At 45.8% G+C, this 70592-nt stretch overlaps 4 protein-coding genes across 4 annotated transcripts; 1 reads left to right on the forward strand and 3 right to left on the reverse strand.

The window, feature by feature from the left end:
- Positions 1–3597: 3597 nt before the first annotated feature.
- dipk1c (divergent protein kinase domain 1C) lies at positions 3598–31574 on the reverse strand. Its single transcript, XM_070985819.1, has 8 exons — positions 31053–31574; positions 13144–13347; positions 12967–13020; positions 12701–12879; positions 11001–11316; positions 8720–8884; positions 5239–5313; positions 3598–5148 (listed from the first exon to the last, which is right to left on the reverse strand). Exons 1-8 carry the CDS (start codon positions 31272–31274, stop codon positions 4927–4929), a joined length of 1437 nt encoding a protein of 478 aa, XP_070841920.1. The 5' UTR covers positions 31275–31574; the 3' UTR covers positions 3598–4926.
- A 7444-nt stretch (positions 31575–39018) lies between these two features.
- On the reverse strand, positions 39019–46695 carry tubb6 (tubulin, beta 6 class V). Its single transcript, XM_070985820.1, has 7 exons — positions 46590–46695; positions 45784–45892; positions 45320–45430; positions 44329–44444; positions 43381–43509; positions 42205–43019; positions 39019–39577 (listed from the first exon to the last, which is right to left on the reverse strand). The coding sequence occupies exons 1-7, from the start codon at positions 46644–46646 to the stop codon at positions 39520–39522; spliced, it is 1395 nt and encodes a 464-aa protein (XP_070841921.1). The 5' UTR covers positions 46647–46695; the 3' UTR covers positions 39019–39519.
- A 1516-nt stretch (positions 46696–48211) lies between these two features.
- Positions 48212–50576, reverse strand: cidea (cell death inducing DFFA like effector a). Its single transcript, XM_070985761.1, has 5 exons — positions 50530–50576; positions 49565–49703; positions 49312–49464; positions 48620–48792; positions 48212–48314 (listed from the first exon to the last, which is right to left on the reverse strand). The coding sequence occupies exons 1-5, from the start codon at positions 50574–50576 to the stop codon at positions 48212–48214; spliced, it is 615 nt and encodes a 204-aa protein (XP_070841862.1).
- A 920-nt stretch (positions 50577–51496) lies between these two features.
- On the forward strand, positions 51497–54779 carry hus1 (HUS1 checkpoint clamp component). Its single transcript, XM_070985821.1, has 8 exons — positions 51497–51637; positions 52005–52132; positions 52539–52715; positions 52909–53016; positions 53097–53171; positions 53362–53461; positions 54056–54190; positions 54384–54779. The coding sequence occupies exons 1-8, from the start codon at positions 51586–51588 to the stop codon at positions 54464–54466; spliced, it is 858 nt and encodes a 285-aa protein (XP_070841922.1). The 5' UTR covers positions 51497–51585; the 3' UTR covers positions 54467–54779.
- Positions 54780–70592: the final 15813 nt, after the last annotated feature.

The following is a 70592-nucleotide window of genomic DNA, read 5'->3' on the forward strand; positions in this document are numbered from 1 at the left end:
ATCTGCAGCCAGATGGAAACTGATCACATGTTCAAAACGCCTCATCGCATGTCACCAGTGTGTGTGTGTGTGTGTGCGTGTGTGTGTGCGTGTGTGCGTGTATGCGTGTGTGTGTGTGTGTGTGTGTGTGTGTGCGCGTGTGTGTGTGTGTGTGTGTGCGTGTGTGCGTGTATGCGTGTGTGCGTGTGTGTGTGTGCGTGTGTGCGTGTATGCGTGTGTGTGTGTGTGTGTGCGCGCGCGCGCGTGCGTGTGTGTGTGTGTCATCCTTCAGAAAACTCAAATCTGAAAACTCTGGTTTTGTGTTTCAGTGGACGAAGAAGCTTGACACTGAGATGTTAAAGTCAGTTAATCTAACCCTTAACTTAGGTGTCTCTGACTTGTCAAAGGTGTCCAAGCGTCCTCTCATCCTCAGGAGCTTTGAGAGGGTCCAGTATGTTGTAGTACCTGATTCTGGCTCTCCATGTGAGTCCATTGTAACAGTCCCGCTGTCCAGGAGACTACAGGTGTGTCAGAGGTCACACAGGTGACAGCAGAGACGTGACAAGAAGGCAGAATAAAAACAGTTTCTGGCGATAAATCAGATGCAGACGATCGAGGAGAGCGTCAGAGTTTCATCCAGCTGAACCCAAACGTCATCAGTTCTCCTGCTGCTTTAATGTGGACGTGGACATCAGGAGCGTCTTCGTTTGCTCGTCCTGGTTCTGGTTCTTCTTAACGATGGAGGAGGAACCGGAGCGGCACGGACAAACCGCTGAGCTCTCTGCTGTTTGTGGGCGCTCTGACCTCTGATGTTTCACTGCTCGCTCCTCTTCATCACAGCTCAGACGCTTTATTACTCCCAGTTCAGACTTAACGCAGTGTGAAATTAGTTTCTGAAGAGCAGAACCAGCGTGCCGCTTTATCTCCTTTTATCTGCTGTTGTTTAATTGAACTGGAGCAGAGCAGCAGAGCTCAAGCTGTGGATGAAGCCGCTGTCTTCAGTTGCTTCCACAGTCAGACTTTAACTCAGCAGCTTGGTGAGAGTTCATCAAAACTTTCTGCCAAACACAAACTGAACTGTTTCCTCTGTCACAAACTACCTCACGTTCAGCTCCGTGTGTGTCTGCATGGACGGAGACGGCTGTGAGGACGAGTGCGTCCCTGTAATCTGACTGAGCAAATCAAACATCTGAGAAGCTGCAAGAATGAATGAATGCTTAGGCTTAAGGTCAGTGCTGGGGTCAGGGGTCGAGGTTAGGCTTAGCAGCTTCTGGATTAAAATATGCAGTTTGTTATCACATTGGCTGGTGGAAACACCAAATATCAAGACTCAGATTCTAGAAAGTACAGTGCTGGAAATGACTTCAGCTTGGTTTAATTTCCACAGCTGCAGTTACAGGATAGAAACAGATTCAGATTTCTCTGATCACAGCTCATTTCTCTGAGAGCCACCAGGTCCTGAGAAGAAGAGCAGACGTTTGCTTTGTGTTCTTGCAGACTGTTGCACTCAGACGTGCAGCGAGCGACCAAACCGGCTCGTTTCAGCTGGATGTTTTATTTATGTCCACCTGCAGGAAACAGCGGAGTGAGACCTCCAAGCATCAAACTGATCTCTGATTAGTCCAGTTTTCTGGCTGAAAGAAGCGAATAATGAACGAACGTCACAAACCTTTAACGGTCTCATCCTGAAGACGAGTGAAGCTCGTCTTCAGGATAAACTTTCTGTTGGCAGACATGAAGAATTCCAGCAGTGGCGCTGAACTTGTCTCCTCCTGCAGGGCGGCGAGCGAGTTCGGACTGGAAAAGTCTTCTGAGCGACGCCGATGCTCAACGTTCTGAACGTTCTGTCTTCTGCTCGGGGTCTCGTTAAAGTTGAGTTCAAGGGGACATGGACAGTCTGTCTCTGAGTCGGACCGCTGTGGCGTTCCCAGTAGGAAACTCACTGCCGTTCAAGAAGAGATTCTTCCTGCAGGCTGTGCAGGTGGAAGCCGTCAGGGTCATGGACGCTTCCTGCACTGATGCTGGACGTGGCTCATAGAAACTGCAGACGCTACAGAACGCTCACAGGAGCATTCATTTATACATCATGTGACGTTTCAGGTGCAGCCCCTTCTTCAGACACTTTACAAATCACATGACCTGTCCAAAGGGTCACCTGACGGGTCATGCTCTTCTGTCCAGCACCTGGACTACATGGCGTTTTTGTACTTTTTACTGGTGGTGAATCGTCGTGCCAATCAGATGCATGCATGGACCCAATCATCTGAGCTTTTAAATGAGGCAGTCCAGCGTCTGCAGGTCGACTGGATCCACAGAGAGCCGACAGACGAGGGTGAGATGTCTTCAGCCTTTTTTGCATTTAGTCGTTATGGAAATAAAAACCGTGGAGAGACGCCAGGCTGGGTCGGGCGCAGTGCCAGCAGAGCTGTGCATCATTTCCATGTGAATCATTTCCATAAAGCTGATGTGGTGACACCAGTTAGTCTGCTGGTGCGTCTCAGTTTCTTTATGAAATGTCCAGGAAACAGTCGGACTGGAGTAAATGCACATCAGGGACACATCAGGACCTCGTGCAGCAGTAATACGAGGCCTCATCGCACTGAACACACAAACAAACTCTGAGGCTTCCAGTTTCTGTCGTTTTATTATGAACATTATGCCAGAACGTCTGTATGTTGAGTCTACGTCAGACTGAAGCCTCTCAGTCATTTTAACTCTTTAACGGCCAAAAACAGACGTCTTCATCGAAGCCTCAGACAGACACAGACAGACAGACAGACAGACACACACACACACACACACACACACACACACACACACACACACACACACACACACACACACACACACACACACACACACACACACAAAGAGAATATGCATTCGTGTGTATTCATACACACACTTTGCATGAGGACATTCGTGCTCACACACAAAGGAAATCTGTTCTGTCTTTCGCCCATGTGTCATTATTTTGTAAATGAAGCTTTGGTTTATGTTTTGAATTCTCGGTCCAGCTGCTTGGACGTCGCCTCTGACATGTTGTGTCTACCTTCAGCCTCCTGCCGCTGCTGCTTCTTCTTCTCTGCTTCGTCTCAGGTTTCCTCCTGATTTCTGCAGAAACATGAAACCTGATCTGGCCGACGTCTGGAGGAGATGAATATCTCTGCTGCTGGAAAACCACAGAACTTCCTTCTTTGTGTTTAGATTTTAAAGTTTCCTGATATTCAGACCTATGAAACTTTCAGAAACATATAAAGAAATGCAGTCTTCCTGGATGATAATGTAGTTAAATATGTTTTTACTTCCATGCTCAGCTGGAGAGGAGATGAGGAGCGTTTGATTTATCCAAACTCATTAACGCTGTGTTTTGTCACTCGCAGCACGTTTAAAAGGTGAAACTAGCAGCTTCTGAAGATTTGAAACCGATCCTGCAGAGACAGCGAGAGAAGAAACGGTCAGACTGCTGCAGCAAACAGGCCATCACGTACCCTAAACCTCTGACTGTGGACGGCCTCTCATCCTGAACCACACACACCTGCCACGCTGTCCCCGTTCTGGACTGGATCACCTGTCTGGCAGGTGTTTTTGTATATTAACGAGAAACAGGCAGCAGCTGAAGGTCCGTGCTGTCGCACAGCAGAACGTCAGGACGGGTTTTATTATTCAACCAAATGACAGAAATCAAACCTGGTCTGGATTCAGTCTGTTTACAGAAACCTGGTCCAGGAGAGACCTTTCAGTCACTGTCTACTGTACATCAGCTGACTCAACGATATCATCATCATCATCATCATCACGATCCAGTCTGACATGAAGACGAGTGAGCCAGTCGCCTCAGAGAGCCTCGTCATACCTGACACCTGTGTGAAGGATGGACCCAGCGAGCGATCTTTAAATCATTTCATGTTTTGGTTCGTCAAAGTAAGAATCAGTTTCTCTGGATGACACTGATGTGTTTGTTCTGAACTTCTATCATTTGAGGTTTTTTTAAATTCAGTGGATTCAAAGCAGACCCAGTCGTTCTGTTCAGCATCTGCTCGCTCGCTCGCCGGCTGTCTGATCCGTGTTTGCTCTGAGAAATGTTTCCTGTTTGCTTCCGTAAACAGGAAACAAACAAAGCGACCCGGGCTGAGCCACACAACACAGTTCCAGCCAACCAGCAACGAGCAGCATTCAAAACGAACGTGACAGATCCAGTACACAGAGAGGAGCAGTGCATGATGGGAGCAAGTTCTGCCAGTGAGTTCTGGGTGAGCTGATTTCAGCTGTTTGGAATGAACAAAATGATCATTTTCTGCTTTCAAAAGCTTAAACTGCTTCTAATCTTCAGAGCCATTCATTGACCTGTTGACTGATAGGACACGTTTAATACATTTAAGACATTGAGACATCTCGTCTGCAGCTTTTGTCCTTTTCATATTTACATCTTTGAAACAACTGAGGTTTGGAAATCTCACTGAGACTCGTAAAGGAAGAATAAAGGCAGAGGATCCACCAACACTGGATCTACAGTCCGCTCCTCTGACGAGACATTTAAGGCTTCGCTGAGCTGTCTCAGCCCTCCAGTCCTGGTCCAGATGTGTTCAGGTTCACTGTGAAGAAACAAGCGATTCTCTCCAGTCACAACGTTTTCAACACATTTACCAAACACCTGAAATAACTGAAATCCAAACATTAAGGTCTGGAAGCCCCCACACCCTGTCCAGAGTCTGTGATCCAGTTCATCCCACACCTCCTGGATGAGGCTGAGTTCAGGACTCTGTGCAGACCAGTCCAGATTGACTATACCAGACCGGAAACCACATTTATGGAGCTGCTTTGTGCACGTTTGTCACGTTGAAACAGGAAACAGATGAACAGCTGTCACTGTTTGCTGGAACCACAACAGACCAGAAGCCTGCAGAGAGGGATGTCCTCCTCGCCCCTCAGCAGGAGGTCACCTCCTCAGAAGTTCAGTGCAGTGTGAACATGACCTTTCTCCTCACGGGCCTCTCCCCCCTCCCCTGAAGCCCCACCCTCCTGGAGGAGGCGGGTGAGGATGTTGAGGAGACGCTGATGGACCCCTCGGCCCTGACCCGTCTCTCCTCCTGCACCTCCGTCCTCCTCTCTGTCTTCCACACCTCCTTCTGTTTCTGAGCACTCCTGCACGGCTTGCTGCAGCTCCACCTGTTCAAAAACACAACGGAGAGATAACAAAAAAACTTTATTTACAATCCACAAACATGTTTAGAAACAGAGTAAATAAAAGCGTCCTACCTGCAACGGGAGTCCAGCTTTGGCTCCAAGCAACGTGGGAGAAAACCATGGCCTGAAGATCTTCTCACAAATCACCTGAGGAGGAGAAGAAAAACAAGAAAAGAGGAGTGAAGATGTGGAGAAGAAGGAGAAAAAGGAGGGAGATAGAAAAGATAAGAAGAAGAGAGGATGTCTGGAGTAAATAAGGAAGAGGAGAAGAGAAAAGACAGTTGAATTGTGGGAGAAAATGGATGAAAGGAAAGGAGAGATAGGTATGAGAAGGAATGGATGGGAAAGAGGAGAGGAGGGGTGATGTGATGTGAGAGGAGAGGACGGGAGGGGTGAGGAGAGGAGACAAGTGGGAATGAGTGGGAGAGGAAAGAGGAGATGGAAAGAAGAGGCGGAAAGGAAAGGAAAGAGGAGGTGAGGGAGGAAGGAGGAAAAGACAAAAGAGGAGCGACCCTGAACAGGATGCTTTGTTTTCTCCGTTATTATGCAGACGACGCCTCGCTGTCCATCATCCAACACATCAGTCAGCACACACACACACGCACACACACGCACACACGCACACACAGAGTTATATAGACAATGCCTCCTTTCTCTGAGGAGATGATTGACAGGCGGAGGGTCATCACAGGTCATGCTCAGGAGACACCTGCGGAGCCTCAGATGGACCAATAGGACGGCAGCGTGTCATCGCCGTGTCATCAACACCTTCTGTCCCGTTCAGTCGGCTCTTCTCTTCTTTGTTCTCTGTCTTTGTTCTTCTTCTTTGTTCATAATTTAACCTTCTTTCCATCTTCTGCTCGTCTCGTCTTTTCTCCCTTCGTCATCAGTCTTCGTTTTCTCTCAGCCCCTTTTTTAGTTCCTCCTTCTTTTGTTCTTTTCATCTTTGCTCCTTCTCGTTTCTTTCCTCGCCTCCTTTCAGAGTTTTTTTCTCATTTATTTTGCTTAATGTCTTCTTATCCTCCTTTCATGTCATCTTCTCGCGGCCTGTCATGAGTTTAAAGCTGCGTCTGTCCTGTTTGTGCGTTGCGTCCCGTCGTCACCTGAAGACAAACGATTTCCCTCCGTCTCCAATGAATGCACGTATCTCCTTTCATATGACACATGATACAGGAGCCGGCAGGGCGATGAGAGTCTGTCCGGCCGTTGTCATGGTGATGACGGCGGTGACGGCGATGTTCCTGAAGTTTTCTCAGAGTTTGATGGAGGACGCTTCAAATGGCCTCAAGTTACTGTTGATGTTCGTCTCAGAGTCTCATCTGAAGATGAGTCCACTTTTCTTCTTCTTCTTCTTCTTTTTATTATTGTTATTATTATTTAAGCTTCTTTACGAAAATTCTAAAATATTAAATAAATAATGAAAACAATTTATATGCTGTCAGACGACAGTAGAAGTCGCAGTGCTAAGCAGTATTTGTAGTATTATTTGAATTTTTTGTGAGTGATATTGTTCATTGATTTGAGTCACAATGTCTAATATTTTTTCTCGTGCAGAAATTCACAAACTGATGAAACATCACGTTTTTAGAATTACACTTATATTATTATAATGTCATTAATCAATAGACAATAGAATTAAACGAAAATAGAGTTTTAATACCTCTTCTAATAGTACTAATAATTGAACCAATACAACAGAAATCTGCTGCTTTAAGAGGTGAAAAGCAACTTTATCATAAAGTAATAATGTAAAATATAATAGAATAAGAAAAGATAAAATTGTTTCAGAGAGCAAGAATAAAGAAGGAGACGAAAAGGAACAAATAGACCATAAAAAAATAAAATAAAAAATAAAATCAAATATATAAAATATGTATATTATTTACAAAAAGTATAGAAATGAAATTGAAGTTTAATAGCAAAATGTATCAAATGTGAATGTTAATTATTTAAATTATTGATGTTAACAATAATACTAAGAATAATAATGATAATAATAATAATTATATTATTGTTATTATTTTGACCTGAGCCTGTAATTAAAGCATGTTATATTTTCTTACAGCACAAAACACAAAAGTGTCAATAATAAGACTAAAATTTCTTCAAGATAATAAATAACATAAAGAATAATCAGAAGAGCAACTACAATAATTTCCAAAAGGAAAATCTGTGGACAGAAAAGTTTCCACAAATTTAAATGTGAAACTAAATCTTGATTTTAATGTCAGACTCGATGTTTGAAAGCTAAATGTTGTGCAGTGTCATTAGTTTTTATTACAGATTATTGATTTAAAGAATTAAAATGAGAAATGATTATTTTATTTTAAAGAAATTTGATTCCTCACTTGTTTGTCTTTAAAGATTTCTCTTTCCTCTGAACATCAACCCTTCAGAAAAACACAAGCAGGTGAAATGAAGAACAAAACTTTTAACTGAAAAGACAAAAGAAAGAAAAAGCATTAAAGACGTCAGATAAAATGTGTCTTTGTGGACATGTCAGCGGGTTCAGGCCTCCTGTTCTCAGATCAGTAATTATCATTCCACACACATCATCATCATCAGCAGCAGCAGCGGCGCACACATTTAATTAAAGGTGCGAGAGAGGGATTACCCAGAATTCTTGACAAACAGGCAACCCTGTAATTTATCAGGTCGACGAAACGCAGCGCAAGCGAGTCGAGGCCTCTGTTTACAACAGGAGAAAAGATCAGATGAGCTGAAGACGAAGGCTGAAGACGAGTTTAAAGAAGAAAAAATTCTCACATTCAAACCTAAAATCCTGCTTTTATGTTCTTTAATCGTTTTAGATTTTCTTAAAACTTTAATGGGATCATTTAATTATGTCAACTGGACCAAATCTGCATGACTGAAATTCATCAGCTGATTTTCTACGTTTTGACAACTTTACAAATGAAACTGATGATTTGAAATTATAATTCAGTTTTTCTTAAAACGTGCTGAATGTTGACTCACTCAAACAAAGCAGCTCGTGATCGTTTGATCTGAATCAATCCCAGAAACACAATTCTGTTTAGAGAACAGTTTCTAAACTACGTTATGAAGGAGATCAAGAATTAAGAAGTTAAAAAATATTCTAACTGTGCTCCTGTGACACGCTGTGTGTGTGTGTGTGTGTGTGTGTGTGTGTGTGTGTGTGTGTGTGTGTGTGTGTGTGTGTGTACAGATGTTAAAACCTCAAACTGTCCTGAAGTAAGCACACAGGAATTGAACAATCAAACATTCATTGTTTACTTACTTATTAGAAATCTAGATTTATCTGATGTTTTTATTTTTGCTTTATGTGCAAAAAGTGTTTTCAGGTTTGAAGAGTTTTAGTTCGTCAGAGATCTGAGTCACTTTCTAATTAAAGGCCCAGAAGTCTGCTGGATGACTCTCTCTCAGAGCGCAGCAACTGTCAGAGGCCTCGAGGTGACGAGGGGTGAGGCGGACCGACCGGTGCTTGGCATGACCGGGGTTTCTCTCATGACATCATATCCTGTTCCACACCACGTCGACGCCATGCAAACAACAGAGCACACCTCAGACTTACCTGCAGGTTGGTGTTGCGGCGGCGGGGGCTGCACCTGCGTTTGTTCAGGTTACACCTGGACGAACAGTCGAAGAAGTTGCAGTCGTCGTCGCTGCTGCAGTTCTGGTCCAGGATGTCCCTCATCTTCGGCTCGAAGAACGCCATGTCCACGTCGATGGCTACAACCTGCAGGGGGCGCCGCAGAAGAAAACCCATTGTCATTGTACAAGCCAGCTGTGTCTGAACAAGTGGGTATACCCTTAATTTATGCCTTTTTTTTAATAGCAAAGGATAGACGCCCTGTTATTAACACTGACATGTAAAACTACTTTCGCATATTCAGTTCACCCATGCCTTTCCCATCCTAGGAAAAAATAATGGCAGCACACTACTAAATGGTGTGCCTCAGAGGGGATTTGTAAGTGGGTATATGCAGTGAATTTCTGTGGATTATTTTCATGTTTTGGACTAAATCTCTCTCCTGCAGTGGATCTTCTGGGCCTTTGTGGATAGTTCACAACGTTTTTTTTTTTCCGATCTGTGGATCACTGAGAGACGTCAGCGGTGAGTTTCCATGAATTTTAAAATCGGTTGTTCGTCTGCTGTTGGCGTTTCTTGAGCCTCTTGTCATGGTTGTATCGTGAAATGTTTTCCATCAATAGATTCAGGAGAACTTTAGCTTTCTAACGGTGTTTAACATGAGCATAAATGTGAAGGCAGCGTTTGCGTCGATAGACAGGGACGTCCGTGTCTTTAAAGGCTCTGTCTGGTGTTACTCCACGTGTCTTTATGTCAGACAGTGTCATGAAAAGACCATCAAAACCAGCATGTCAGTCCATCTCTCAGTACTGTCCGACTTCCTGTGTGTGGCTCTCAGCTCCACATTCACTGGTTCGCACTGAAGATGTCACTCTTTAAGAATGCCTCATGAATAAAATGAATTGAATTATACTGAAATTATAAAAATGAAAGTGTGCTGTTTGGTGCTGTAGGACTCAGTTATTGTCAGAGGGATTAAAAAAATGAAATGTCTGTAAATTATTTCTGCCTTCATTGATAGTTTGGCTCTGCACGTTGGATTTTTGCCTGCGTTTAAAACACGTATGTGAAACAAACCCGGACGCTGTGAGGCTGCAGAGCTGCTGCAGACGAGCCTCCTTCTGTTCTTGAACATCACTGCTGTTCTTGTTTTACAGGAACGTTTTACAGTGTTGGCATTATAAACATCGACTTGTTAAATCTGTTCCATGTCAACACTTTTACAAGAAAACGTTAATCCTGCTAATACCATAAGAGCAACAATGAGCCTCTGGATTGCAGACATTTGTTGGAGCTCCCAACAATCACATCTGGCCTTTCACTGCTCGTTTCACAGTGATCATGAGGCTGAAGTGTGAGGATGAAATGGTTTAGAGTCAGTAGTGATTGCTGGACCTGACATGGTGTTGGCTTAATGACGGCCTGGCTCAGTCTGCTGGATAAACTCTAAAACCATCTGATAACGCTGAGAAAACATTGCAGACATTCACTTGATTTCCTCTGTCCAAACACTTGTGATGGATTGAAAGAAAACTCTGTCAGGCCCTTTCAGAGCTAAACTAAGCAAACTGAGATGAGTATTCCAGATCAGCGATGAAGGTTGAATCTGATTATAAAGTGATTCACTGTGACTTGGAGATGATGATGTTTGGCTGAACGCCAAGAAAACTTAGCGTGCAGCTTTACTTTCAATCAAGAATTGGCCCTGGGTTTTGCTTCTCAGGCTGCTATATGTTCTGGGTGGAGTTTGTGGAGGTTTGCAGGCTGAGTTTTTGGGCAAAAACATAAAAAATAATTTTATTAATTCAGTTTGTCAGCTGGCACAGCCATCTCTCTGGTTTTGAGTAAGTTATTATATGCAGGACAGGCAGAAATGATAGTGTGTGTGCGTGCGTGCGTGCGTGCGTGCGTGCGTGCGTGCGTGCGTGCGTGCGTGCGTGCGTGCGTGCGTGCGTGCGTGCTCAGTAGATGCAGAATGACCTTCTCTTCGCCAGCCGCAGGGTCGCATCCTTTGCTTTAAGCTGAAAACATCTCTTCAGGAAAAGCCTCACGTCTGCTCTCTGATTTCTATCTATACTCTGTCTAAAAGCTTTTCAGAAAACATCCCTTTTATCAATTTTCTTCAGCTCCCTGCTTTGCTTTTATTTTGTTTATGTTCATTACGTTGTCAGAGAACATTAAGGCCGTTCAGCACCCGGGTCGCTCTGAGGACAAGGTCACCAAACTGACTCCAGAGTGAATCTAAACCGAGGCGAAAGCTCACCGTCAGGTCCTTCCGGATGGCAAAGTTCTCTGGTTTGATGTCGCAGAGGTGCAGTTTGTGGGTGAAGTCGTTGTCAAAGTGCCACACCATGTCCAGGAAGCTCAGCGCGATGCGGTGCACCATCTCCCTGGCCGTCCACCTCCACTGGGCTCCTGGTCCAGCTCGGCCCTGACCCCGCAGCCCAGAAAGGGCCACCTCCTCCAGGGAGAAGATGTTCTGGTCCCAGGCGTGTCCAGCAGACAGATACTCCACGGCGTAGAAATGACCACAGGAGCCCAACACCTTGGCCACGTGGGCGCTGAGGTCCTGCAGGACCCTGGAGAGCCGAGGAGGACAGATTGACAAGGCGCAGACGAGATTTAACATGGCAGTAAGTGAAGTTGTTGTGGTTAGCATCTTAGCATGTTGATGTCAGCGTTTAGCTCAAAGCACCGCTGTGTACCATCGGGCTAACACTGGTGTGTCGCTGCCAGTCGCCCTGCTGTTGTCTAGCATGTGAAACGCTTTTAGTTTTATCTGTGCCGTGTGACAACTCATCATTGTGCTCGGTGATGAAGAGCAGCTCTCGACATTTTTAGCTCTCAGGCCTCGTTTCCTCCAGTGACAGATGACTTTAATTATTAAGTGGAGAACATGACTGCCATTCGAGCTCATATCAGACACATCCACAGGAGTGTGTTATCGCCCTCGTCTGTCGTTTCTGGTCCGACATCCACCTCCCCAGTACCCCCCCCCCCCCCCCCCCCACACACACACACACACACAGACACACACACTCCATTCATCAGTGCAGCTCTGCCTGCAGGCCTCCAGATAAGCAGCAGCACAGGTCACCTCGCCTCGTCGCTTTTATTTTTGGACTCGGTGGAGCTTTGGCTTCCCGCCTGTTGGTGGTTTCAGCGTCGGTGCCCTCACAATGGAAACAAGCTGATGTGTTTCTCTTTCTGTCCTCCAGTTCTGTCCACTAAATGTCTCACATTTTCAGGGATGAGACAAGCTAATTTGTTAAGACTTCAGTGTTTGTCAAACATTCTGCTCCAGACTGAGATATCTCAACAATCACTGGCCAGTTATCATAAGATTAGCTGCAGAGCAAATCTGGGTCTCCTCCTTTAGTGCCACCATGAGGCCAAATTTTAGATTTCACATAAGAAATATGAACACCGTGACAATACCTGAGCTCCTTACAGCCGTTAACCATTATGTTTCACAGTTGACCTTGAAGTAGTTGTTTGAATTATCAGCATGTGGATCATGTGTAATGAACATAGCAGTCTGTAGGGGGAGCAGTGGGACCTACATGTGCAGTAGAGCTGTCAGCCAATACTGACGATTGTTTGGGAGGTGGGGGATATTTGACTGTTCATGTGGTCCATCCTTCACTGAAGGTGTCAATATTCTTCAGAGCATCTTTAAAATCATTTAACGCCCATCCAACGCAGTGATTGGTCAGGTGCATGGAAGTAGACAGAGTTTTAACTTCACTTTTCATGTGAACATCTGTGTTCAAGCCTTGAAAACTGGACCGATAATTTGACTTAAGTTCAATTCAATTCAATTCAATTCAGTTTTATTTGTATAGCGCCAAATCACAACAGAAGTTGTCTCAGGACACTTTCCATATAGAGCTGGTACAGACCAAGCTCTGTAAATCCACTGTCAGGATATCTGAGGCGCTGTTACTTCCTGTAGACTCTTACCTCAGAAAGGTGTACTCCTCCTGCTGCAGCAGAGACCAGAGTGAGGCCAGCTCTGCTCTGGAGTAACTCTTATCTCTGCTTTTCAGCTTCTGCCCCCAAAGTCTGGCCAGAGAGCTGTTGCTTCCTCCACCTCCTTCCTCGTCCTCGTCCTCCTCAGCCAGCCCCAGAGAGTTTCTCACCTGAGAGGAGACAGGTGGAAGATACGCTGTCAGAGAAGTTGATTGTCTTCCTCTGTGAGAACTCTGTGAACGCCTGCTGTGACTTACCTCCAGAGTGGCGTAGAAAACCACATCGAGGGGGGAGAGCTCCTCGGCTGTGTCCTGTTGGAGAGAGGATGAGATTCATTGTTGGAAAGCGTTTTCAGTGCGCTTCCCTTTGGATGTTTGAGCTTCATCGGGTCAATAACACGAGTTCAAAGACGGGAGACAAAGCGTAGACGTCACCTGATAGTCCAGTATTCCCAGCGGCTCGTAGGAGGAGAAATTCTCCAGTTTGGACTTGAGGATGATGGGCTTTCCTCGCCAGCGCGCCTCGATCACCTTCTTTCCGTTCTCGTAGTACAGGCAGCGCTTGTACTCGACCAGGCCGAGCACGCACAGATCCTCGCACATGTCCCCCGTCACGGAGCCCTCGCCGAACTCCAGGCACTGTATGGCAGAGCAAGAGGGACAAACAGAGCAGAGGTGTGAGGTCACCTTAAACACTGAGGGACAGAGCATGTCCTCAGAGGACCATCACTGTGAGATGCTGCTGTTTGTACAGGGAAAGTGTTATTAAAGTATCTTTCAGGTGATGACTGTGTGTGTCACGCAGTTTCTTCATTAAATAAATGATGAGGTACAACGAGGCATCAAAACAAAGGACATTAGTAAACGTAACCATTTCCATGAGGAAAAAGGGCCAGAAAAAGCTTCAAACGTTATCAGAGAATGTGTTTGCTGTTAAGACGTGGACACACAAGGAGACAATCGATAATCATCAGTATTCAGTTTACAGCTGTTTGGTCAAATAACAAAGTAATGAAGGAATGACGTTTTGACCTGATGATGGCACAAGAGTTAGAGGAACAGCAGAGTCATTACAGTTCATCCTGAGGGAAGCATGAACGTCTGAACCGAATGTGACGGCAGTCTGTCATGAAATGATGCCTCTGCCTCGTCTGCTCTGTGCACATTGACTTGGTGCATATTCTCCATGTAGCAGAGCAGAACGACGCAGGGCGCCAGGTGGACTTCACACATTGTCTCGAATAGCAGCGATCAGCTCCGTTAGATGTAACATGGACGTTACGTCCACGGTGGGACTTAAGGGTTATTCTGTTAGCAGAGGAGCTAAACACAGGCATGCTGGCTAACACCTGAGTACTAGCTACAACCCTTCACAGAATGAAAGTACACTTTGTGAGTTATTTTATCTTAAAGTCTGTTTTTCTGTCTCTTCACACGAGGACACCTGGAGGACTCGGTGAACACTGAGCATGTCCTGTGTAGTGTCTGTCCAGAGGTGTGAGGGATGAGCTGGAGGATTAGCGTTGTTCTGGTCAGGGATTAGCCAGCTAATCCTCGCTCTGCCCACATTCCAACACAAACATCAGTCAGCGAGGAGCTCAGAGACATCACACACCTCCAGCTTCACAAAGAGCCAGAGCAGCACTAAGGGCGTCCAGCAGTAACACACACTGTGGTTTGCAAGCATCTGGATTTACATCTTCAGTTATTCCATATCAGCTGCTTAAAGAGGCAGGAAGTGTGACAGATGAACGTACGCTGAGGAAGAAGAGATGAAGGGCTCACAGATGAGAGGGACAACATGCAGACAGGGTGAACTGGCCTGAGAGAAGAGACTGTTGTTAACTCCAAAAGACCAAACCCAGATAAACCTGATGACAGCAGACCGCTGATGGACACACACTTAACATGTTGAAGGGGAGCGTTTAGATAATGTGGATATTCAGCCCTTGTTCTGTTTCCTGAGTCGTAAACATCTGCAGATGGTCTGTAAATCTGGACGAGTGAACGTTAATATCTCAAACTGACTCGATTCTGCCAGCTGGATCCTCTGCACTCACATCAGATCAGCTGTGGGAAACAAGTGGAGAGCTGCACTCCAGCACTCAGCATATCGTCTGATTGCTCTCCTTCCACACAACACGGTCAACGCACAAACTCAGTCAATGCACAAACACAGTCAATGACAAACAGTCAATGCACAAACACAGTCAATGACAAACAGTCAATGCACAAACACAGTCAACGCACAAACAGTCAACACACAAACACAGTCAACGCACAAACACAGTCAATGCACAGTCAACACACAAACACAGTCAATGCACAAACACAGTCAACACACAGTCAACTCACAAACACAGTCAACGACAGTCAACGCACAAACACAGTCAACACACAAACACAGTCAATGCACAAACACAGTCAATGCACAAACAGTCAACGCACAAACACAGTCAACGCACAAACACAGTCAATGCACAAACACAGTCAATGCACAAACAGTCAATGCACAAACACAGTCAACGCACAAACAGTCAACGCACAGTCAACGCACAAACAGTCAACGCACAAACACAGTCAACGCACAAACACAGTCAATGCACAAACACAGTCAACGCACAAACAGTCGAGGCACAAACACAGTAAACACAAACAAACACACAAACACAGTCAACGAACAAACACAGTAAACACAAACAAAGTAAACACACAAACACAGTCAACGAACAAACACAGTAAACACAAACACAGTCAGTCACAAGCACAGTGAACGCTCAGTATTGGTTGGTCACAGCCTGAGCGCAGCTGTCTGAAGGGCAGATTTGAGGCCTGAAGTTTGACATTTGATGCTCTGTGAGTTACCTGAACATTCAATGCCATCTATGCTCAGACTCTTATTTTGGAGGATCTAGAGGATATCAATGATATTTTGACTGCAACTAACAAAATGTCCACCATCCTCTCACAGTGTCCACTTTTCCTCATCGTTGGTCTTCAGAGTTTGATGTTTCAGTAACGTGAGTGCAGTGCTGAAGCATCCTCGATGCATCACAAAGGTTTTTAAACAGTCGCTGCTTCCAACAGAATTCTTCCACTTCCGCCGTCTCAGCTTGGCTGGTTTGAGGAAGAATGTCCTGCTCTGTATGTCCTCCTGCTCACCTGTCCTGCTCTACATGTCCTCCTGCTCACCTGTCCTGCTCTACATGTCCTCCTGCTCACCTGTCCTCCTGCTTGCCTGTCCTGCTCTACATGTCCTCCTGCTCACCTGTCCTCCTTTGATCTCTTCGGACTCTCACTGGATTGTTCTCCTCCCTCAGATGAAACCTGGAAGTGTTTCTCCTTATCTGAGGTTGTGTGTGTGTGTGTGTGTGTGTGTGTGTGTGTGTGTGTGTGTGTGTGTGTGTGTGTGTGTGTGTGTGTGTGTACGTGTTGATGGATCAGCAGGAGTGGGAGAAGTGTTGAGAGACAAAGGAGAAGCTGCAATTATCCTCCCCCCTCCTCCCTTTGACTCTCTAATAGTTCCTGCTGTCTCTCATCACTGTGTGTGTGTGTGTGTGTGTGTGTGTGTGTGTGTGTGTGTGTGTGTGTGTGTGTGTGTGTGTGTGTGTGTGTGTGTGTGTGTGTGTGTGTTGTTGGAGCTCTAACAAACTCAAAACACAGTTACTAGGATACATTTGAAGTGTAGACCGTCGTCTTCGTCCTTGCGGTCGAATGTCTGTCCGTTGTGTTCGCGTCCCGACTGACCATCAGATCAAACGTCAGTCTGAGCTCAAATCCACGGCCTCAGAGAATCAGGAGGGGTTCAGTCCAAACTGTTCATCCTCCACTGTTTTATCTGAGTCAGAGTCATTCTGACGGTGGGAGAAGAAGACATTTGTGGCCTGCACACCACAGAGTGTCTGAGTCTGCTGAGTAAACCAGTCAGCGTCTGTTACACAGGAAGCCGTGAAGCTGACTTCTTCATGCTGTCGTCATCAGCTGCAGCCTTTTCGCCTCCACTCTGACGTCTTTTCCCATCAGACATTAATTCTGCATGTGGCTTGGCTTTAAGCTTTAAGCAGAGTCTCGGTTCTGATTTGTGCGACAGAAACCTTGAAAACCTGCTTGAAATGTGATACTTTCATGTGGAGCTCCTCGTCCATCAGGATTCGACTCGTCGTCCCAGTGGACCGGGACATCTGCGGATCCTGCTCTCTGTGTCGGCGCTGTGAGCTCTGCAGCCTTCACACATCCGCTCTAATTCCCTGGATTTCCTCCGCCTTGCATCACATCACGCTCTCCAGCTGCTTCCTGCTTCCTCGACCCTGCAGCTTGTAAACTTTCCCACCGCACTGCTTCGACAGGATCAGCTTCCACTCACTGCTGAGTGTGTGTGTGTGTGTGTGTGTGTGTGTGTGTGTGTGTGTGTGTGTGTGTGTGTGTGTGTGCATCAGCTGAAGTCACACATGGTGTTTGGGCTGTAGCTGTCCTTCTGTCAGCTGTCTTTTGGAAATGTGAACGAGATGGCATCAACATTTCTTCAGTGGAAATCTGGACTCAGATCAGATAGTTTAGAAAAGACAGTTTTTATTCTTATCTGCTGCGTTTTAGCATTTGCTGTCATGTCAGTGGCCTGTATCTGCAGTGTTGTGTAAGTTCACAGAGATTAAAATGAACTGGTTCACGTTTATTTCTTCCATTTTTTTCTTTTAATGAGCTGCAAAGGCTGCAGATCTCCTGCAGAGTATTCAAGGAAGCTACGAGTCTGTCTGCTGTCTGCAAAGGCAGACTTGTGGCAGCTGACGATGCTAATGTTTAATGAGCTGAATTAGCTGTTAGCTCCCTTTAGCAGTTACAGTCAGCAGCTTCCATTAGCAGCTCCCATTAGCAGCTCCCGTTAGCAGCTCCAGTTAGCAACTCCCATTAGCAGCTCCCGTTAGCAGCTCCAGTTAGCTGCTCTCGTTAGCAGCTCCTGTATGCAGCTCCTGTTAGCAGCTCCTGTTAGCAGCTCCTGTTAGCAGCTCCAGTTAGCTGCTCTCGTTAGCAGCTCCTGTAAGCAGCTCCTGTTAGCAGCTCCTGTTAGCAGCTCCTGTAAGCAGCTCCTGTTAGCAGCTCCTGTTAGCTGCTCCAGTTAGCTGCTCTCGTTAGCAGCTCCTGTATGCAGCTCCTGTTAGCAGCTCCTGTTAGCAGCTCCTGTAAGCAGCTCCTGTTAGCAGCTCTCGTTAGCAGCTCCCGTCAGCAGGGCAAACATGGATGTGCAGACTGCTGTTACTGGATGAGTGTGAGACTGAAGAAAGTGATGCTCAGGAAGTTCTGAATCCTGTTTGAATCTGAGTTTTCTGGAGGTTCTTTCTGGATGGCCATCAGATGATGATGTCCTCAGCAGGTGCTATCTCGTCTGTGTTCAGAGTTATGACTGAGATTCACTTCGTGTGTCCTCCCCCTGAGGAGGCGTGTGCCTGTCTCCTCACTCTGCTGAATGTCTCTTACAGACCGTCTCCTGGAGGGTTCACGTGGCTCCTGAACCTCCTCGGACTCACAGAGGAGTGCAGTGAGTATTTCATTCCTCCCTCTGTGATGTTAATCCTGATCAAACGGGCCTCATACAGTCTGATTATCAGTGGACTTCCTGGTTTTTGGGGTGGGGTTCTTGGTTCACTGTGCACGTAGACGTGGATTTCGGAGGGTCCAGCTCCTGATTGGAGGCGCAGCAGGAGTGTGGACAGTTGTTCACATTCACCCCGTGGCTGTTTAGGAAGCCTCCACACTGAGAGTAAACACCGTCTCTCAGCGTGGATCTGACGAGCAGCACCGAGCAAACGAGCTCCAGGCTGAAATTAAGGTCTGCTGATGAAGTCTGGGTCTGTCTGCCTGCAGAGGGAAGCGGCCGGGTTTCAAATGTCACCTTTTTTTAATGTGTCTTCACCTCAACCTTTCTTTTCACCTGTCTGTCCTTCTGTCTCAGTCTCTTGCTTCTTTCCTCGCTCACTGTCTTATTTTCTTCCTGCTTTCTGTCTTATTTTTCTTTTCTAACTTTCTCTTTTTTCCCTCACATGTTTTCTTCTTTCCTTTCTCTTTCTTTTTCCTCTTTCTTTCTTCCTACTTTCCCTCTCTTCATTGCTCCCCTTCTCTTTTTGTTTCCTGCCCTAATTTTCTTCTTTTCTTTTTCTTTTTCTTTCTTCTTTTCTTTCCCACCATCCTTCCTACTTTCATGCATTCCTCCTTCATTTCTTCCTTTCTTTATTTCTCTCTTCTGTCTTTCCTTTTAATCTTCATACTTTCCCTTCTTTTACCCCTTTCCTTCCTTTGCTTGCTCCTTTCTTCCCTTCTTCAACTCATCTGCAGCCAGAAGTGGAGATTAAAGTACTTTTACAGTTGATAGTACATTTACTGCAGATCCGTCTTTACTTTTACTTCAGTGAAAACGCGAATGCAGTACTTTAACACGTCTTGTGGTTTCTTTTGCTCTGACGGATGAATCCTGTTACTTCAGTGGACGATGCAGAAAGCCGAGCCGTTCCGTCGGCGCTGAAAGGCGGCCTTTGTTGTTCCACTCTCACCATTACATTCCATAATGGTAAAGGCCGAACACACAGAACATTAAAGGCCTTAATGACATTCCTGTGTGTGCTGAGCCCAGAGCAGAGCGGTCTGTGTCGAAAACTACCGAAAACTCTCTGTCTCAACTCGCTGAGGTTGTAAAGGCTTTTCAGGAATGAGGAGCCCGAGGCGACTTCCTGGAAACTATTTTTAAAGATATCAAAGCGGCACACGCTCTCTGGGAGCGTAGTTATTGTATTTGAAAGAGGAATCTGTGAAAATGAAACTTTCTTAAAGTGCAGTGGGCTCGGCCTCGAGCTGCCGAAGTGACGGCGCGTTCAGAGGCTGGATGTTTGTTTAGGAAGTTGCAGTGTATCGACAGAGAACAGCCAAAATACCAGGAGGTTAAGTGTCAGTTCTGTGACATTAGGTCACAGTCGTTAGATTATTAGTCCTTTTGATGCCTTTCAACACGAGGAGCCACTGAGAAGACATCTTTTTACTTACCGGCAGGGGACGATAATGACCGGCGCGAAGGACAAACGCAGCTTAAAGGGCAACGTGACTTTCCCACAAGAGACCAGGGTTTGATTCCCGTGTGGTACTCAGTACTCAGGGAGCCATTCATCACTGGTGGCAGGAGGTCAGAGGTCATGTGCAGTAATGTACAGTACTCCCATGAGCCTTCAGTGTAAATCAACACTTCATAAGTGTTCCTGTTGTGCCGAGCAGGCTGAGAGCTCCAAGAACAATAGTGTGGTTTCTACAGCCTGTGGGATGTAAGAGGTGTGGGCTGAATGGCTTTTATTCACCACTGCATGTGTGTGATGTGTGTCCGCGCGCACACACACACACACACACACACACACACACACACACACACACACACACACACACACACACACACACACACACACACACACTCAGTTTCCATTGCTTTTGGGGACATTACATGGACATTCATTTCCTGAACACGTACTCTGACTATAACCACTACTAACCTAAACCTAACTTTAATCACAGTCTTCAGCCTAAAATTGAGTGATTCACATTATGGGACTTGCGTTTTGTCGCCATAAGGAAGACGAGTTCCCACAGTGTGACTGTGTAAACAGATTTCTGTCCCCACAACATGAGTAATACATATCCACACACGCGCGCACACACACACACACACACACACACGGCGTGGGTGGACCAGTCGACCTCAGGTCAGTCCTCTGGAAGTGTGGGTTGATCCCCAGCTGGTGAGTCCACAGCCACAGGCCACAGTTTCCCTGCTAATGAGCCCCCACCACACACACTCATTAGCACTCATTAACACACTGAAACACACTCCACTTTCCCCGAACACACACATAAACTCTGCAGGGAGCGTCTTGGTGGCAGTTAACCTCAGTAACAAGCCGACGAGCAGGTGAAGTGCTGAACACGCGGAGTCAGGTAGACGGCGGGCGCGCTCGGCCGTCAGCGGATAAACCTGAGGCGCCACTGCGTCACATCAGGACATCCCAGATTCGTCAATCCATGACTTGACCAGAGTCACAGCCGGCTGTTGGACCGCATCCAATCACAGCTCGGTTAGCGTGATGAGCACAGGTGATGGGTACTCTGGCAGAGACCTGGTTCACGTTCCACCTGCATTTCTGTAGAGCTACTGTTGTAATGGCAAAAACATCCTGGAGGACTGCAGCCAAGAGCTTTTTCATTGGTTGTCAGGTTGTCTGCATCTGACGTCACGTCACTCTAACTGCAGATGGAGGGCAGGAAGTGATGTTCTGTACAGGAAGCTCGCTAACACTCGAGGCAGAAGGTGGCATCTTCATGCTCTTTCCTCTGAAGATATTCAGTTTGTTGTCACATAAAACAGAGAAAAGCAGCAAATCTTCACAAAAAAGAGGATGTTTAAAAACCGACTCAGATTATTACTCAATTATAGACAAAGCTGATTATTAATCTGTCAGTTGAGCTCTTATGTTCTTGAGGCTTTTTTTCCTGCTTCAGGAGGCATTTTGTTCAAAAGCATTTCAAATATTGAAACGTGTTTACTTTGTTGAACTGAAACTGAAACATCTTTTCCAGTCACAGACCTGCACTGTGTTTCATAAAACAAATAGAACAAATGTTCCTTCACCTTCATCGCTGTGGACAAAAGTTTCTGACCAATCAACAAACATTAAGAGACGCACACACGTTGAGGTCTAGCTGATTATGAAATTATCGTGTCAGTTCAGAGCAATCACATGACTTTTCCTCAGTGAGTGTGTTTGATCTTTGTTGTTCGGTCAAAGTCAGTTTTGCTCCTTCGCCTCCAGACCTGCCGTCGTGCATTGATCAGTCGTCCATTAAAGCGCAGTGCTGAGCGCTGACACGATGAAGAATGGTCTGACGCTGTCTGGTTAGGCTGGATGTCTGTGGTCAAACAGCATGCTGAGACTCACTCTGAGTGTCAGGATGTTTATCAGAGCCTGAAGGCAGAAACTTACAGTCCTCACAGCGCCAGTGTTCAAATCCAATAAAACCAAACTGCTGCCAGCATGTGAACGCCTCACGCCGCCAAACACACACACACTCATCAATCACATCGTTTTTCCAAAGTGCTTCTCAGCCGCCATCTCTCCCTGCAGGCATCACTTCATATCTGAAGAAGGAAAAAATCCATAATAACAGCGATTGAAGAAACATGTCTGAAGGCTACAGCTGCAGAAACAAAATGTTAGTGTAGTATTTGTACACAGTCAGCGCAGTATTGTGAGCGCAGGAGTGTTGGCTGGCGTGTTGTTTCAGAGGTTTTTCCACCAAGAGGAGAAGAAACATTTGAGGACACTCTTGGCAGCAAAATGGCAGCTTTTTGGGGTTATTTATGGGTGAAAAGGTGAAATTAAAGCCTGGTATAGTCCTTTAAAAGCAGGTGCAGGAAATGATGTTTATCAGGTTTAGAGACAGTTTGAAATGAGTCTCCCTCCCAGAGTTAAAGCTGTTCGACGTATAAACAGACAGGACGGCGCTCACACTAACACACCTCACACAGAGCAGCTCTTCATCAGCCTCATTCACACCCTGCAGTGTGTTGTTTCAGGTCCTATCGCAGCCTGAGCGCTCCATGAACCCTGCAGCTGTCTGATGCTGAAGAGACAGAGCTGTCAAAACTCACATTCGTCCTCTCAAAGACACTTGAAGAGCGTGGGGAAGAGACGCCCCGCATGCAAATCTAGGCACACGCTTACCGACCGACCACACACACACACACACACACACACACACACACACACACACAAACACAAACACACAAACACGCACACACACACACACACACACACACACACACACACACACACACACACACACACACAAACACACGCACACACACACACACAAACACGCGCACACACACACACACACACACACGCACACACGCACACACACACACAAACACGCGCACACACACACACACACACACACACACACACACACACACACACACACACACAAACACAAACACACAAACACGCACACACACACACACACACACACACACACAAACACAAACACACAAACACGCACACACACACACACACACACACACACACACACACACACGCACACACACACACACACACACACAAACACGCGCACACACACACACACACACACACACACACACACACACACACACACACACACACAAACAAATGCATTTGCACTAGCGGTGCAGCTCTAGCGATAGCTCTGTCCAGCGCCTTTTTTTTTCTCTTTGGTAAAAATGTGTGAAAAGTTTACATCAAATTTCAGATTTTGATCTGGATGATTTTTTTTCCCCCCAGATGTTTTAGCATTTCCAACATAATTTGTAAGAATTCAGCATTTTAGATATCCAGAAAAGGCTAATGCTAGCTCTTCAAATCAAGAGAAAAGAAGTGAAGAGCAGAAAAACGGTCAACTTGTGAGAGACAAAAAAACAGAACGCTGAATTGCGTGAAATATATTTTGTTTTATCTCTAATTACTTCTGACAAATTACAGTAAATGAGAGCCTGGAGCTGCTGGAAATAAACCTGCTTAATCTCTTACAAGACTCAAAACCAGGATTCAATCAGACCCAGAATCAAAGAGCAGAATCAGAGTCAATAACATCTGAAAAATAAGCAGAGGGGCCATTTTTAAAGACAGGCCTGTATGAACTCACAGCTGCTCAAATGGCCGTCTGGTCTTTTGATCAGACCTTCTTTTCTTCAGAAAATTGCGGCAGTGCCACTTTAATGAGGAACTGCAGATTAAAAAAATAGTTGGGTTTTGTGTGATGTGGTCTAAATGTGACATGAAGCTGAGCTGCAGTTTGAAGAAGCAGCTCAAAGCCGGCGTCGTCACGCTGTTTCGGGGTCAGCCGTGGCTTCAGAGGGAATCGCAGCGCCGCCGCTCTGTTGACGTTGGGACGCCTTCGGCCCTGCAGGCCTCCTCGTTGGTATGCAGCTCTCATCTCAAACGCTGCTGCTCTCTTTTAAGTGTCTCCGTTCTCTTCTTATCTGTCCTCTCTTTTCTCCCTCTGACCTTCTGTTCTCCTTTTCTTCTTCGCTCTGTGCAGCCGACGTGGCTGAATGCTGATCAAGAAACCGCATCTAGACTATTGGTGCTGATAACAGTTGAGCTGCGCGCAGCACTGGAGGAAACTGGCGTGTGATTACGTCCAGTTTGAAGTTTTCTGTTGGTTTCGCTGGAGTTGTTTCGCTCTTCTTCACATTGATCTGACAGCTCCGGTCTGCTAAACAAACAGTGAGCTAATCAAACCGGAGGACCACCTGCAGCGTTCAGGTGTCTTTCACACCTGAAGTCTGGTTCAGTCGGTCCAAAGAAAATAAAATAATTGACTGTTTCCTTTCAGTTCTGATTTCATCCATCGTCTGTTTCTGCTGCTTTTTCTTCCGTCTCACCGTTTCCAGCTCAGTCGCTGACTTTAAAACCATTTCTTATGTTTTTCTCTTGCAGCAGTTTGACGAGCAGCAGGAGTCAGAAAATGACAGATTTCATTTTTTGGCTCTTGGTGGAGGAAATTACAGGGAGTGAGCGGGTCCATAAAGCACCTGAGTGACAGAACAGGTGAAGCTGAAGCCTGCAGACGCTCCCTCTGACCACTGAGGTCACATCACAGATCTGCTGAAAACAGCTTCAGACCGTCGAGTCGTGTCAGCCTCTCAGAGCGCCTCAGCGTCAGTTATTTGTCGGTGGTTCACGTCTGTGGACGCCTTACAGACGTGTTTGCCTCATCTCACTGCGCTGTACTCACCAGCTGCTCGCTGACTGTCGCTCTGCTGTTTGCTGCTCAGCAGGAAGTGAACTGAGGCTTTTTGCTGCTGAAGACTCTGAATATGAATGTGTGTCTGATGAAGGTTTTTGGCCCCTGTGCTGTCGGCCTTTGCTTGTGGAAGAAGAGGGAGGAAGAGACTCAGCACTAAAGGTGTGAAGCCAGTGTGTAAGTCGGCTGAACAGCAGCCATTAGAGGCTGACTGGAGAGGCCGAAAAACTGCAGGTGATTATTAGTCACAGATGTTAAAGGATGGCTGAGAGATGGCCAATCGATGGCTGACTTCCAGCCGACTGTCAGCTTGGTGTATCAGGGCCCTGACTCGTTCGGATTTGTTTTAATAGCATGAACCCCCTGAGAAGAAGACGTCACACCGCTGGTTTAAACACGGCCGGGGTGACAAGGTTGTGCTGAGATCATTTGGAAAGAAAGTTAAAGTCAACCTGCGGCTGAATTCACGTGAGACTGAATACATTCCCTCAGACGGAGCTGCAGCGATGTTAACTGAAGGTTAAACAGTCTTTGAGAGCCTTTACATCAGCTGCTGCTTCACTTATCACGTCATGTCAGACTGATGGAGCCTCAGAAACATGCTGGAGGACAGACGATACACGATGGGACGCTGGTCGATACTACGCTAACGAAATACATAAAAGTGATAAATCTGTTTGGATACGATATAACTGGGCTGAGGTCAAGTGTGTCTGTGTGAGAGACAACCTGATGTTGTGTGTGTGTGTTCATGATGATGGAGGATTTTAATGGAGGTCTACGGCTCAGAGGAAGAAGATCTGTCAGCCTGTGGTTTCTTATTTTGTCTTTCTTCATTTCTGTCTGCTTGGTTAAGAGATTTCTCTCCATTTTTCATGGAGAGAAGAAGAAGAGTTGTTATCCGCCCTCTCTGGAGCAGTTTTCTCTAAAATCAGAAGGAAAATAGCTCCCGTGCTTCATCGCTCCTTTGAATTTCCAGACTGATTCTGTCCTGCAGTTGGACTCGTCCATCAATGTTCATGTCTCTCTGAGGAAAAGCTTTCATTTCTCTCTGTGGTCTGCAATAAACCTTTTCATTTTCCTGAAGCTGAGAACAAGCAGCTCTGACAGAAATCACACCTGCGACCTGCAGCCGTAAATCACCTGAAGGGAGGATTCACCTGAGCTCATCCTGCTGTGGGCTGTGTGTTTATCTCACAGTTCAACATCTGCGCAGACTCAACGGTCCGACCGCAGAGAAGCAACGAGCCCAAATGTTTAAAGATCAGACGCTGTAAATCCCTCTGGATCAGTCTCAGACAGAACATCTACGCCATCCATCAGCCACCGCTGCTGCCGGAGCGCCCGTCCCTCAAACCCAACCTCCACCGAGTGCACGCGGTCAAAACGAAAAAAAAAAACCACCTGGATTTATTGCAGCCTGCACGCTGCTCAAACCACCGCTCTGAATTTGTTTGAAGAGTGCTTCGTAAACTGGCTCAGTGCTGAGTGCGCAGGCGGGTTTTCAGCAGCTCTGAGGGTCATAAAACCTCTGTCAGAACATGAAACTCTGTGTAAACTTTGTCTTCAACACCAGAAGTGTCAGCCAGCAGGTTTCCTTCAGCCGCCGGCAGAGTTACAAGCTGCAGCATCTAAACGGTGCGTTTGTGTCATTCCTCAGAGACAGAACAAGTCCTCCTGCCAGAGGGGACGATCCCAGCCGGCCTCGTCAGGTCAGATCGTCGCCACTGTCTGCGGAGCGTCAGGACCTCCAACCTGGTCTCTGAAGGTAATGAAGCACCTGTGGACTGACCGTCCCTCATAGTGTCTTTCTTTGCACTGCCGTCTCATGCCACTCCATTTGGTTGGCGCTACGTAAATATCATTTAGATGAAGATGTGAGGAGTGTTTAAAGGTTTCACCAGAGAAATCATCAGTCAGTCTAAACTGCAGGTCGCACTTTTGATTTCCTTCAACCGTAATGTTTGATGACTCAGAGACAAAGGACGGACAGGATTGAGCCACAGACGGATATGCACAGTCTGAGTTTATGGTTCTACAACAGCACAGTTTTCATGATGCCGTGAGCTCGGCTGTGGAAAACCTGCTGCTCTCTGGAACAAACCAAACTGCGTTCAAAATCAGAAGGAGGTCAGAAAAAGTGTAGCGTCGCGCCATAAACAGGCGGAGGGATGCCGGAGACATGCAGGGACAGAGTTAGACCACGCAACAGATCAGAGGGTCACCAGAAACAGCTGAGTGTGACGTCAGCAAAGCCTCTGATTCACCTCTGATTCACTGAGTCACCGAAACTGACAGAAGCTCGCAGATGATATGACAGATGTCATTTTCTTCATGAGGACGCCATCAGGACACCAACTCGTCCGTTTGGTCTTTATAGTGGAAGCTCGTCACGTTAGCTAACGTGTACACGTGAACTCAAACAGCAGGATTAGCACCTGCACCAAAAACAGCATGAAGTCCTTTTAGATTTCAGTCTCATGTCTTCCTCTCAGGAAGCTGGAGTGAATAAGAGATCTGCAGAATACACACAGACATCAATTTTACATTACAGCTCTGATGGTGTAATATTGACACAGCGGGAGATCTGCTCCTCCACCTCCTCCTCCTCTGTGTGTCTCCTGATGAAGAAAAACCTTTCAGTTGTTCTCTCTGCAGCAGGACGAGGAGGAATGTGGAGGAGATGAAGGTGTTTGAGGTTGCACTGATCAAACTGTTGTTGTCCAGCAGCTGAAGCTCCTTTCCTTCAGAACATGGACGGAAAACTTTCTTGTCAGCAGGAACTGAACACCAAAGCAGACAGCAAAGACAGATTCGGGCCTTCAGACGAATCCACGACTTCTGTGTCAGCGTGGACGAGCTTTCTCTGCCACAGCCTAAACGGACACGGTCTGTTTTCTGAGATCTCGTGTGGAGCAGCTTTCAGCCGAGTTCACGTCTCTGATGTGAGTGAGCACCAACCACATTTTCCCAAGAGTGTATTTTTATCTTTGTCCCTCGACATCACAGTCCTGCACACATAAACGTCCAAACTGAGTCTCTGCTGTTTGACGTTGTAATAAAGCAGAACTGTTATTTATGCATTAAAACTCATTCCAGCATACTTTTCTAATCCATAATTACAGTCCAAGTGCAAAGATTTCCAGTGCTCAGCTTTCGCCAGTGTCCTGGTGCCAGTTTTCCATCAGATTCATTAGAAAAGCCTTTGGAGCACATCTCAAACTGCATCAGAAGAAACAGAAGCAGGCGGCTGGTGCTGCACGGCTCCAGAAACGCTCGTCTTTCACGTTAAAATCAGATTCATATTCAGCCCCTCAGCAGTGGGCGACGCTGCCGTCTTCATCGGCATCATCGTCAGCTGAAGCCGCCGAAGCGAAGCAGCTGCTGAACTGAAGGCTTTTGGTAAAAATGACTCTGAACTGACACTCATGGATCCTGATGAGCTGACATGAACTCATTTGTCAAGGCAAGCTCTGATTGGTTGGCTGCTCTTCCAGCTGAAACAGCATCAGTCAGCACAACGTCAGACCGGCAGACTGAAGAAGCAGGAGTGGATTCAGGGTTCTGCTCGGGTTTGTGTGACTGACATGAAATCTCTGGCTTTGAATTCAGCTCAGATTCCTGTTGGCAGTCGTGAAAGGTTGTGCTGAACTGAAGGAAGCAGCATCGCTTTCTTTCAGCTCATCACAGTCAACATGTTGTTCCAATTACAGATATTAGTCCGCGATGTGCACTCAGTCCAAATGAAGCTCATTATCCTTCATGACTTCTCATGAAGCCTGAGGCGTAGCTGACTCCACAGTTTACCTGCTCCTTTATTCCACGTCACGGCCTCAAAGCCCCCTTTTCTTCGCCTCGCTGTTTTCTCCTCCTAATATTTGGTTTTTGATGGAGTTTCTTAGCCTGACCTCAGACGTCTCTCTCGTCTTCTTCACATGATTTATTACTCGTATGTTGACACAAACACAAAGCTGAAGCTTTCACTCAGCCACTCTGCACCAAAGAGCCTCAAGTGCTGAGCAGAAGTAGAGTTTCAACACACTTGCTGCTTAATCTGCTGCTTCAAAGGCGACTTGAATGGAGAGCGGATGGAGGGATGAGCCCACGCGAATGAAAGGAAAGGAAGCGGAGGATTGACGGACTTTTGTTCAGGTTTCTACAACACCTGAAGCGGTTCAGACAAGCCTGAACGGCGACCGCCAAGAAACCTGTGCAGTAATCCGCTAACCGGCAGCAGGATTAGCTGTCAGTCAGTGAGCACAATGTGAGCAGTTGTTTTTGACGTTGTGCACTTTGAAACGGATCTGAGAGCGACTTCAGCACAAGTCCTGCATCTGTCCTGCATTACCGCCGTCTGGAGCCAAATGAGCTTCTGGAAACCCAAACCCTGTTGTTGATCTCAGTCAACATGTTACTGGAGACGTTGTCTGAAGCTCCAAGAGAACATTTCAAACAGTGTGATGGATGGAGCAAAAGTGCAGCGTTGGTTCGGCAAACATGCACTGTTTGTTGACTTTGGATCTCTGTGTTTATTTGGGATTTCATCAGTTTCCACTTTGGAGCTCTAAGAGCTTTAATATCAGGAGGCAGGGTGACATCACAGTCTGTGTTATGGAAAACGGCTTTCTCCAAATCTCCATGAGAGTTTGATTAAACGGTGACTCTGACAACAACAGCAGTGTTTGCATGATGCCGCATTTCATCACGACACTGAAATGTGCCCACATTGTTTGTTCAGGAGCTAAAAACACAAAAGCTGAAGAGGAGGAGAAAAGACTTCCAGGCTTAAAGGAAAACTCCACCGATTTACACGCCAGCCTGTGTTTCCAGGGCATTCTGCTGCGCCTGTTTTAAAGAACGACAAAGCCTCAAAGTCTGATAAATGTCCTTGAGTGATGTCACTTGAGTCGGCAAACAAGTCTGAAACTGAATCAGATCTGTTGTTGTGGAGTCAGAAAGAAGTGAGACAGTCTGATCTCTGAGCTGCTGCAGGCTACGTTAGCTGCTAGCATAACACACCTGAACCTCATACAAACTGTCAGCAGGCGAGCTGCATTCTTCGGCCTGGTGGTATTGCAGGACTGTGATGCTGAATCAGTGAAGAACTCTTTCATCTTTCTTCTGTTGACCGCCTGTGTGACCATATCTTCTTGAAAACACATAAAATGGTACAAATCCTCTAAATGAAACCAAATTTGTTGTCACTGCCTCCAAGAAGGATCCATCTCTGGATCCTCTCTGGGTCTCTGGGTCCCATCACTGCTGTGGACGAGGTTTGGTTACGTTTAGGCTTTTAAACACCCTCACATGGGTTTACTCATGATTCAAAGGGTGCAGAAGTGACCGAGCTTGTTATCAGTGTTTACCCACAGTGCACCAGTAGATGCTGCAGTGGATAACTCAGCAGGCCATTAAGAGCTATTGACCTCTGGCCGTTTATCTGCAGCCGCCTGCCTGTTTACTGTAAGCGTCTGGCTGATGAACAGCGGCGGCTTTCACAGACACAGTCGATGAGAGTCACAGTTTGTCCTCCAGACAGTAAATATTCTGAGAGAAGTCTTCAAAGCTACGCGACGGACAGGCCGAAGCAAACAGACGAGTGTCCTTACAGGATGACTGGAAGCTGCAATTATTTCACATCCCTGCAGACGATTTAGGTAATCAGAGAGCTGGAATTTGTTGCAGATTTACAGAGAAAAGTCTTATTAAGTTGGCGATGCATTCAAGGACGCTTTGATGTCAGATGACTGACAGTTGCGTCTGAAAAGAAGCTGCACTGACAAGCTTTGATGTTGGAAAAATCAGCACTGATCAGCACACCTGGAGCAGTGTGTGTGTGTGTGTGTGTGTGTGTGTGTGTGTGTGTGTGTGTGTGTGTGTGTGTGTTACAGAGCTGATGGCGAGAACACGCTGAAAAGTTTTGCTTTTGTTGGTTTTTTCTTTGTTCAGCAAACAAATGAATTCAGCAGAGACTGAAGGCAAACAGATTCACTTTTCAGACGCAAGTTACCTCAACTTCAGAAAGAAACGAGCATCAGAGAAAGTTTCTTCAAAGATCAACAGCAACACACACACACACACACACACACACGCACACACACACACACACACACACACACACACACACACACACACACACACACAGGTTCATCTTTAGCAGTAATGCAGCGGTGGTTCATCGGTGAAACTGAACCCCACATCCACTTTCTCTTTCTAGCCTAGCTGTTGCCATCAAACACCCATGACAACCACCAACCATCCTCACCTCAAAGAGGTGAAGACGATGCCACAGCAGAAACTTATTTTGTGACATGAATGTGAGATTTCTGCCTGTTTCATCGAGCTGTGCAGCTGTGTCGCCTTTTCAAAAGGAAAGGGACTATAACAGAATTCACTCTCCGTTACTTGTCATCTGTCTCTCTGTTATCATCTTTTGCCACCTTCACTGCACAATCACAGTCTCAGGGATCAAAACCAGAATCGTCCTTCAGCTGAAGTGCATGCAACAGTCGCTCGCTGAATGTTCGACTCACCAGTCTCTGCAGGATCCTCTTGCTCTTGTCGTCGGTGCAGTAGTCCGACAGGATGCTCCTATGGACCAGAACCAGGCCGTTCAGGAACAACCAGGAGCCGAACCAGAGCAACGCGAAGACCAGCGTCCCCCGACGGGACCACAGCCTGAGGCCCAGCCAGCGGAGCAGGCACAGTCCGCCTCCGCGGCCCCCTCCGCCTGACACCAGCCCTCCAGGCAGCATGGTGGTGGTTGAGTCTGAGGTCGTCTGAACAGTCTGTTAAAAAATGATCCAGCTGAAGACAGAAGCTGCAGAGCTCCAGAGTCTGAAAGGTTTGGCTTAAAAAACCCAAAAGAATGAACTAATGTTTAAAATGTTAAATAACTCCTAAAAAACTGCAAGTACAGCAGAAAGGAGAAAAAACAGAGTTCATATTAAAGGAGTCTGCGATTAAAACTTTGTCAGCTGTTTGGGCAGCTGTGCCGTCATGTCCGCCGTGAAGCTGCAGTCGCTTCAGGTGGAACTCAGAGCTTTAATCCAACGTCCAGGAATTTGTGCTCAATCATGAAAAACATCCACATCGCCAAGGCCTCTGGTCTCACTGAGGAGTCAAACGTTTGGACTGAAGGACTGGATGCTCGCCGCCTTCCTGAGGAAAAAAAACAGCAGAAGAAGAGCGCACTCCGTAATCATCCAATCAGAGCAAGGCGTTCCAGAGCGAGCGGACCGGCCCGTCCTCCTGCTTGGCTCTGCGGCGTCTCCACAAGAAATATTTGGAAATTTGGTTTGTCCGTGCTGAAGTCTTGTCTTTCCATATCTGCCTGCCTGATTTATTTTCCTGACAGCGAGTCAACAAATGTTGAGCAACAGGAAATAACTCTGCAGCCGAGTCGCCATGGCACCATGTGATGTGGGTGTCTGGACACACACACACACACACACACACACACAGACTGGACTTTCACGTCACCTCGTCGTGGCGTCTGTCGTCTCTGCGGTCATCACGCCGTCGAGCTCAGACGCAAAATCGTTTACAGAGAACAAACATCAAACATCCAACAGAAGAAAGTTTTCAGACTGGAAAAGGAAAGATTCAAAAAAGAAAAATGTCCTTCAGAGAGGGAGCTCTGCAACGCTGGAGAGTCTTTAACGAGCGTCACACGACAAGAAGGATGCAGAGAAGTTTCCTCGATGCCAGAAAAAGACATGAAGTTGTTGCTGTCAGATGAGTTTTTCTGCTCGGATCTCCTCAATGTTTGACGGATCTGTGAGGAGGAGAAGAAGAAGAGCGAGCTGACGTCAGTGATTCAGATCTTTACTCTGATGGACTGAAACAATCCAAAACTCTCAGATTAATCAATGAGTTCACCTCAAAGAAGAACACAACGTAACATTCAGGGAAACTACGTTTTCCTTTCGTGAACTTCTCAAACTTTCAACCTTTAGTATCAAACAAAGCTTCATTGTCTTCATCGTCTCAACCTTTGAACTGGAAACTGACATCTCCTTCTGTGGAGAGTTAAAGACGACCAAATGAACAAAACTTCTTTTCCAAAGTTCATGAAGGGTTCAGGAGAGGAGAGCCGCTCTGAAATCTGTCTGATTTCCCCTCTGATGATCTTGTTAAAAAAGCTAATTATCTCCTCCGCTTGCAGGGTCAGACGAGGGTCCTCAGAGTGGGATTCAAGCATGTAGACTTTAAAGGAAGCTCGTCAGCCCCTCGTCTGGTTTTATGTGTTTATGTAAAGAAAAGCACTTCGTATCTCAAACAGGCAGCTCTGGAAGTCGCTCAGTCCAGAGTCTGTTTTCAATCCTGCAGCAGCTATAAAGACATCCCAAAACTCCGCTGTTATTCAGCCGTTATTACAATGTCCTGATGTGGTTGTGGCTTCTCTCAGTGAAGCATCCAAACCAGCTAAAAAAAAAAAACTCAACACAAAGAGACTCGACAGAAGCCGGCAGACCTCCGACTCCTCTGAGATCCAGATGACGAAATCAGAGTCTGAATCCTGACGGATGGAAGCCAGGAGAAGGTCACTCGTCGCCTGTTTCTTAAAATATCTGCGTTTGTTCTTGTTGATGGGAATGTGGCTGACGGAGAGGCGACAGCTGCTGCAGCTGTTCTCAGACTGCTCCCACGAGATAAAACCACGTATTAGCTCCTATTTATACCATCTCAGGTTTGATCCACGCAGCATGTGCGGTCGCGATCCTCTCTGCTACCAGTTACCTTAATTTATGGCTGGATTGTTTTCTGGCTTATGCTGTGGACACCGTGGCTGGATTACGCTCAGAGGAAACATTTCTTGGATTAAATGAGGGTGAGGGTTGAGGGTGGAGGTCAGGACGGATGCAGGGCTGTGACACCACAGACCGTCTGTCGTTCGGTTTGGACGATTAAAAAGGTTTTGGTAAAAGTTAAAGATTAATGTTTCGGTTAATGTTAATGGATGGGTTGTGCTTTAAGTGTCTGCAGACTTTTTCTGTATTAAACCAAGAGCACGAGCCTCCTGTGACTAACGAAGAGCTGGGAGTTCCTAAATATGACCAGAAAAAGTGAAAAACTGGAGTTACTAAAAGTGGATACTGAAGCAGACTTTTGAAGACTTGCCAGACACGTTAGCTTCATCATTATGTCAGAACATAACAGAATCTGGGCCACATTCCATTTTCTTTAAAGCTGCTTGCTGTTGAAAATGAGTTTATTAACTAATTTAGGAGGCAGGGTTGTCGTCTGTGTGTCGAGTTAAGACCGCGACCAGTTCCCGACTCCAACAGATTCAAGACTGAGATCCTAAAATCGAACCTTTCTGATCATCAATAACCTCCAACAGAAGGATTAACTCCGTCTTTTAACGATTAAAATGATTTTTAGTAATCAGTGTGCATTAGCTGTCTTTGGCAAAGCAAAAGCAAAAATCCAAATTATGCTTCAGCTGCAAATGATTAGAAACCCTCACAGCAACGTCTCTGCAGAAGCTGACCAGGAGTCAAACCGAACAGGAGCTGCAGTCGATCGCTCGGATGCAACAGGAGACAGAAAGCCTCCAGATCTCCTCCCAAGGAGTTTGTTTCACTCACCGGGTCCGTTATGTGGCTCCTGCCACCGGTCTGTGCAGCGTGGAAACCCTACAGTTTCCTCTTCGGGGTCACCTTCCAGCAGACAGGTGAAGCCCTTCAGCTGCTGCAGCCTCCAAGCCGCCGAGCATCTCTGAAACGTGAAGAGGGTGTGAGGTGAGGAACGCAGTCACAGCAGCAGAAGAAGGTGATCCAGCCGACGTCTCAGGGGACGCTGGAGAGAGCAGCATCCGAAGGGTTAAAGTGAAAAGGGCCGCCAGCACTCCATGAACATCCAGGACGGGTTACTTCTGTGGGTCCTTTAGTTTTCTGCTTGAGGTGATTCAAAACCAGGATTTTAACTCTGCAGACACGACTGAGATCTTTGAAAAGATCGACTGAACTTTGCTTCTTTCTTTGTGAAGACTAATTGTAAAACTGTAATCCTGCTGCTTGCTTGTCCTTTGCTTGTCTGATTGTCCTCAAAAGCTGCGTCCTCTTCCTTCAGGTGATGATTAAAACCCCCAAACCAGGATTCAACTCTTCATCCTCAGCTCCTGAAATAAACTGTCGGCAGGTGTGCAGCTCATCAGCAAAGATGATCAGGTGCTCCACAACCAGGATTAACTCGGATTTACAACATCTGAAATAAATCAGAGTTGAATCAAAATCTCAAAAACCAGATTCACTCAGGCTGAACTTTCTAGTTTCTGGCAGTTTGTCCAGATTTCTAAACTCTTCCTCTTCCTGCACTTGATTAAAGGATGAAACTGTTTGTAATTTGTGGTTGTCTCCAAAATCAGGAATAAGTCAAACGTAACTATAGGACCTTCTTAAATGGACTGAAGAGGGTCTGCAGAGTCCAGGTAGCTGACTGTGTGTCTTCCTGTGGTCTGCGTCCAGATGTCCGGTTTGATCCAAAGGTCCCACAGTCTGAAACCCGGCAGCTGGAGGAGCAGGTCTCAGTCCATAAAGATGCTCTGGGGGATGAACTGGAGGACTTCTCCACCAGGAGACGATCCGGCCGTCAGTCCGAGGATCCCGGCTTTCCTGTAAACCCTGATCCAGGACTGAAGGCGACCCGGCGGCTCCGCAGGCGGCTCTGGTTTCTCCTCACACTGCTGCTGCTGCCTCGCTCCCTCTCCGTCTGACGCTCCTCACTGCCTGGCTGAGCAGAGTGTGTGTGTGTGTGTGTGTGTGTGTGTGTGTGTGTGTGTGTGTGTGTGTGTGTGTGTGTGTGTGTGTGTGTGTGTGTGTGTGTGTGTGTGTCGCGCTCAGGCTTGTTAGTTCAGCCCCATTCCTCTTCCTTGCTCCCTTCAGTCTGCTGCACCTCCGGCTTTTTCCTTTCCTACCAAGTGTGTGTGTGTGCGCGCGTGTGTGTGCGCGTGTGTGCGTGTGTGTGTCTTCAGGGAGAACAGAGGCGGCTCCTCCAGCGTCCCTCCTCTCAAACTGGAGAGACTCCCCATCTCTCCTCCCCTTCACTCTCTCCTCACCCCTCTCTTATACTTACATGCTACTGTACCTCTCTCCCTCTCTCCCCCTCTCGCCCTCCCCCTCTTTGCTCCCCCCGCCCCTCTTCACCCCGTTACCACAGCAGCAGATCTCTGCTAAGGTTCAGTCCCCACATGCAGCTCCACAGAACCTTGCCAAATAAAAGCTCTCCCCCATTTATCTCACTTTCCTTTATTCCTTCTTTCGTTGCTTCCTCCCCCACATCCCCCTCTGCTCCCCCCTTGACTCTCCCTCCTGTGCCATACATGGTAAGGGCTCCAATAAAAACAGCTCAGAGGCCCAGGGCATGTTGGTGATTGCCCTATTTGTAAAAGTGCCAATAAACTTCTGCAGAGGCAGTCGCTGCTGAGGCCACCAATGAGGAAAATGATGCTTTCAGGGGTCAAAATGTAAAATGTGTAAAATGCACTGATGTGTGTGTGTGATGTTAGCTACAATAATTAAAGCAGCATTTAGTGATTTTTGGTCACTAGATGGCAGAAATACTCCACAGCAAGCTGACAGACACACGACTCTGACATATTATCAGCTCACAGAGAAAAACCTCAGTGGAAGCTTCCTGACATTTGTAGTAATGTCTGTGGTTAGTTCACTGTCTGTGGTAACATCCGGACAGGCTGAAGAACTGTGTTGCTATTGTTTATTATTTTAATTGGTCTGTCTGCAGGACAGCAGCCGGTGGAGTCCAGCGTTCTCTCTCTGTTAGCTCTGGTTTGGTCTCCACCTCCTCCTGATAGAAGCGTCTCTTCAGCCAAATGTTCCCTTTGTCTGCCTGCGAGTCAGCGGCCTGATGGGTAAAAGACGGCCGGAGCTCAGAGTCGAACGAGTTTCATTGAAGATTTATCTTTAGTTTTCTGTCTTGTTCTGAGCAACAGTTTAAAAAACTGCGTTTTAACGATACAACAGGATCATTTTCATGTTTGAAGGTGTCATCAGTAAATTTTCGGAGTCTCACCTTGAAAAGCTGAAAACACTTCGCAGCTTTGGACCTTCCTCAGGTGGTCACATGATAACAGGTGAGCACGTGAACTTTGAGTTTTAATGAACTTTCTGTGGGCACATGATGAAGGAGTGTCAGCAGCTTTGACTTCACGTCTAAAGTGAAACCAACATTTTCTTTTTGCGCTCAGTTTTTTAAACAGAGATTGGAGAAAACATCTGTATCTGAGCAGGAAACACACTGAAAAATCTGCATGCAAACAGCAGCTGAAATGTCCTTTTTGCTGATGGTTGCATCAGAGAAACAAAGCGTTTCAGCATCGCGCTCACTATGATGGCTGCTGACTGAAAACCTGATGAATCAGAAACACAAGCTGTCAGAGGATCCAACAGTTTCTTCATTTGGAGGTCGAAGTCAAAGTGAGCCTCAATGTTTTGATAATCCTGCATCTCTGGAAAACTGGGAACATGTTGGATTCAATCGTTGGTTTTGTTTGTTGTTGTTGTTGCTGCTGCTTACAGCCAAACCATGGCGGTTCAGACCAGTCAGCATCCTCTGAGGAACTGCTGACAGGTGTGTTCAGGTGTGATGAGGGGAGTGTAAAGAGGTTAGCATAGCTGCTGCTGAAGCATCAGTTCTATGAGAACTGGAGAGGATTTCTTCAGTCGAAGAAGAGAAAAGAACGATTTTCCCGATGGAGAAGATGTTTTCACTCTTCTTCAGTCTTATAGGGCACATGGTTTGTTGATCTGATTGGTTGAAGTCAGCCAGATGGTTCATCCAATCACCTGCCAAGTATTATTTGGAGGACCAGATGAGTGATGCTCTGCTGGCGCTGTGAACACTGGTTAAACCTCATTGTATGTTTTATGCAGGCTGAATGAGGACAGAAAGACGGACATTAAGCTGGAGACAGGCAGGACCAGCAGCTGCGATCCGAGCAGACGGTCTCTGAATATTCAAACGCTCGGAGCAGAGCGCTTTCTGTCCCCATAATTGCCAATTAAAGCATCTGGTGCGCGGCAGCTCGCCTCTGCAGCGTTTTGGCAGTCGATCAGAGAGCGGCGTTCTCGTTAACTTTATCCACTTATCACAGCCTCCTCGTTAGACGCAGCCAATTATCTGAGGTCGCTCATTTGGGGCAGCAACTTATCTCACAGGTATGTTAATTACTAAAACACATACTCAAAAGTTGCTGGCTTGGCAAATGTGTCCGAGAGTTTCACCTTCATGTTTCCTGAAGTTCAGTTTGAGGTGAATTTGCTCTGCAGAGGAGAAGAAACCAAGAAGTTTGCTGCTTGAACCAGGAGGGACGAGGAATTATTCAGCAGAATACGAGCATTTACATGGGCGGTATTCAAACACACACACGCATGCATGCATGCACGCACACACACACACACACACACACACACACACACACACACACACACACACACACACACACACACACACACACACACGCACACACACACACACACACACACCGTGTTCACCTCAGGCACCTGCCCTTGAAACAGGCTCAAGGCCTCAGTGTGTAATGCATTGTTGTGTTGCAGCTCCTCCTATTGGCTGCTCATGACAATCACAGGAAATGATGGCGAGAAGAGTTGAAGAAAATGATGAAGGGCATGAGTGCTGATTAAGAGGAAGTGTGGTGCAGACTGTCACCTTGTTTTTTTGTTTTTTTTTACATACATGCAGAGTTCATGAGCTCTTTTAAGGGAGAAATACCACAAACAGATATTAGAAACTGAACATTAAGTGTCCATCAGACTGTTGTCCTAGTGCATGCTGGGACTCCAACATGCCTACCTCACATACCTGCAATCACATGATCAGCACTCAGCCAATAACAGTGTGCTGCTAATCACACATCAGCCCTCAAACTGCTCTCAAAGAAGCCAGTGAGCTGGGTGAGATTCAGCTGGATTATTTTAGCCTGCTAGCGGTTAGCATCAGTCATTTCAGACACGTTTGAACAACAGGGCCGAGGATTTATGTTAATGTCCTAACAAACAAAAAAGTCAGGACTGAATTCAAGCAATGCATGCTGGGAAATCTGCAAATCTGCTGATGGTGTTGAATAAAGTTGAGTAAACTCTCAGCAGCACATTCATCAACTCATTACTTCAATACTTGTTGGATACTTGAAAGTTTGAGTTGGATTGACAAGACGAGTAATACTTTTATGTTTCATTCAGCATTACATTCATTCAGCTGTCGATTAAAGATTAGTGGATTCAGATCATTTCCTGTGTGATGCTGAGCTGCAGTGATTCCTCCAGGCTTCATGTGCACACCTGTTGTTACAGTTCCCAGTTCTGACCACTAGAGGTCACAATAAGCCCATGTTCTTCTTCAGCAGCAGAAACTTGAGCCAATGACAGAAAATAATATGTTCAATCATGAACATCAGGGTTTAATGTGTGTGAAAGAGGAACTTTATTCTGCATATTTATTAGTTTGGAGGTTAGTTCACATTTAAAAACAGCCAGTTTTCACATTAATGAGGAGAAAAAGTGAAATGAATCCATGGAAACAAAAACGGACGTTTGAGGCTCCTTCACTGTGTCCTCTGAACTCGAGGAGGAAGAGACGTTTAACGTGGTGTTCAAAAGAAGAACTTATTAAACAGACTGAAGTTTGTGTGTTTCTGTACGTCTGCACAGTTTTCAGCAGCTGCTGGAGGAGCAGATTTGAAACTGAGGAAGCCTTTTCTGTGCAAATATCAGATAAAAATGGTTAGTTTTTGTGATTTTCTGCATGTGGACTTCACATATGTCTGTTAAACGTTTAGGCATAGACAGCGTCTGTCTCTACTGTTAAACAGTAAATTCATTCTAAACGTACGAGCAGAGATCCTGATTAAACACTGCTGCTAATTCTAATTCACACAAAAAAAAAAAAAAACAGGAAACATTAACGTTGTTTGTTTTTCCAGACGATGACCCGCCTCTGCCTGTCTCCGATTGGGCTTCAGTGGTCTTCCTGCTCTATGATTGGCTCATCAAGCTGCTGTTCTGCATTCCAGCTCCTGTTGGAGGAACAACAGCAAGACTCAGTTACATTAAATCTGTCCTGTCAGTCATTCTGTGGTTATGGACTGGAGACACCCTGTGTCAGAGAAACTTCAAAATAAAAGCACCAGACACTGGCCTCTATGCATATCTACACACACAGTAGGGACAAAAGTATGTGGACAGCGGAACATTACAGCCTCATATGACTGTGGTTCAGTCTTTCCAGCAGATGTTGAACCAGCTGCAGGGACCTGATCCTCAGCATCAGCACCGATGCATCAGCACTGATGCTGAGGTCTGGCTCACAGTCTGTGTTCCAGTTCATCCCACAGATGTTGGCCTGGTTTGAGGTCAGGGCTCTGTGCAGGCCAGTGAGGTTCTGTTGCAGCAAACTGGGAAAAGAATTTGTTAATGGAGCTGCTTTTTGCACCTTGTTGAAGGAAAGAGATGAAAGCACCAACACTGATGTCTAAAACATCACCATATGCTGACGATGAACCCTTTACACTTAAAGATCCCTTGACCTTTCATTCCTTCCCTCCAGAGGACGAACCCTACTTTTACACAGTAGTGTACACACTTTACACCACACTTTTAGCTCTACATCTGGTAAGTTGTACTTTTTGAAAACTCCCTTCAGGATGAAGATGTTCAGGAACTGTTCAGTGTTTACGTGCAGAGAAAACAGCAACGACAGTTTGTGACGTTCTCTCTTCTGTTTACAAGAAGCCATTTTGTGCAATGGTGGATGTGGTCAAAGTAACGTTGGTGCTAACTGTGCTAGCAGGACTTTTCACGTGTTTTTCACATAAAGGTACATTAACTTTTACACTTCTGTTGAGGAACTGAGGAGTCAGTTGTGCTGTGGAGGTTTTGGATGAGACTCGGTTGCAAATTTATGAACCCTGCTATGGCGAAGGTGGGTCATGTCTTCTCTAGTTGCAGGAAGTCTACTGGTGTCTCTGATTGACTAATATGGCATTAGGGTGAGGGGTTTATCACCACCTGTTGGTTTGGCAGCTCAGTTGTGCTTTTTGTGCTTGGACAGGATTTGTTTTGTTTTATTAAGTACGCGTGGACTCAGTGTAAGAATAAATGATCTTCATGCTGGTTGTTCATACTGTGGTTGTAACGAACACTGCAGCCTCTGGGGAGTGCTAGCTGCACCAAAATGGTCCAAATGGTCCAATCAGCTGCTAACGAGGATCCAAATGAACAAAGTTTGGACAAAGGTCACCTCTGCCCTTTGAGGAAGTGGACGTCCAGTCAATGAGGAAGGATTTATTGGTTCAGCACATGAGTCTGCTGAATGGCTGCAGAGGCACCGACACAAAGAGCCGCCGGTGGAGAATAGATCCACAGACATCAGCTCAGGCCGACAGACATGAGGCAAGCATTTTTGTCTTTGATGGCGACGGCTGCTGCCGCTTGCCACATAATCCACAACACAAACAGAACTGCTGGGAAATCAACTCTCACACAACACTGGGTGAGAGAGATTAACTCACTGTGGACGGCCTGAAGCTCTCTCTCCTGTCTGATGAGCTGTCAGTACAGTTCAGGTCCTGAAAGAGAGACTTTGTGTGGTTTGGAAACATCTACAAAGCTTCTCACATAAAGTTTAAGGCATTTAGCGGATACGTCTCAAACAATGCTTTTCTCAACATCTTGCTTTCAGACACGTGAACATTGTTTTTCCTTGTGTCAATGAACTAGACTCAAACTGGCAGAATTAAGGTTTCGTTTGACTTTGAGCTGTTTTCAGGTCAATTTGTCTGTTTTCAGGTCAACTACCTTATGGATGGCTACCAACAGTATGCTAACATGCTTCCAATGACAGTGCTGACACGGTGATGGTTAGCGGGTATGATGTTTACCATATTTGGCATCTTAGTTAAACGTTTGCTCATCAGCACTAAACAAACCGCACGAAAAGTCAGAGGATGAACTGAACACAACTGAACTGAACACTGTAACACAAACACAAAGCAGTGGAGACGGACCCAGCGATACGTAACATACAGACCAGGAGCACTCAAGCACAGCAGACGTGGAACAGTCTGAAAGGAGCTTTTATTTCAGCCTCTCCTCAGCCACCAGATGTGCTCACATGTACAGAAGTCACAGTGTGAAAACCTCAAACAAACACATAACAGCACTGATCGTAGACGACACACAAAGAACGATCTGATCTGACGCCTCTGCAGATAACTTTGCTTATGTTTCAGCACAAAAACTACATAGTTAAGAAAAAGATTGTGGTGTGTTGTTCGGACACTGAGAGGCTGAAGAGGTTTCATTTCAGAAACAAGCACATCCTCAAACAACAGCAGAATCAGGTTCGATGCTTTTGTCTACTGTTGAAGCTGAATTGTTGAATTATTCCTATTGTCTATGGAACAATAAAATAACAAGTTATTCTCATTATGAGGAACAAAGTCCACAGTCTTTGGTGAGATTTCTAAACATCCTCCGAAAAGCAACATGGAAAGTTTTAATATTTAAATCTTTGAAGCTGCTTTTACTTTAATTTAGTGACAGATTTTCCTGTCAGTCGACTCCTTGCCTCATTGTTTGATAACTGCTGGTCGCTCTACCAGTGTTCCCTTAGAGTTTTACCCGTCATGTTGGCTCTCCTTACTCGACAATCTCGTCCTCCTCGTCCTCAAAGTTCTCGTCGCCGTCATTGGCGGTGGCCTCCTGGTACTGCTGGTACTCGGACACCAGGTCGTTCATGTTGCTCTCCGCCTCCGTGAACTCCATCTCGTCCATGCCCTCGCCCGTGAACCAGTGCAGGAAAGCCTTTCGGCGGAACATGGCCGAGAACTGCTCCGAGATCCGCTTGAACAGCTCCTGGATGGCCGTGCTGTTGCCGATGAAGGTGGCGGCCATCTTGAGCCCTCTGGGAGCGATGTCGCAGACGGCCACCTTGACGTTGTTGGGGATCCACTCCACGAAGTAGCTGCTGTTCTTGTTCTGGACATTGAGCATCTGCTCATCGACCTCCTTCATGGACATGGGCCCACGGAAGACGGTGGCGACAGTCAGGTATCGTCCGTGGCGAGGGTCGCAGGCTGCCATCATGTTTCTGGCATCGAACATCTGCTGGGTGAGCTCGGGAACGGTGAGCGCTCGGTACTGCTGGCTTCCCCGAGCTGTCAGAGGAGCAAATCCCGGCATGAAGAAGTGGAGTCTGGGGAAAGGCACCATGTTGACCGCCAGCTTGCGAAGGTCTGCGTTGAGCTGCCCAGGGAAACGGAGAGAGGTCGTCACACCGCTCATGGTGGCCGACACCAGGTGGTTGAGGTCGCCGTAGGTGGGCGTCGTGAGTTTGAGAGTGCGGAAGCAGATGTCGTAAAGGGCCTCATTGTCGATGCAGTAGGTCTCGTCTGTGTTTTCAACCAGCTGGTGGACGGACAGGGTGGCGTTGTAAGGCTCCACCACGGTGTCTGAAACCTGGAAGGATCGACAGATAATCCTGAGATAAGATCCTCAAATGATCTAACTGAGGCACAGCACAGCACCTCTGAGGATCACATACACAGAGATGTAAACAGAGGTTAATGTGTTCATTAGTTTGTCCTTGGCATTTGGAAAGCAGTCATGTGTATGGCTGTGCTGGTCTTCATGGACCAAAGGAAAAGGTTTCGCGGTTCTTGGAGAAGGATTTCAGTGGAAGAGAAGGATCGAAAAAATAGAGATAGATAGACAGATAGAAAGACAAAAACTACAACATCATTATTTGACACATTCTTCCCATCTAGCCCTTCATCCCTCAGTGTTAAACCCAGCTCTGGTTTGCCCCCCTCCCCAATACCTTTGGTGAAGGCATGACGCTGAAGGTGTTCATGATCCGATCGGGGTACTCCTCCCGGATCTTGCTGATCAGCAGGGTTCCCATGCCTGAGCCGGTGCCCCCTCCCAGAGAGTGAGTCAGCTGGAAACCCTGCAGTGATGAGAAAAATGACGGTCATGTAGATGGAGGTCAGGCTGTTCTCAGATGTTTATGTTTTGTGTTCATGTTTTGTGTATTATAAGTTCACCCCCAACACTATCTGACATGAGCACCGTCACTGCATCCTGCCCAAGATGATTGTGATTGGTTTATAGAAATACAAACAAGAAAGAGTGCATTTTTCTCCTTTACCACTGTGATAATGGCTGCAGCCAACACTTTCACCAGCAATGACAGAGCGCTGTGGAGATCAGCCAAATCTGCCAGCTGTCAGTATTTGTGATACTACAGGTTTTGGTCTGACCAAAATAGTGTTGAAGTTTTAGGTGCAGGAAAACTACAATAAGTAAAAGCAAAGTCTTTTGAGGAGCTGGTAGAATAATAATTAATGATAGGACAAGTTTTGGACACCGATACCCAATTGCTGGTGACACTAGATGAAAAGTCAGAGGATCACCAGCAAAAGTCAGCAGGTCTCATCTTCAGGGAACAATGAAAAACAAAATCTGATGTCAACCCATTGAACAGGTAACGACTGACTGATGCACTGAGCATTGAAAACTCAGGACTTAACTCTCTTAACTCTTAACTCCTCTCTGACAAATTTCCCAAAATAATTGCAGTTGATCATGGACTAATTAGCGGGAGACCCGGAGCCTTTAGGGTCCAGCTGGTCATTCATCCTAGAGGAAAATATTCAAGGAGATTATGATACCAATAAATACTCGTGCATAAAAGAAGAAAGGGGTACTTTAGCTCCGCCTACTGTGGTTTAACCCAACCAATGAGATTACTGAAAGTCATCCTAACCTGGAGACAGTCACAGTGCTCACACTCCTTCCTCACTATGTCCAGGACCGAGTCCACGAGCTCCGCCCCCTCCGTGTAGTGACCTTTGGCCCAGTTGTTCCCCGCACCTGTCTGACCTGCAGACAACCAATCAGCGCAGAGAAAGCCCATCTGTGAAATGTGAAACCATCACCACAGCAGATGGGAATGTGCGTGCAAACACACACATGCCTGGCGACCCATTTCTCAGAGGACGGAGAGGATTTGATTTCATGTGTGTGTGTGCGTCTAAGCGCGACACACACACATCTACAGCCTCCCTGCTTCTTCTCCCACCGAGACATCAGTTTATAAAACAAACGCTGGAGTCCTTTCAGTCTGTTTACTGAACATGTTTAATGCTGGAAAGTCTCACTGCTGCTCCAGTTCTGCCCTCTGTAACCACATCACCTGTGATCGTGACGAACCCACACGATGAATCAGCTCGCTTTTTAGTCTCTTCAGCTGCTGGTTTGGGTTTTGTTGCAGGGTTAGGGTTAGGGTTAGGGTCAGCAGCAGCAGACACAGTTAGCTGGTGAACACAGAGCAGCATTTAGCAGCTAAAGAGCAGATACTTCCCTCAGGAGCTGGAGGAGACCAAAAACAGAGCTAAAAGAGAGAGAAGACTGGATACCAACATGACTCCAGTGGATGGAGGACATATTTTCATCTGTCTGCTGGATGTAGGCAGCTATGTGCTAACATGTTAGCCACAATGACCTTAAACCTTATAATATGTCAACATTTTATTTCATCTTTCATTAATGACAACTGCCTTTCAAAGTTGATTAAAGAAGGCGAGTCTTTATCTCGTCCAGGTGTCTGTCAAATGGAGTCCAGCTGCAGGTCATCAGTCTTTACTCGAGTAAATGCAACAAGTCTTAACAATTAACAGCCTTGTAAACTGCACAGAAGGCCCAAAACTGAATCAACCCACGAATGAATGCTACGAATAAAAGCAGGGGATTGTTACCGAAGATGAAGTTGTCTGGTCTGAAGAGTTGTCCGAAGGCACCTGAGCGGACGCTGTCCATGGTTCCTGGTTCCAGGTCGACCAGCACGGCCCGGGGGACGTATTTATGCGCTGCACAGAGAAGAGTCGTTGCCTTCAGTAAGTTGCTGCTGCTCACTCAGGAAGCAGCTGTTCTTATTTAGTGTCTTTGTTTCTATGAAAATCCACATAAATTTTGAAATCGGAAATGTCCCACACTGGTTATTGACACTAGAGGTCACTGTTTGCAAACTGCAGTGGCTGATGTAAAAACCTGTGACCGGAGGTTTCGACGCTTCATATTAATAATAATCTTTATTTGTGGAGCACTTTTCAAAACCTGAGTTACAAAGTGCTTCACACAAGGTAGAAACTTCAAATCCACAAATTAAAAAAGGCCAATCAGAGTGCTTAAAGGGACTCTTACAGGTACGTGTCATACTTACAGGAAGCCTCATTGTAGTAGACGTTGACTCTGTCCAGCTGGAGAGACGAGTCGCCCACGTAGCTCCCCGCCGGGTCGATGCCGTGCTCGTCGCTGATCACTTCCCAGAACTGACCAGCAGCAGCAAAAGAGAAGAAGAACAAAACGTCTGTCAGGTGACTCGGGGACTTCCTGCCTGTGTGGTGCGTTCACTGACACACTGCTCATGGTCTGACAGCTTAATATGAGCTGAACACGCTGTCATAAATCCTCCTGCTGAGATCCGGGAGTCCAGCTGCCGGATGAGACCCGGTCAGTGTGTCCACAGGTGAGGCTGCAGGGTCAACATCGCAAACTCGTCTGTGGACGCTGAAATAAGTGTCCTGCTGACTGTGTTGTCTCTTCATAAAGGACACCTGCTGCAGATCTTTTCTACCCTGTCAAAGAGGCTTTTCGTGGAGTTTCCCTTCACTGCCTCTGAGTCTGCGGACAGCGAGCGTCACGCTCAGCCCTCTGAGGAAACCTTCAGGTTTTCAGCTGCACACTAAATAAAACTGACTCGATGTGTTCGTTGATGTTTTTGTGATTTGGGTGAAGTGACCCTTTAACTTAAACACGCACGGTTTGTTCTGTGCTGCAGACATTAAACATACTGACTCTGAGCTGTTTTCAGGTCAGTTTGTGTCAGAACCTTTTCTCATTCTGTCGGTTTCACCTCCGTCAGTGACTCTATGGACCTCTAACAGGCAAAGAACCACGCGCACCCTGACCTGGAGAACAGCAGCAGAGATCTGGCTCAGCTGACCCGAAAGAAAACCCGGTCTCTACCTTGGTTCCGATCTGGTTCCCGCACTGTCCCGCCTGGATGTGAACGATTTCTCTCATCTTTCTGTCCCTCTTTGAGTCTCCGCTGGTCTCTGCTGGTTCCTGATGGTCTCTGTTGGTTCCTGCTGGTCTCTGCTGGGTCGGTCGCTCCTCCGCAGTCGGTGTGCGTCTGGTCAGCAGGAGCGCGCGGCCGGCTTCATCTCCTCCTCCTCCTCCTCTCACGCGCGTTCACGCGACCACGCCCTGAGGGGCTACCATAGGTCCGGTCTGTCCCACCCAGCATGAAGTACTCTGTCCCACGCAAAGACTACCGCTGCTGCACCTGCTACCTGTCCTGCCCCACGTCTTCGCTCCTGCTCGTGTGTCTGATGACTTCACACCTTCAGTTTGTTGAAGCTCAGTGAAGGAACTTTAAAGTACCTGCAGGTACATCGAGTATTTAAACTTCAGTACCACCAGTTTACACATTAATGCGTATTTACAACTTTAAAGTTTCAATGCATATTTTCTACTTGTTTTTCTACCATTATGCTAAAAACACATTCAGTTTCTGAAGATCAGTATTCCGTTTTTTTATATAACTTTTCTAAACTATTTCCACTTTTTGTTCTGATAGTTTGTGTAACATGTGAAATCCTTTTGATAATTTCAAACAACAGCGTCAATTCAACTTTATTTATCTCTGAGAAAATACAACTCGTTTCTCACTTCTCATCCCAAAAAACATCGTTTCCATCATGGTGAATTGTTCCAGCAGCGCCGCACACACGTGAGCGGACATTAATCCTCAGAGCAGCAAAGAGAGAAGAACAAAGCATGAAATGAGTTCAGATCAGAGCTGCGGGGGGAGTATGACGCAGCAGCTTCTCACAAAATGTAAATGAATGAATTCATCCTTGAATTCAGCCCAACACCACAAAGGGTGGATGATTAAGACGTTTCCATCATTTCCCATTTAATCGCTAATGAACGAAGTGAACACTGAGGGGAGCCTGGAGTCCTCCCCACCAACAACACCTCCTTCTTAAAGATGCTTCAGATATTGTGCATGCAGTTTAACTAGTGGGCCATCGTAAATACTGCACTTCAATAAAAGATGTCAGCGCTTCCTTCCCTGCTGCAGAATCACTGACTGTGCAGAGGCAGCACACCTGCAGGATCCTCTGCGGAGGCGAGCGCGTGCCGCACATTCCCACAGGTGATGAAGCGTCGGTCAGCTGCTGCTGTTGAGGGCGCCGGGGGGGTCAGTTTACACAGCAGAGCCGTAAAACCGGAGCTCCTCAGACACTGGACGAGCCACAAACCATTTATTTATTTATTCATTTATTTGATTTACGCTTTTTATTGATTTTTTTTTTTAATTGAATTTACAGCTTTGAGCATTAAATCTAAATCCTCACAGCTCAGACAAGAAAGATAAAACATCCAGAAGACAACACACACACACACACACACACACACACACACACACACACACACACACGGTTAAAACCTGCTCAGTGGACAAAAGATAAAACAACATGAGGAAGGTGATCTGATTCTTTCTCACGCATGCACGCGCGCGCGCACACACACAGATGGACTGAATCATCGGTTCACTGGAGGCACGTGCACGCGCCCGCGCACTAGCAGTCGTCGTCTCCGCAGAGCTGCAGTAATGATGAAGAGGTGTGGAGCAGCAGCTGAGCGGTCAGTCTGGTCAGACAGGTGAGGCAGCACAGCAGCGAGCTGACAGAGGACACACACACACACACACCATCAGAGCACAAGGTCTACCTGTCCTCCAGCGCCACCAACAGGTCAAAGGTTCCACTAGACAACAGGTCAGAGGGCAGATGTAGAAGGATGGTAAGGTGGCATAATTGACTACAAACATCTCACTTGAATACAGCTCTGAAGTAAATGTACTTAGTTACATTCACTGTGTGTGTGTGTGTGTGTGTGCGCGTGTGTGTGTGTGTGTGTGTGTGTGTGTGTGTGTGTGTGTGTGTGTGTGTGTGTGTGTTGCAGGTCACCAGCAGAGGTCCACTCACTGGAGGACATGTTTCATCCTGGACCATCTGAAGTCGTAGGACAGCACGTACACCTCGTACAGGGTGGCCTTGATGGCGAAGCAGCACAGGAAGTCCTGCGGGTGCAGCTTGTAGAGGTCAAAGGTCAATTCAGCAATCCCATTCCTCTTTGACTGACGGGGGCCCCGGAGGACCTGAAAGATGCAGGAAACAGAACCTGACGAGGTGACGCTGTAGAGACCTGCCATAAAATGTGGATCATCTGAGTCCAGGGATCCACTGATCTGATCCAGACTGATGGAGACCTTCAGCTGGACTCCTCACCAGAGGAAGAACCGTTATGCTGACGGACTTCATTCAAATGTGCTTCTGATTTATCCTGCATGGCCTCTCCAGACATGCACAGGAGAGTGTGCAGCAGTCAAATGTGAACATACCGCCCTCTTGTGGAAGAACTGCAGAAAGCAGCAGTTCAGGGTTTACTTCAACATGAAATCCAGCAGCTGGGTCTCAGAGAGGGGACGCTGTGAAGGAGGAAGCACCTGAAACAACTGACCATCAGCTCAGACGGACTGTCACAGCCTCAAAATGGTCAAAGATCAGCTGAGGTGTCTGAAAGGCGTCTGAAAGACGGTCCAGCACCACCAGTTTGATTCAGTTCCCAGTTTGAGTCTGACCTCTGCTGGCCGGCTGTTTCCAGGCCTGATGCTCACCCTGTTCTGCGTCCACATCTCTCCCTTCTCCAGCACCATCAGAGCTGTGTCACCGGGCAGAGACTGGAAGAACTCCTCTGAGTCCACCACAGTCCCGTCCTCCTCCAGGACCAGGATCAGGAAGTGACAGGACAGCACGAACACCCTCGCTGCCTGGACCGCACAGAAGCAAACCGAGTTCAGAGTCCTGCAGCAGCTCAAAAACCACACGTGGACCTGAGGAGAGGAAAGTTATCATCACATTCAGCCTCACCTGCTCCAGCAGCTCGTCCAGAGACGACGCCTCCAGACCCCGCCGCCGCCTCCGGCTGCCAGTGCACACCTTAAAGCTGCGAGGCCGAGCCGAGGCCAGGATCTGCTCAGAGATGCTGGACTGGACCGACGTTACCGACCTGCCAGATTATTCAGAGATCAGATGACGATGAACAGGTAACTTCTTCCCTCCAGTGCTTCCATTTTCCACTTCATCCTTAAACTGGTCTACATGTGTCTGACAGGTGGAGTCAGGGCAGGTTCAGGTTCTTCATGTGACCCACAGATCCAGATCAAACAGCCCAGCAGAGACCAGCAGTTCAGATCAGCTCCACAATGAACTGACACATTAAAACACGACATCTCGAGACAACAGGAACGCACCTTTATGTTCCTTCATTCTTTGACAAAGATCATTGATGGAGGTCCGTTACTAAACACTTGTAAGGATGTATATTCACATGGTACCACTACTTGACACTGAAACAGCATGTGTCACTTCTTTGAAGCGTCGCCTGCTCGCTGCTCGTTACACAGAGCAATCAGACACGCCACCACGTGTCAGCAGGCTTTATTTTCCTGCTGTGGATTTCACTGGAGCTGTGCATGCATGTGCACGGAGCTACGAGCTCCTCACACCTTATGTCCTCTGCTACACCTGCAGGACTCTTCCATCAGTACTGTGCACATGTGTTCATCAACCTTCCACCTGCAGGAGGAAAATAGTTCCTCTGTGGGCGTCGGGTTGATCGTGCAGATGGAGCACATTAATGCACAGCGACTGTGTGTTTGTAAAAGCTTTTAAAAGAAAGTGAGAACAGACTTTGAGTGACAGAACCTGTCATGAAATGAGAAAGATGCAGTCAGTGAACGCATCGTGTGTCCACACAGATTCAAGTTACCTCAGCTGAGTCTACATCGACGTGAGCTCAGTGCTGAGCTGTGAAAGGAGTCCTGTTCGCTCACCTCAGCAGAGTTTTAACGTGTTTCACTCCCGACTGGACAAACTTCATGATTTCAATCAGACGATGAACTGCAGAGCAGCTGCTGCTGTTCAGGCTGCAGCTCCAGAGGCTGATCACCTGCTGTTGCACCTGCACACAGCCGCTCTTTATTAACACCGACGGCCTGGGATTGGCTGCCGATCAGGGCCGAGAGCCAATAGAACGCAGAGCTGCCTCAGCTGGCTGAACTAGTCTAATCATGGAGTCTGACAAAAAACAGCTTCATGCAGTCAAAGTACTGTTGGCTAGTTTAGTCCAGTGGGACCCAATGTGAGGGTCGGGCCCCTCCAAAGGGTCACCAGCTCAGTCTGAGGGGTCGTCAGATGATTGATGGGAAGAAGAAGAAACAAAGTTCGGACACACAGACCTGTTTTCAGCTTCTGGACTTTTCTCTGGTTTTGTTCTTTTTATGGCAGATTAAATAATTTCACCTGTTTGAGCCTCAAACAATTTTTAATGAAACCTTGTGAGAAGTTTAGAGAAGAAATCAGCGGCTGGTTTAACTGCTAACAACTCGCAGAGTGAAACAGCTGAAACATGACATGCAGCCACAGCTGGAAGAGTCTCAAACTGGTTGAACTGGTTTCATCTTATTTGGATTTTAGAAGCTAATCATGTTTTTTATTGTTGATGCACAAATTGTATTCTGAAAAGTCACTGCAGTAACGAAAGCTGTAATGTAGTGGAGTAAAACTGCAATATTTGCCTCTGTGGAGTACTTTCAAATATAAACTGGAAGTACTCGTATAAAGTATTTAAAGACTTCTTCGCTCGGCTGGCTTTCATTATCAGATACACTACAGGCTCAAAAAGGAGCCGCAGCATTGTTATTATTATTATTTTTATTATTGTTGTTGTTGTTGTTCTCCTGACTGGTCGTGTTCATATGTCGGAACGTTTGACAGACGGCTGCTGTTTCCGCGGGATCTTGAACACGGAAGGACAGACAAGCATATCCCGCCTGAAGCCAAAGCGGAGGAGCAGCCGGGCAGAGCTGAGCTTTGTGTCCGTGTTCAGGATGAAGTTTCGGGGGAAAATCATCGACGTCGCTTGTCTCAATCATTTCACTCGTGAGTCGCTTTGTTGTTTTCGGGCTGACAGAGAAACCCGCTGCTCTCAGGCGATGCTAACCTGCTAGCTTCATCCGAAAGTCGCATCTCTCTGCGGTAAAATAAGATAAAATCCCGCCACGTTTCATGCAGAATGAGACCGTTTCTGTGAGTCTGCCCGTTTTGTGAAGTGTTGGGGACAGTTTTCAGTTCGGCTTTCAACAGGTGCTGAAATAGTTATTGTTAGTTATTGAACAAAAGGGTGAATTCATCCTGAGAGCACCCATTAGCGACAGCCGGATAGCTGCTGTCAGTTTCACAGGCTGAAGTTACGTCTGTGCTGGTCAGTAACTGCGCTCTTCCTCTTCCTCTTCCTCTTCCTCGCCAGGAGTCGTCACCACCATCTCAAAGCTGACGAAGATGTGCGTCCTGCGATTGACTCCAGACAACCTGTTCTTCGTCCTGTCCGGTAAAGTGGCCAACGGAGGGGTCAGCATGTGGTGTGAGCTGTCACAGGTGAGAGGTCCAGGACGGGGGCAGAACGGGGACAGACGGGGACAGACGGGGACGAGTGGACAAAGAAACACAACCCATTCACAGCTGGTATTAAAAAGGGCTAATAATGAACGATCCAGTTTTAGTTTCACCTGATGGTTGAAACGCGCTCCAGCATCCTCGCTGAGATCAGGTCTCTGTCCTCCAGACCAGAACCTGCTGTGAGTCTTTGAGACGCTCTGTTAACTTTGTGTGTGACGTCTCAGCAGCATGTTTGACGTTTAAACTGCTCTCATCAGCGCTGAGTCGAGGATTGTAGTGAAAGAAGCATCAGCTCCGTCAGTTTGGGCTCGGCTCTTCGTCGTCACGGCTGTTTTTTGTGATTGCGGTGAAGCTGATCCTGTCGGTGTGTCCTTCCTCCCTGCAGGCTAACTTCTTCGATGAGTATCAGATGGAGGGCGTGTCCTCTGAGGACAATGAGATTTGTCTGGAGGTGACTCCAGAGAACCTGTCCAGAGCCCTGAAGACAGTCCAGAACGCCAAGGCCGTCAAAGTCAAACTGACCAAGAAGCACTGCCCCTGCCTCACCGTCGCCGCCGAGCTGGTGAGACTGAGAAATGACTCTTCTGTAGCCACGCTGTTACTGAGGACGTGACAGGAAGTCGAGGACAGTTTGTGTCCACCTGTGACGACCTGAGGGAAACAGGCTGACCTGCAGCATCAACAGGCCTCACATTTCTGCTCCTAATTGATCAGTGTGATGCTTCTTTATGATGTCCTCTGTCCGTCCTGTCCAGCCCAGCCTGTCCAGCACCGGTCGAGTCGTCACTCACGACGTCCCAGTTGACGTCATCCCCCGTCGACTGTGGCACGAGTTCAAAGAGCCGAACATGCCGGACTTCGACGTAAGTGACAACGCTGAAGTGCAAATACTGACCCGACCAGAGCAGACATGGTCCATGGTGAGAGCAGTCTGTCCTTACAGGTCAGCGTCTACCTGCCTCCTCTGAAGACCATGAAGAGCGTCGTGGACAGAATGAAGAACCTCTCCAACTTCCTGGTAGGATCACGTTCCTCCAAACGTCGCTCACGTTCATGTTTGGTTTCATTTTTCTTTACATTTAAAGAAACATATTAAAATCATCTTACGTGTGTGTGCGTGTGTGTGCGTGTGTGTGTGTGTGTGTGTGCGCGTGTGTGTGTGTGTGTGTGTGTGTGTGTGTGTGTGTGTGTGTCTGTCTGTCTGTCAGGTGATAGAGGCCAACCTGAACGGAGAGATGAACCTGAAGATCGAGACAGACCTGGTTTCGGTCACCACTCACTTCAGAGACCTGGGAAACCCTCCGTGGGGTAAAGCCTGCTCAGCCTGTTGTTAGCAGCAGCTAGCAGTTAGCACGGCTCTGTGGATGCTAACGTCAGTCTCAGTCTGACCTGGACTAAGTTGTCCACGCTGCCCAGACGATGTATTTTGGGGACATGAGGGACATTTTTGTATTTTGTAGATTATTTGAATTTCTAACCAGATTTCTGCAAAAGTAAAAGCAAACCCTAACATGCTAATATGCTACTTTAAGATGCTAATGGTGAACTTAAAGCTGCTAAACATCGTTAGCATTTAGTTCAAAGCACCGCGGAGCTGCTAGCATGGCAGCCGATTCTTAATATATTTCTTATTTTCTTCATTTGAGGAGGCTTTATATGCTTTTATTCTCCTACTTCCTGAGCTTCAATATTTAGCTTTTTTCACGTTATTTTTGGGGCATTTTTGCCTTCATGGCGTCGGGCTGAGGAGCAGACAGGAAGTGGAGGAAGAGCGATGCGGGGATGTCTCAGCTGTGTCGTCCTCACTGTTCAGTTCCTCGTGTTGTGTCTGGATCCCTCAGTCTGAGGACCACATACAGAGGCTTCACTGAAGTGAACGTGGACTTCCTCCTGTCCCTCCAGGTGATGACACCTCCCAGGGTGGTGGTCTGTCTCAGGGCAGGGACCCAGAGGCCATGGTCCAGGCCAGGGTGGACATCAGGAAGCTTCAGCAGTTCCTCATGGGACAGCAGGTCAACCCCAGCAAGGCCATGTGCAGTGAGTCAAACTGGATGCGATGGGACGTTTTTATCTTGTGTCCCAGTTACGGTGGACCAGTGGACATGTCTTTCTCACGTCATGTCTTTGTTCTGGTGGTGTTTAAAGGACAACTGTGGCAGCTGCAGCAGTGATTTTGTGCTGTTGTCCTCTCTTCAGCAGAGGGTTTGACATGGTCCTCTTGTCCCCTCAGATATCGTCCATGAGAGGGTCGTCCACCTGATCCTGCTGCACGAGGACGTGTCGCTGCAGTACTTCATCCCCGCCGTGGCGTAGACGCTCTGCAGACTACACAGGTTTTTTCTGCTCAGTTTGGGAAAACGAGAACTTTTTGCTCCGCGGCAAAGATTCGTCTTTCAGGTGGAACGCGAGGCGAAACCCACGATGTGTGGGAGCCTGTCCTACATTCCAGTGAGACTGAGGACAAGCTGTCCTCACAGTGGACCTCGGGAGCACCTGACACGCTGACCTGCGGTCGTGGTAAGGACACGCTGGTCAGTGTTCATTGATGGAGGAGGACGTGAAGAAAGTGTCACCTGGTGAAGTTTGATAAGATTGTTTCGTGTTTCACATTAAAGTTTTTGAACTGAACTTCGTTTTGTTTCGTTCTTTGTTTCACCTTCACTCAACACAATGGAAGTGAGCTGAACTTCACTTTTATCTGTGGTGCTTAAAAAGCCTCGGAGGAACTGGTCCCAGTGGGAGCTGCTGGTGACGTCTGTCCACGCTCATCTGGCTCTGCTGGCGTCAGTTTAGACCCGTCATCTGGGTGAAGTGTCGCTTTAATCCGGCGGTGTAAAGCCTGACGTGTGTGTCAGAGCTGGACACGTGCAGCGATGAGGGCTGCGTTCCATTTAGCTGCTTCAGCGTCAGGATGCTGTTGGTGTTGGTTCTGGTTCGCTGTCCTGTCGCATGTGGAACCGGATCAGGTGTGAAGCCTTTGTTTAGTTCACAGAGCCCCACACAGGTAGCAGGACAGGTAACGTCTGCTGTGCTGCGTCCACGTTATGAGGGTCTCAGTCGCTCTTCATCAGTGATGATGAACACTGCCCTCAAAGACGCCTTTGGGGGTAAACTCAGCGTCAGGATTAAGCGTGCCTCCACCTGTGGCTCCACCTCTTTAAAGACGGTAAGAGCTTTGTGTTTCTAGTCATCCTCTGTGCATCTGTTAAAGTCAGCTTAACCTTCATCATCATCATCATGACATGTCTGCTGATGCTGTACTTGAAATTTGCCTGTTTGATGCCTTTATTTTTTTAACTTGTGCAGACAGATTGAGATTTCATTTCTCTGGGGCTGAGGTGGCTCTGGCACAGTTCTGGGTTATCTGGCTCACATGTGGCCCAGCTGTGGCCTCCAGAGTCTGGTTCTGGCACTTTTTGTGATGAAAATGTAGAAAAAACAAAATATACAAAGATTGAGTTTTTCCTGGTCTGAGGTCAGTCAGCAGCTGTCTGATGATCGCGTCGCTGTTGATGACACTCTGATCGATGACCACGGCACAGCTGGTTTTCAACAAGAACTCCATGAAACGACAGCCGAACAGGAAGTCTGGACCTCCTTCCTGCTGGAATCACAACAACACAACAACAACAACAGAAATGTCTTCAGAGCCGCGAGGTGACGGATACTTCCTGCTTTGTAAGAGACTTAATTCCATGTGGAAGCTGGAGACCGAGGAGGACTTCAGAGAACCATCAGAGCTGGATCTGAGAGACCTTGACGAGGAGCAGACGGACCGGCCTGCCAGCCAATCAGCTCTTTGGTAGATCTTATTGAATATTATCTGTTTTAGCTGCTGAACATCTGGAATCTCAACAAGAAATTCTCAAATCAAAAAGTTCATTTGTAACTTCAACTAAACATTATTTCATCATTTAAACACTGAAGCATCAACACGTTGACAAAAAGCCTTTAAATTCACACACACACACACACACACACACACACACACACACACACACACACACCCACAGACTCAACTGAATTGCTGTCAATAAAACAGGGAGGAGCAACACTGATCCAGGTGATCCAGGTGAATATGAGTGAATCTAAAGTGAGAAACAGCTCAGACTCCATTTTAAGCCGACAGAGCAGACGGAGCAGAGCTGAAGTCTGAGGCAGGTGAGTGTCAGTCCAACATTTTCATGAGTTTACTGTTAAAGTGTGAGTCAGTTTTCTGCTGTGGACTGAAGAGGACAGACGTTAGAGTGAAGACAGTTTGACTCAGCTGTGGACACAAAGTCCTGATTGGCGTCGTGACTGTTTTTCCAGCAGTGGTCTAATAATAATGTTGTGTTGCTCAGTCAGTTCTTCGACCAACACGGTCAACTTTCTCATTATGTTGAATGAATTTGGCACTGTGGAGTCCCTGTTTCACCAGAGGACTTTGAGCTGTGTTCGATGCCGCGCCCTCAGGTGTTCTCTGATTAAAGGTGATCAGGGAAATGGCCGTCAGCCTTTACTGTGGGATATTACTGAGGCAGCTGCTGCTGAAAGGTGTTTTTCACGGCGAGCGAAGAATCAGACGATCCAGAAACTCTTCCAGCAAAACATGACGAGTCCTCCTCCTGCTTTATCACATTGGTCCACGATTGTTGGAGAGATTTCTTTAATACTGACAAGCTCAAAGAAATTTCATTAGAAATATTTCACTGATTTTATCCAACTAGTCACAGAAATTCAAGAAAACATTGATGGAAGTTTGAGCTTTTGTGGAGAGTCCAGAGAAACGCTGCATCTGTGTGTGTGTGTGTGTGTGTGTGTGTGTGTGTGTGTTCTTACTAATGTCCAAATTGGGGATTTTCATCAGCTCACACACCAGTTGATTGGGGACACCATTGCCTTTGGGGACCAAAACCACGGTCCCCAATTAGATTTCATTGCAGTTGCATTCAGCATGCTCTAAAATGGGTTTCTGTCTTAAAATCTCCATTGTCCCCAAAAATTACTTCTTTCAGATATTTTGTGTGTGTGTGTGGCCCCCCCCACCCAATCTGTGTATAACTCTACATTGCCCCTAATGGAAGTGTGTGGAACTGCACGACCCCAAAGGTGAGGTAATAGGAAGGATACACAGTAAATGATAACTTCAATAACTTAAATAACATAAATAAAGTCTGACTGTGAAATTAATATATATAATATATATTTATATATTATATTTAGATAATACATATTTATCTAGTGCTATCCATAGCTAGAAATGTAGCTGGCACTGCAGTACCATGCATATACCAGTGCTATCTGCTCAAGTCATGTGGATTTGTCTAGGGTTTGCTTAACTTTAAATAAACCTATCTTGCTTAAAGTTAAGTACAGTTGTGAGCCACTCTTTGTAAATTTTGAGAAACATACTTCTTGAGGACTTGAGGACCGTGTTGGCAACATTAGCTGAGGGAATGTGCACTCCTATGTATTGCAAGCTGTTGAAAGCACATAGCTACCATTACTGAGCCTGCTTCTCCAAACCCTACTGTAGAAGTTGACTGATGTCAGCGTGAGTCAGTGATCACACCAAATGTACATGACTGCATTTAATCCATGTATTCAGTAACTGGCAAGTGCAATACAGAACCCAAAGGAAAGAGAACTAGCTAACTAACTAACATCCCACCTAATGAAGACCCTAACACGGCTGGTCCTTGTTCATCTCAGCCCCTTGGTGAGCCCATCACTAGATCCACTTCAGTTTGCCTACCAGCCTGGCATCGGGATGGACTACGCCGTCATCTTCCTCCAACACCGAGCTCTCTCTCACCTGGAGAAACCTAGGAGTGCGGTGAGAATCATGGTTTGATTTCTCCATTGCTTTCAATACCATTCAGCCTGCACTTCTGAGGGGCAAGCTGAAGCACACCGGGGTGAACCATCACCTCACACACTGGATTCTCGACTACCTCACCAACCGTCCACAGTACGTGAGGACCCGGGACGGTGTGTCCGACACGGTCGTCTGCATGGGGGCCCTGCAGGGAATGGTCCTGGCTTCCTCTTCACCCTCTACACTGCAGACTTCTCATACAACACACCCATCTGTCACCTGCAGAAGTTCTGATGACACTGCAGTCGTCGGCCTCATCACAGATGGGGATGACAGAGAGTACAGAGAACTGACGCAGGACTTCGTGGACTGGTGCCAGTGGAACTGCCTCCAGATCAACGCAAGTAAAACCAAAGAACTGGTGGTGGATCTCCAAAGATGAACACTCTGCCCCCTGACACCGGTGAACATCCAGGGTACGGACATTGAGATAGTGATATACCTGGGAGTTCATCTGAACAATTAACTGGACTGGACTCACAACACAACTGCACTTTACAAGAAAGGCCAGAGCAGACGTTATCTGCTCAGGAGACTGAGGTCATTTGGAGTGCAGGGGGCACTCCTGAAGACCTTTTATGACACTGTGGTGGCATCAGCCATCTTTTATGGAGTGGTCTGCTGGGGGAGCAGCATCACGACGGCTGACAGGAAGAGTCTTGACAAACTGATCAAGAAGGCCAGCTCTGTCCTGAGATGCCCCCTCGACTCAGTGGAGGTGGTAGAAGAGAGGAGGGTGATGGCTAAGCTGTCATCCATGATTGAGAATGACTCCCACCCCCTGCAGGACACTTTAACAGCACTGGAGAGCTCGTTCAGCAACAGACTGCTTCACCCAAAGTGTGTGAAGGAACGCTATCGCAGGTCCTTCCTTCCTGCAGCGGTCAGACTCTACAACCAGCAGTGCTCCCAGTAGACCACACACTCACAAGACTTTCAATATGACTGCACTATAATACACATTAACTGTGTTCATTCATACTGTGAAGATATTTGCTCAGGTGAATTTCATCTTAAGATGCAATATATCAATTGCTCTGTGCATTATAGGAACCTATTCACTATCAATACTCCAGTCAGGAGTACTGTCATTCAATGTGCAATGTCAGTACTGATTGTTCATTTTCATATCAATGTGTAATCATATCAATGTGCAATGTTCATATCAACATGCAATATCAGTATTGTTTGTTCATATTTCATTATTGTGAAAGTGTATTGAAGTGTATCATTGTGTATCATTCCTGAATATGTATCCAGCTGGGTTATCTCGCTTTAATAAAATAATAATAGTAATGCATTTACATATGAATTTGTTCAGGAAATTTTGTCTATGCAAGTACAGGATGGTGCAGCCTCCATCACGAACCAGTGCCTACCTATAACCTTCCTAATATTTAAGGTATTCTAAGTCTTGTTTCGTGGTTTCTAAGCTAGTCATGTACAGCAAACATCTCCTCACGATCTGCTGGCTGACTTTCCTCTGAATATGCTCTGAAAAAATTCAGTCTGTGTCAACAGCCCAGGCTCCAAAAACATTGTAGTCCAGGCTGCACCAACCAGCCAATCGCTGAAAAGAGGTACTGGAGGTTTGCATGCATGCACATCAAGGGGGGGTGGGGGAGTAGAGTAGATGAGAGAAGTTAGCTATAGGAGAGAGAGGACGCCAACACCGACAATGAACAGTATTTTTTTTAAATTTGATATGGCTGACACTGGACCAAAAAGGAGACGTTCAGATGCTCATCTGGCCAAGAAGAGGGAAAAGGAATGAGCCAAGTCCTGTATTTACGTGTTCTTACCCTTATGCATGTTCATGTCAGGGGCAAAGATGGGGAGGGGCGAGCTAGCTCTGTTTTGTTTGATAACATTTTTGAACGTCCACAGAAGTGACGTCAGCCAACCGTGCTTAGAGTACCTTTAACCTTATGACTTTTTTGTGACTGATTACATTTTTTTTAGTCATTTGTTATGCTCTGTTGTGTTTGCCTATTCCTGACATGATGAATGAACTTGATCCATTGAGTTCCCTGCTTGCCATTTCCTGCATTGGGTTCACCCAGGGGCATAGCTTTCATTTCAGAAGTGAAGGGCACAGATTGTTCAGGAGCAAGATGATTATTATCCTATAGATATTTCCTTAACCAGTTATAATCTCTGCTCACCTGTGAAGCCTCTCCTTGACAGTCATTGCAACTGCTTGGTCCCTGTCCTGATCCCTGACAACTGCTCTTTCTATTGCAACACAGACAAAAATACATGCAAAGAAAAACCAAATTTAGAGTAGAAATTAAGAAGATTAGTTATAAAGCATCTGTGGAAATTAATCTAATTTTCACTCTCATCCAGATATTTCCTTAACAAGCTATAATCTCTCCTCACCTGTGAAGCCTCTCCATGACAGTGGAGTCAACATTGCTGCTTGGTCCCTGTCCTGATCCCTGACAACTGCCTTCTGTCTGCTCTTTCTATTGCAATATGGACAATAAATATATGTAAAGAAAATTTAAATTTAGAGTAGACATTAAGAAGATAAGTTGTGAAATAGCTTTGGAAATTCATGTCAAAATGAATACTGTGAACTACCCTCTCCCTTCTCTTTCTATTGCAATAATATTAAATAGATAGATAATAAGATTGAAAATAAATAAATAAATAGACTCTGTGCAAAGCAAAAGTGAAATTGAGAGCACAACTTGAGGAGAGTGGGTCTATTCCTAACATGAAGATTTAAAGTAACAATAGTTACTAGACAAATTCCCCTCGGCGGGAAATTTGGAGAGTGATACAGTGCACAAACGCCGGGCCGTGTGCGTGCCTAGTGCTATCATATTAGCACGGCAACCCCATGTCAAAAGTCAAACCCGTTCATAGGGGCCAATTTCAGCATCGGCGACAATGCTAAGCTGACATTAGCATGTCAAAAAACACATTGAAAAGGTCTCAAACACCATTAGAATGCCTTTGCCAATCATTTTAACCTATGTTAGCATATTAGCATTAGCATGCTAACATTAGCATGTTAGCACAACAACCCGACATCAACAGTCAAACCTCCACACACCAACAAGTTCATAGGACCTCATGTTAGCATTAGCATGTTAGCATTGTGGCTAATGCTAACAGGCCAACATCACTCATTACCTCACTAACATATATACAACTTACCAGTAGTAGGCTTGGTTGTGGCTGGTTAGCATGACACTACAGAGCTTAATGGAGAACTGATCATTTGACTGAGCTGCACAGCTGCAGCTAAAGTGTGTGTGGGAGAGGAGTGCTGAGGTTGCCACAGCAACTTGAGGTGGCCTGATCAATGATGTCACCCACTCAGACACAGGTGCAGACACACACATGCATTGCATTGGAGTCAATGAGGAGCAGACACAGAAACGTCTGAATTTGGCCTCTGCGCACCCTCCGAACAAATGCTTCTCACGCAAAGACCGAAACTCCTATTGCCAAAATTTCTTCACCATGAGAGCCACAAGGCTTTGCTGTACAAGCTGATCACTTTCCTTTTTCGCTGGGCTCAAAAATGCCATTTTTAGTGCGAGTTAAAATGACTGGTTTCTGTCTCTCCTGTTTTTGGTTTGTATTGGACCTTATGGGAGAAGTCAGAGGTACTCTCCTCGCTCAGAGGCTCACAACTCAAAAACCGTAAGTCCTATTGTTTAGCCAGGCACATCGTGGGAATCAGCGCAAGCAGCACTACAAGCTTGGAAAATTTCACACGCATAGAGTGAAATTTGTGCTTTGGAGGAGCGTGGAAAGACAAAAGTTTCAGGCAATTTTCAGAGCGTCTCTCCACTCTGGCAGTTAATCCCCTCCACTCTAGCGCAAACATTCCGTGCAATACACACCCATTATAAATCCAGCGGTTGCCATGGTGACGAGCTTTTGCTTTTTTCGGGTCTTACGACGCGAAAAACGTATTCTGTAGATAATAGCACACCATTCCCGATCAGCCGCACGTTTTGATATATAATTTGCCTGGGTTATCGCTATCGTTTTTGACTAGTAGCGAACCGAAATTTCATCCGAAAAAAATAAACATAAGAACAATAGTGGTTCAGTGCTTTGCACTGTATCACTAATTATGCTTGTTAACTGAGCTAAATTGGCTGAAATTACTAAATTGACATAATTTAGCAAACGTTATCAAAAACAGTATCACTCAACTTACACGGTTTGATTTAAAAAACGAATGCAATGGGTTTTGTTTTGTTTTTTTGTTTTTTTTTGCCTCTTGCTAGCTGGGTTGCTGGACATTGCAGCTTATTTTACATCATTAACGTTACTTTCGTTCAAACTTACAGTTCATTTAGCTTGCATCCTCCCCGCGGCATCCAGAGTCACAGCACCTGTCTCACTGTCCCTGCTCACTGCTAACAGCAAGACTTGCAGCGCTGCCCTGTAGCCTACACGCCATGGTGCGTTCAAGGCAACTCCGAAATATGAGCGCCAACTTGTTAAAGTGATTTTAACTTGTTAAAGTGATTTTAAGTAAAGTAAAAGGGCGGGTACAGGAAGTGTGGCGGACGTGTCCCCCGCGTAATCCGCGTCCGCTGTACCCTTGGGTTCACCCCTTTGCTCTCAGTGTGACATACAGTGGCTTGCAAAAGTATTCATACCCCTTGAACCTTTCCACATTTTGTCACGTTACGACCACAAACATAATTATATTTTATTGGAATTTTACGTGAAAGACAACACATAGTGGCACACAATTGTGAATCAGAAAGAAAACTATCCATGATTTAAATTTTTTTAACAAATAAAAAACTGAAAAGTGCAGTGTGCAAAAGCATTCAGCCCCCTTTTCTCTGAGTGCAATCAATTGCCTTCAAAAGTTGCCCGATGATTGCTGAATGGTCGTATGTTGACCTGTTAACTAAATAGAGTCCACCTGTGTGTAATCTAATCTCAGTGCAAATACAGCTGTTCTGTGACGGCCTCAGAGGTTTGTTAAAAGAAAATTGGGGAGCAAACAGCATCGTGAAATCCAAGGAACACACCAGACAGGTCAGGGATAAAGTTGTGGAGAAGTTTAAAGCAGGGTTAGGCTATAAAAACATTTCCCAAGCTTTGAACATCTCAGAGAGCACTGTTCAATCCATCATCAGGAGATGGAAATTGTATGGCACAACTGCAAACCTACCAAGACACAGCTGTCCACCTAAACTTACAGGCCGAACAAGGAGAGCACTGATCAGAGATGCAGCCAAGAGGCCCATGGTGACTCTGGATGAACTGCAGAGATTTACAACTCAGGTGGGGGAATCTGTCCACAGGAAAACTATTAGTCGTGCACTGCACAAATGTGACCTTTATGGAAGAGTGGCAAGAAGAAATCCAATGTTAAAAGAAAACCATAAGAAGTCCTGTTTGCAGTTTGCCAGAAGCCATGTGGTGGAAACCGCAAACATGTGGAAGAAGGTGCTCTGGTCAGGTGAGATCAAAATTGAACTTTTTGGCCCAGATGCAAAACGCTATGTGTGGAAAAAAAATTAACACTGCACATGACTCTGAATACACCATCCCCACTGTAAAACATGGTGGTGGCAGCATCATGCTCTGGGGGTGCCTCTCTTCAGCTGGGACAGGGAAGATGGTCAGAGCTGATGGGAAGATGGATGGAGCCAAATGCTGGACAATCTGGGAAGAAAACCTGTTGGAGTCTGCATAAGACTTGAGACTGGGGCGAAGGGTCACCTTCCAGCTGGAGAACAACCCTAAACATAAAGCCAGAGCTACAATGGAATGGTTTAAAACAAAACCTATTCATGTGTTAGAATGGCCCAGTCAAAGTACAGTCCTAAATCCAATCGATAATCTGTGGCAAGATCTGAAAACTGCTGTTCACAAACGCTCTCTGACTGATCTGACTGAGTTTGAGCTGTTTTGCAAAGAAAATTTCAGTCTCTAGATGTGCAAAGCTGGTGGAGACATACCCACAAATGATGAGAGTGAAATAACTTCCTGACCTTCCTGCTTTATCAAAATAAACATGGTTTTATGTGTAGATTTTGGTTAATTTTGCATTTATTTCTCATTGTTGCATGGGTGGAGTGCATGGTTGTTGAAACACAGAAACCTGAGAAAATAACCCACTGTATCAATAATATGATGCTCACAAAAACAGAGGAATTGTATAAGGTTTGGAATAAATTATAATAAGCTTCTACACAAAACCAATTTCAGGATATATTTTCCTATTATTCAGAGTCACATGGATCCAAATGTTCTGGGATAGAGGTAATAAGTTTTCATACCATGCATTCTTCATTGTTGTCTTTCCTCAACAGAGTTAATCTAATCTTGATTTAACCAAAGGTGAATGGAAGTGAGACACATGTTTATTGACTTCTATATTCCAAATCTAGCCAACTGCTTTGATTACTGTTCTAATAAACTACTGATAACATATGCCCTAATTATCAGCATGCCATACAGGGTAGGATACAGCACTGCTGGATGAGTTTCAGTATTATGAAAATTGTAAACAATACTGCATATTAGGTGAGCAGTATTTGTGAATGTAGTTGAACTTAATTAGTTAAACCTACTACTACTACCACTACTACTACTACTAATTAATTCATTAATAAATTAATTTTTATCATAGTCTAATTATAATATCTTTACAGCAAGGTCTGCACTCTGGTGACTTGTACAATAAATAATAAGTCACCATTGACTAAAGTGTAACACCCATATAATGCACATTTCAATCCACACACGACCACAAAGATCAACACCACCTCTGAAGAGCGAAGCTAAATTTTGTGAAATCGCGCGCCACAGCCCATCCCCCACTCCCGACAGGAAGTGTGTGTCTTCGTGGCAGCCCTGCGCATGCGCTACGGTCAATGTTGGACGGAATGACAGCAGGATGCGACGAAGGAGTTAGCTTTTAAGGTAGGCAAAACATTTTATTGGAATAGCAGGCTTCTGTGCAGTCTACCAACATCCAGCCGTGTAATGACTGTGACATCAGTAAAAATGTGCCGCTTCCGAGTTTCTGTTGATTTGGTGCAGATGACCGGACATTTTAGCCCTGATGCTAATGACGCTAACGACGCTAACGTAGCATTATCATAGCGGCGCTATGCAGGCTAGGTAAGCTAGCGTAGTGAGTGACAGACACAGGTGCACTAATTAGTTTCGGGGGAAAAGTGCGCAGATTAGCTCCGGTTTTTGTGAATGTCGTTACAGTTTATGTTAAAAACTAATTATACAGTCTTTTGAGGAGGGGATGAGTTATTGAATTTTGCTGTGACAAGCGCTATTTAACGTTATTCCTTGGAGGGTCTTGCACTGAGATTTCCAATCAGTTATGGTTTAAGTAAGGGATAATGCTCGACGAGGTGTCCACTATCAGAAATGAGCCGCCCGACGCGAAGCCTAATCAGTGGAGGGAAGTGAGACGTTTGCTTAACGTTATGTTGCATGATACAAAGTATCATTTCAGAGGGCAAGTGCACCTCTTACCGCTTGTGTGTGTCCAGAGGATGATGCGATTTTTTTTTTCAAAGAATCAAAGTCCACAGATAGTTTCCTAAATCGTTTTTATTGCAAGAAATATTATCCACCATTCACTCTAATTTAAATGTGTATCAAGCAAGTAAGTCTGTCCTAAATCGTTTTTATAAATGTTATCCACCATTCACTCTGTATCAAGCAAGTAAGTAAGGTAAGCAAGAGAGAAAGACAAGCATCGAACTGTTTATAATTAAATGCAACATTGCCGTTGATGATGAAATGTGATAGAGATACTGGCATGTCCATCATAGTGGCATTTGAAGAACGGAGACTTAACGTTTGTGGACCCTGACCACTGCTGGTTGGGACGTTGCGGGACGACAAAATGTCGCTCCATTCTCGTATCTCCTGGACTGGAGAACAATAAGCCTGCAGGCTGCTTTCACAGCGATGCCCCGTTAACGTTAACGTATGTTCCGAGTTTCTGTTGCCATGGTTACCAACTAGCGTTTGAGCCAGCCCGATAATTTAGAAAAATCAGGATATTTGACTGGAACTTTTTTATAGGTGTCCTATAACACTTTTTAACGGACACCCTGCAGCCAATCAGAATCAAGTATTCACCCAGACCATGGTATAAACTTTGATATAAGCCTATGTGTTCAGTGTATTGTAATGAAAGCACATTGTTCAAATGATTAAAAATTGTGTTCCAGGACTGTAAATCATCAGATTTTAAAGGGGATCTATAAATGACTATACTCATCTTGTGTGTATAATACAAATAAGAAGTGTGTTTGATAGATTAGGGTAAATACTTTAATGACCTACACATTGCATTTGCTTTTTAAGAGGTTTTTATCATGAGGGTTGATAGTCTGCATTAGTGTTTAGGTATGGCATCAATACAAAATTATGTCCAAGTATTTACAAAACTAATGAATGGTTAGTTAACTGAGAATCTGTTAACTAATCTTGGTGAATCTCATAGATAAAAGTCTCTTCTCCATTAGATGAGATGGCTCACATTGGAATTACAATGGAGAGAGTGAGGAAGAGGAAACGAGTCACTTCACAACATGATGCAGAGCAACACATTCAGTTGAAAACTGATAAGGCTGGACTCGAAGAGCGTTTTATCAATCTGCAAAAAGGTTAGTGTTTATATATGTGATTTATCTAATGTTTTTGGAAGCACTGCATCTGATGCATATCTTATTTTTTAATGGAAACTTTTTGTAGGCTATATGGATTGGGAGAGCTGGATTATGCAGTATTTTTGAGCCATTTTGGTAACATTTGGTTAAAGTTTCAGTACATACTTGTATTAATGAATCAAATGCTTAGAAAAATAACTCCACCCTATGCTCCTGCCCACCCTGTATTTTTTTCCTGCTACAAGGTCATGCCCTGTCTCTACATCAATGCAGAGTCTTCATGTCTGCATTATAATGCATCTTGTAATCAAAAAATGTCCACACTTCAATTCATTACTTGTTGTATAATTGTGAATTTAGTAATACTCTGGTTTTGAAAACTTCCAAGGCACACCAGGACCTTTCTGATGGCCCACCATTTGGAAACCACTGCTCTAACACAATATTGTTGCACAGCTTTCCTGTAGCTTTCAGAACAATAACTTCTGATTTAAAATATGGAATGCTGCTGTAGTAGATGGAAAATATTGATATGGTGTTTGCTTTTTCTTTATTTTAAAGGTCGCGGTGTTTTTGCTACTGAGGCTTTCAGAAAAGGAGATTTTGTGCTTGAATACTGTGGCAACCTTCTCAAACAGGACAGCCCCCTTCATTGGAGGCACTATGATGACACAGAAGCAGTGTTCCTGTTTGATTTTAAGTGGAAAGGGAAAAGTTATTGGTAAGTAAGAGTGAATATGCCCCTTCCTTGCATGTGTAATCAGTAGGAATGCATGACATGGGTAGTTTTCCCCCCTTTTCACATGCAAATTAAATAAAAAAATTCCAACAGAAACCACTGATGAATATATTACAAACAGGAGCGTTTCATGTAGAGAAGTGTTGCAGGGATAACTTAAACCATCATACTGGTGTCATTTTATGCATCAAAAGTGTGAATGACACATTCTTGGAGCGCTTTAAAGGAGTTTTTAAATTATTGAGATATATAGTGTATTGTAATAGAGCCTGAAATTATCGTGACATTATTTTTAGGCCATGTCGCCCAGCCCTAATTTGTACAGTTTTAGAAAACTCAAATGAGACATTTGATGGTTAAATATGTTTAAATGGCCATTTTTATGCTTAAACTCCTAAAACTCCTTCCTGCTTCACCTGATCTCGGTGAAACTCCGCACAGAGCATGGGTGCTTCATGAGCACTTAAATTCTGGACTTCCATGCCTTCACTGGCCTCATGTAAAAGGGATATTCACTCTAAATAAAGTACATTGTGTCAGGCGAAAATTGAAATATAGTGTAAATTTTCATTTAATCAGCCCCAGTAACAGATATTGTGATGCTTTCACCTCTACAATAACCCGACAAGTGTTACCTTTTGTTTTGATACCAAGATTATTCATATAGGTGTGGTAGTTGCAGAGATATTCTCTATTTTTCGCCCAGCTCTAGCTTCATATCATACTTCAATGGCTGAATTAAACTTTCCCTTCTCTCCAATCTTTCTTTATCCAAATTTGACATATTTTTAACTGTCTTACTATAATGAACAATGTATACAAACCAAGTAAGCAACTTTAACTCTGAACTTTATTGTTCTTTTTCTTAAGTCTTGATGCATCAGTTGAAGACAAGTCGCTTGGAAGGCTTGTGAACGATGACCACAAAAAGCCTAACTGCAAGATGAAAACTATCGATATTGGTGGGATGCCACATCTATGCTTGTTTGCAATAAAAGACATTACCCCAGGTGAAGAAGTAAGTTACAACTACGGGGATGCAGACTGGCCTTGGCGCAAGCAGGTACACCATCATGTCATGGATAATTGAATATGGACCAATTAACAAATGTTCTACTCTTCCTTTCAAATGATGAAAATATTACATAAGGTTAAATTGTAATAACATTTGACTGTTTGTTTGAGTACGAATGTTACATGCTTTTCCATGATGCGTCCTGGTGTTGGGTGGTATCCAGTTTTTGATGCATTTAAGCCTTGCATGAATTTAATTTGGCTGAACGTCTGTTAACACTGAGCAGTTAAAATGTTCCCAGACGTGACATAAATGGAGACACCTACATCCTCACACGTTCATGTTCAAACTTTAAGTCTTGTTGGTTTCTTAAATTGTATCCTGTTTCTATTTCCAGCAGAAATCATTACCTGATGTCAGCGAGCAGACTGTGGATGAGAGTGACAGACCTCAGGTAGGAGCCAGATTATTACACACTACTTAATCTCTCAGAGATTAGACAGTATTGGTTATCTGTGTTCTATATAGTGGGTCAGTGAGTATGAATGACCTCCCAGCACACTCTTAGAGCAGCTCAAGTAGTCTGTGTCTATAAGTACTTCTCATGTCTGCTGTTGGGATGGACTCTGTCTGTTAGTTACCACACTACAAGTTTGGCTGGACTGACAAGCTGGTGTCTAAAGGTTTCATCTAACGGGACGTCCCCAATTAGGTTTGGGTAGCAAGTGTGTGTGTTTTGAACGACCCCAAAAGTATGGCTGGACTGACAAGCTGGTGTCTAAAGGTTTCATCTAACGGGACGTCCCCAATTAGGTTTGGGTAGCAAGTGTGTGTGTTTTGAACGACCCCGAAAGTATGGCTGGACCGACTAACTAAACTAAATTGATCTTGGCTCAACGTCTGTTAACACTGAGCAGTTAAAATGTTCCCAGACGTGACATAAATGGAGACACCTACATCCTCACACACTTAAGTTCAAACTTTAAGTCTTGTTGGTTTCTTAAATCCTGTTTCTATTTCCAGCAGAAATCATCACCTGATGTCAGCGAGCAGACTGTGGATGAGAGTGACAGACCTCAGGTAGGAGCCAGATTATTACACACTACTTAATCTCTCAGAGATTAGACAGTATTGGTTATCTGTGTTCTATATAGTGGGTCAGTGAGTATGAATGACCTCCCAGCACACTCTTAGAGCAGCCCAAGTAGTCTGTGTCTATAAGTACTTCTCATGTCTGCTGTTGGGATGGACTCTGTCTGTTAGTTACCACACTACAAGTTTGGCTGGACTGACAAGCTGGTGTCTAAAGGTTTCATCTAACGGGACGTCCCCAATTAGGTTTGGGTAGCAAGTGTGTGTGTTTTGAACGACCCCAAAAGTATGGCTGGACTGACAAGCTGGTGTCTAAAGGTTTCATCTAACGGGACGTCCCCAATTAGGTTTGGGTAGCAAGTGTGTGTGTTTTGAACGACCCCGAAAGTATGGCTGGACCGACTAACTAAACTAAATTGATCTTGGCTCAACGTCTGTTAACACTGAGCAGTTAAAATGTTCCCAGACGTGACATAAATGGAGACACCTACATCCTCACACACTTAAGTTCAAACTTTAAGTCTTGTTGGTTTCTTAAATCCTGTTTCTATTTCCAGCAGAAATCATCACCTGATGTCAGCGAGCAGACTGTGGATGAGAGTGACAGACCTCAGGTAGGAGCCAGATTATTACACACTACTTAATCTCTCAGAGATTAGACAGTCTTGGTTATCTGTGTTCTATATAGTGGGTCAGTGAGTATGAATGACCTCCCAGCACACTCTTAGAGCAGCCCAAGTAGTCTGTGTCTATAAGTACTTCTCATGTCTGCTGTTGGGATGGACTCTGTCTGTTAGTTACCACACTACAAGTTTGGCTGGACTGACAAGCTGGTGTCTAAAGGTTTCATCTAACGGGACGTCCCCAATTAGGTTTGGGTAGCAAGTGTGTGTGTTTTGAACGACCCCAAAAGTATGGCTGGACTGACAAGCTGGTGTCTAAAGGTTTCATCTAACGGGACGTCCCCAATTAGGTTTGGGTAGCAAGTGTGTGTGTTTTGAACGACCCCAAAAGTATGGCTGGACCGACTAACTAAACTAAGTTAAACTCGACTGAACGCCTGTTAACACTGAGCAGTTAAAATGTTCCCA

Source organism: Chaetodon trifascialis, chromosome 18 (assembly GCF_039877785.1).
Source record: "Chaetodon trifascialis isolate fChaTrf1 chromosome 18, fChaTrf1.hap1, whole genome shotgun sequence".
In the NCBI taxonomy this organism is placed as follows: domain Eukaryota; kingdom Metazoa; phylum Chordata; class Actinopteri; order Chaetodontiformes; family Chaetodontidae; genus Chaetodon; species Chaetodon trifascialis.

Excerpts from the sequence above, each read along its gene's own strand:
- hus1 (XM_070985821.1), top strand. The coding sequence starts at position 51,586 with ATGAAGTTTCGGGGGAAAATCATCGACGTCGCTTGTCTCAATCATTTC. Across the intron at positions 53,462-54,055 it reads CCTGGGAAACCCTCCGTGGG|GTGATGACACCTCCCAGGGT; the intron begins GTAAAGCCTGCT and ends CTGTCCCTCCAG. Across the intron at positions 54,191-54,383 it reads CCCCAGCAAGGCCATGTGCA|ATATCGTCCATGAGAGGGTC; the intron begins GTGAGTCAAACT and ends TTGTCCCCTCAG.
- tubb6 (XM_070985820.1), bottom strand. The coding sequence starts at position 46,646 with ATGAGAGAAATCGTTCACATCCAGGCGGGACAGTGCGGGAACCAGATC. Across the intron at positions 44,445-45,319 it reads ACCAGACAACTTCATCTTCG|GTCAGACAGGTGCGGGGAAC; the intron begins GTAACAATCCCC and ends GGTTGTCTGCAG. Across the intron at positions 43,510-44,328 it reads AGCACTGTGACTGTCTCCAG|GGTTTCCAGCTGACTCACTC; the intron begins GTTAGGATGACT and ends TCATCACTGCAG.
- dipk1c (XM_070985819.1), bottom strand. The coding sequence starts at position 31,274 with ATGCTGCCTGGAGGGCTGGTGTCAGGCGGAGGGGGCCGCGGAGGCGGA. Across the intron at positions 13,021-13,143 it reads TGGGAATACTGGACTATCAG|GACACAGCCGAGGAGCTCTC; the intron begins GTGACGTCTACG and ends TCTCTCCAACAG. Across the intron at positions 5,314-8,719 it reads GCCGCAACACCAACCTGCAG|GTGATTTGTGAGAAGATCTT; the intron begins GTAAGTCTGAGG and ends TCTCCTCCTCAG.
- cidea (XM_070985761.1), bottom strand. The coding sequence starts at position 50,576 with ATGAAGTTTGTCCAGTCGGGAGTGAAACACGTTAAAACTCTGCTGAG. Across the intron at positions 48,793-49,311 it reads AGATGTGGACGCAGAACAGG|GTCCTCCGGGGCCCCCGTCA; the intron begins GTGAGCATCAGG and ends TGCATCTTTCAG. Across the intron at positions 48,315-48,619 it reads AGGATGAAACATGTCCTCCA|CTCGCTGCTGTGCTGCCTCA; the intron begins GTGAGTGGACCT and ends GTCCTCTGTCAG.